The sequence below is a fragment of the Euprymna scolopes genome, chromosome 21 (genome assembly GCF_053919585.1).
Source record: "Euprymna scolopes isolate OS-2025 chromosome 21, ASM5391958v1, whole genome shotgun sequence".
In the NCBI taxonomy this organism is placed as follows: domain Eukaryota; kingdom Metazoa; phylum Mollusca; class Cephalopoda; order Sepiida; family Sepiolidae; genus Euprymna; species Euprymna scolopes.
This window is the reverse complement of record NC_136502.1, coordinates 51883730-51955818: the sequence shown is the minus strand read 5'-3', so window position 1 is coordinate 51955818 and position 72089 is coordinate 51883730. Positions and strand designations below refer to the sequence as shown.

The window sequence follows — 72089 nt, the reverse complement described above, 5'->3', positions numbered from 1 at the left end:
TGCTGTAGTCTTGGTGTCAAATCTTTCATGGAGAAAGTTTTCTCTTCATTCTATGTATAATGAAAAGTCTACAAAGATTGAGAGAAGCAAGAGACACACTGTTGGTAAAGATTTTAATTACAAACAAGTACTACGAGAACAATAGGGAGAATAGGCAATTAAATAGTTTTTGTGCTCAGTGGCAGAAAGACTAACAAGTTTATACAGGAGAAAGGAAAGAATATAATTTACAATAACTGTTTTCTTTGAATTTTTTTAAGTGGTGAATTATTCCACTTTTGGACTGAGATCAAAATGTAATACCTGTTTTCTCCTCAATCAGAACAGGAAAAATCTTTTTTGACTGAGGATTTTGGATTTGCGTTCGATTCAAAATCCTTTTTTTTTTTGAGGAATTGGATACTCACATGAGAAACTGGGTCAAGATTCTCCCTAGTGCAAAGAGAGGGGGGAGGGAAATTGGGGCGCAGTTAAAAAAATCAAAATAAAAACCAAAACAAATTGTGTATTGTTTTATACTTTAATACTAATATATATTTTAATACTTATTATTATATTAATAGAAAATACAACAGACTTCATTGTTTTTTATAAATCTTAGAAAAATTGTTATTAAATAGGCAAATGGTTAAGAGGAATTAATTCATTATGATAATTTTTTTTCGATACAAACTAATTTAAATATTTTACAGTATTTTTTAAAACTTGTTTGATTCAGTGACAATAATATGGGTATTGCAATTTGTAATATCTATTATGAAACATATTTATTATATTTTCTCTGAGGTTTAAAGTTTATCAACTTTAATAACACAAGTTTAATGGTGTATTGTTTTATACTTTAATATTAATAACACAAGTTTAATGGTGTATTGTTTTATACTTTAATATTAATAACACAAGTTTAATGGTGGAATTTACAATTACTTTAATTTTTCACCTTCATTTACTCAAATAACTACAAAGATTAAAGAAAAATGTTTTCTGTGTTTATTATTGCTGGTGGTTTGCAAACTTTGCAACGTATGTCACAATTTCCAAATTGACCTACTTATCATTTAGAAGAGAGTTAATTTATGATTTGCTTCTTTCTACGTTTTTGAATTAGTGAGTAAACATATCAATGGGCAGCTAATTGAACACAAGCATCTTTCAGGTCTACAGCTGATTGACCTTCAGCATTGGAATAGGGATTGTAATAAAAATCTTTACCAACAGTGTCTCTTGCTTCTCTCAGTCTTAGTAGACTTTTATTTATATATAGAATGAAGAGAAGACTTTCTCCATGAAAGATTTGACACTAAGACTACAGCACTAAAGTATGTGAATATCTCCATTTAAACATCTGCGGAGAAATGCAGTTTAGCAGATCATCAAACATCTGGGAACATGAACCATCATTGATAACATCAAACCAAAAGGTGACAGTGTTTTATGACAAAGACATACAGGCGGGCGGATGCATAAAAAAAGGTCATCAAACAAGACATTGTAATAAGGAACAAACCTGAAAAAAAAATGAAACTATAAATTATAAACTTAGTTTCACCAATTATCTTTGTACAATGAACTTAACTGAAGAAACTGAAATCAACCAGACTTCTTTGCGTTGAAATAGAGTTACAACAGAAGTATTTTCGAATTATAAAAGATACAACCACTTATACATCTGCTATAAGACCTCTGGATGCAACATATAGAAAAAAGCTGGTTGAACCCGATCAGCCTGTGCAACTGCGATAAGCAGTATGCATTCTACCAATTCATTTATCATAAGTATGAAAAGACAGAAAATTATAGAAATCTTGTAAGGGTGAATAAGATATAAAGAAGACATACCAAAATGATAAGAAAATGCATTGAGACATGGAAATTAGAAACTCATGATTTCTGGGAAATGTATATAAGTGAAGTAAATAATGGGGAATCACCAGTCATCATCACTATTCAACAACTATGAAATCGCTTGCACAGAAACAGAGAAGGCTAAACTGTTTGCCTGACTGTTCGTCTCTAATTCCACTTTAGCCCCACAAGCCACTCCCTTCTAGGTTTCATATTCTGCCAACATTGAATGAAAAAAAAATGATTTAAGCAAATAGCTCAAACTATTGGCCCTTCATAAAGTGTCCATTGATTAGATCAATTATTTTAACATACTACACAAGCTTTTCTTAATCTATTATCATATTGCTTTGGATTAAATAAATTCTTTTGTTTATTCACAGGAAAGTTTAACAGCTGATGAAAGTATTACTGAACAAGAAGGCTTTTAAAGCTTGTATGATGTTTCCCAACACACATGTGCAAAGTAAAGAATAAGAAACTCAACTCGCTTTTTTCAGTTGTAACAACAACATTTATTTCCTCATTCTCTAACTACATGTGAATTCTCATTACAGCTGCGACCCACCAGATTCCTAACATGCTCTTGAATATCATCCACATTGTCCCTTTTAGCGTACTCTTTTTATAGTTTTTTTTTTACCTGTGACATCATTTTGCATGCATTTGCATACGTGCGTCTGAACTCTGTTACACTTGCAGAAATAATAATCTGCAAAGTTAAATCTCACAGTATGCAAAGTGAAGCTGAAGAGAAGACTTTTTCTTGCAAAATCTGCAGTTTACGATTTGCACGCATAGGAAATCTAAAAACACATACGCGGTGCCACACAGGCGAAAAACCTTATCGTTGCGAATTGTGTAGCAAATCGTTCACGCAGAGTTCACATCTGAAAGACCACATGCAGCGACACGCAGGTGTGAAACCATTTTCTTGTGAAATATGCGGATCTTCTTTCATAACAAAATACGCACTAAAAATCCACATGCCGACTCACACTGGAGTAAAACCATTTTCATGTAAAGTGTGTGGATCGGCGTTCCCCACGGAATATTCGCTTACGAAACACGTCCGAACGCACACAGGAGAGAAGCTGTATACATGTGATGTGTGTCGCTCCTCGTTTACAACAAAATCATATCTAAAAATGCATGTACGGACACACTTTGAAGGAAATCCATTTTCGTGCAAAGTGTGCGGCTCAACGTTTATAACAAAGTCGCATTTAAAATTGCACATGGAGTCACACCCAGGGGATAAGGCGTATTCGTGTGAATTTTGTGGCTGTTCGTTCGCGCTGCCATACATGTTGAAAACGCATGTGCGAAAACACACTGGAGAGAAACCATATTCTTGCATAATTTGCGGGGCATCTTTCCGGACAAAACCTCCACTGAACGCTCACATGCACACGCACACCGGGGAGAAACGTTATTCATGCAGAGCATGTGTGTCAAAGTTTTCAAATAAGCATCTGCTGAAGCGTCACATGCAAAGTCACAGCGGCGAGAAACCATTTTCATGTGTAACATGTGGATTATCGTTCACGCAGAAGTATCACCTGAAAACGCATTTGAAGACGCACACTGGAGAGAAACCATTTTCATGTTTTGTTTGTGGTTCGTCATTTACAAAAAATTTTAACTTGAACAGACACATGCAGACACACACGTTACACTGCCCAACAAAACAAAGTATGTGAATATCTCCATTTAAACTTATGTGGTGAGATGCAGCTTGACAGATCAGCAAACATCTGGAAACATGAACCATCATTGATAACCTCAAACCAAAAGGTGACAGTGTTTTATGACAGACATACAGGCGGGCAGATACATAAATAAAGCCAGACATTATGATAGATATAAAAATTAGCTGGCATACAATCAAATGACCAGTGCAGGTTTACCACTCAGTAATGTAAGCCTGAGTCATCTAATGTCTAGATGCCACATTTTATTTGTAGGTCTCCTTTACACTGTCTGAGCAAAACGGGAAAAGATAACAAAATATCGGGACTTCAAGGATTATTTAAAGACGACATGATCTATGAAAGAAACAAACATTATACGGATTGTGATAGGAGCTCTGGCATAATGAAAAAAATCTTCAGAAATATTTCAAACAAACCTGGAAGCAAACTACAATTAACAGCTATAAAAGGAACATCTATTCTTAAAAACCCTCAGATATAAATTCAAAGCATAATGGTATCAAGTATTATCTCCAGGATCTTTTAAAACTAACTGAAGTAAAGAAAAAAACGATATCTTATGGTATAAGTGGCAAATTACCATTTGATGATGAACAAATAATTATAGCCGGATGCCACCAAGGTTTCCTCAAAAATGGATTTAAGAAAATGGCTGGACTACAATACTGACCAGTGCAGGTTCTCTCATTCAGTCATGAAAAATCCAAGTCCTTTAATGCCAGCCTACAAGATCCTATTGACAGATTGCTATTACACAACTCAACTTGACAAAATATGAACACTGCCACCTTTCCATTTCCTCCACTGGAAGATTTGCGAAGAAATGCAACTTGAAAATCGCCAAACATTTGGAAACATGAAACTACCCATAAGAAGGAAAGAGAAAAGTGAACATGAACTATCATTGATAACATCAAAGGTGACAATGTTCTATAACAAAACATACACAGACGGTCAGATACATATAAGACAAGGCCACCAAACCAGACATTGTAATAAAGAACAAAGCCAAAAGAACTATAGTCATTATTAATGTCATCATTCCAAATGACTATGGCTTTAATAGAGCCAAACACAAAAAGATAACAAAATACCAGGACCTCAATTATGATATAAAAACAATGTGGTCTCTTAAAGAAACAAACATTATACCATTTGTGGTAGGAGAAACTGGCATAATGAAAATAAATCTGAAGAACTAGAAGCAATCCTTGAAAGAACAAGCTGTAGCAAAATACTGATAGCAGCCATAAAAGGAACAACGTCTATCTTTAAGAGAGCCTTCGGATATACATTTAAATTGCAATGGAATCAAGTATTAGTTCCAGCTCACCCCAAATACAACCCTTATCTTGAGGAGTTTGAGAATTTCATGTTAAATTTTGTCGAAAAATTTAAGAAACAACAACACCATTATAATCCAGTTACTCGAAAAATAAATAATTCTGCCGAGAAAGTTAAAAAGAATAAACATATATTCGTCCCTGCTGATAAGACAAAAATTACTATAAACTTGACTATCCTACATATAAAAGACTTTTATATAAAGAACTTAATAAATCTTATAAAATAGTCTCCCTTAAGACTTTAGATTCCATTAATTCTGAGTCTTAACATTTACTGACTTCTATGAATATTCATAACTTCACTGAAATAATTTCTCCGGGTACCCCTAGATTCACCCTCAAGGATCATACACCTAATTTCTATGACAACCCCTCCATCAGATTGATCTGCCCATCTAACTCCGACTTAGGTGCTGTAAGCAAAAACATCTTAGATAGTATCATCCCTTCTATTAAAGAAAAAGTAAGTTTCTCTCTTTGGCTAAATTCAGATTCTGTAATTAATTGGTTTGTCTACCTTAAAAATAAACACCTCCTTAACTTCATAACCTTTGACATCCAAAATTATTATCAATCAATTTCTCTGATCCTTTTAAACAAGGCTCTAATCTTTGCTACAAGAAATTCTGACTTAACTAACTTAGAAATTAAATTAATTCTCCTAGCGAAAAAGTCCCTTATACAATTTAGCACTAAGTTTTTGACTAGAAAGGACATCGCTAATAATTTTGACATCGTGATGGGTGTTTCTGACTCTGCAGAAGTTACTGATTTAGTGGGACTCTTCTTATTGAAAGAACTTAAATACTACTTTAAACATATCCAAGAGGGCCTTTATAGAGACGATGCCCTTTTTACTACAACAGTCAGGCCAAGAGAGTACAACAAAACAATTAAAAAATTACATAACTTCTTTAATAACTTTGGCCTTTCTATAATTATCGAACCAAACAAAAAAAACTTCAAATTTTCTAGATGCTACACTTAATTTAACACCGAAACTTATAGCCCCTATCATAAACCCAACCTTACACTTCCATACGTCCATAAATCTTCTAACCACCCAAACTCAATTATAAAATCTATAGTACCATCCGTCTCTAGAAGGATTTCTGCTCTTTCTGCTGATAAAAAAACTTTTAATCAAAATGCTACTTTCTTCACTAATGCCTTAAGGAACTCAGGACACAATGAAAAGATTAAATACAACCATTATGCTCCTCCTGCTGGCCGCTTTAAATCTGTAATCACACACAATATGACTTGTGAGAAACCAGTTCAAATAACAAGATCTGCCGCTATCAATAACAATACATATATAATCCAAACCAAAATACTAGTTGTAATACCTCTAACCCATCCAGTCGCATCAGGAGAAAGAAAAATATTTGGTTTAATCCTCCATTTAGTGTAAATGTCAAAACTAATATACCTAAGGAATTCTTTAACATTGTACAAAACTCTTTCAACTACCCACGCAGATATAGTTCTATTTTCAATAAAAACTCAATAAGGATTTCTTATTCAACAATGCTTAATTTAGCACAAAAAATCTTAACATCTAATAACAAAAAAGTTAAATCAGCCCCATAAATCCCTTTCCCAATTAAATGTAAAACAAACTGTAATTGGAATAACAAACATCTTTGCCCACTCAATAATGGTTGCATCCTTAAAGATGTTATATATTCATGCACAATTACTGAGCTCCCACGCAATCCTCCCATAACAGACACGAATATTTTATCTTCAAGTTATCCTTCTTCCCATCCCCATCTGATATAGTTACTAATCCAATATACCACTTGAGCAGCCCCTCCATCTACAATCATTCATACAACTAGCAATAATAATAATAATAATATTTCTCCTAACAGCCATCCTAACACTAACAACACTCATTATCCCCTCCAAAACAGTCCTCGTACAATCATTGTCCCACCCTTTGTTGAACACAATGAACAAAATTCAGATTATTTCCCTAATACAAATCAGCAAATTAATATTAATTTCAGACCTCGAGCTTTTAATAAAGTACATACATATATCGGCGCTACTTCAACATTAATTAAGAAAAGAATATCAAACCACATTTCTTCTTTTAACAACCATAATTGTAATAATAACCAAGGAACTTCTCTAACCACTTTAATTAAAAAACTTTAATCTAATAATACACCCTTCTCAATCAAATGGACTATCATAAAAAAGTTTAGTCTTATACTCCAGGCACTAAATCATGTCGCCTCTGCACAACCGAAGCTATAACTATAATTACTTCCCCTCAAAGTAACAATATAATAAATTCTAAAAACGAACTGATCTCTTTCTGTAAACAAAAGTCCAAATTTAATTATGGTAATTTTGAAATTACATAGCTATTACTTTAACCTTTCAGATATATATAAATTTTAGTTGCATACAAGCGACTCTATAAGTTACTCCATTGGTACGTCGGTCGGTCTGTCTGTTGGGCAGTCTGTCCGTAACACTTTTGTGCTTGGCCTTTTTGGTTAAGATCAAAGGTCTGTTGTTGTTAATAGATGTTATTCTTAGCTTTTTTTAGCCTTTTGGCCAAGAGCAAAGTGTAGTATCTGTTCTGGCAGATACTGCAAACAAGGACCATATGTGGGGGAAACCTCACATATAAGACGTTGGTCAATGTAGGGTCAACCCTTCATACCAATTGTCACTATCCAGCTCCCCTACTCCCTGGGGAGTTGGTCCCCATTTCCCCTTCACTCCTTACATTAAAAATCGGCCTTGTGCCTAATTTGCACGGTGGGGGAGCAAATAAATACAGCCTTTTGACCAAGATCAAAGTGTAGTATCTGTTCCGGCAGATACTGCAAGCAAAGACCATATGTGGGGGAAACCCCACATATAAGACGTTGGTCAATGTAGGGTCAACCCTTCATACCAATTGTCACTATCCAGCTCCCCTACTCCCTGGGGAGTTGGTCCCCATTTCCCCTTCACTCCTTACATTAAAAATCGGCCTTGTGCCTAATTTGCACGGTGGGGGAGCAAATAAATACAGCCTTTTGACCAAGATCAAAGTGTAGTATCTGTTCCGGCAGATACTGCAAGCAAAGACCATATGTGGGGGAAACCCCACATATAAGACGTTGGTCAATGTAGGGTCAACCCTTCATACCAATTGTCACTATCCAGCTCCCCTACTCCCTGGGGAGTTGGTCCCCATTTCCCCTTCACTCCTTACATTAAAAATCGGGCTTGTGCCAATTTGCTCGGTGGGGGAGCAAGTAAATACCAACCCTTCATACCAATTGTCACTATTCAGCTCCCCTACTCCCCGAGGAGTTGGTTCCCATTTCCCCTTCACTCCTCACATTAAAAATCGGCCTTGTGCCTAATTTGGCCAAGATCAAAGTGTAGTTTCTGTTCTTACTACATGATGTACTTATGTTTGTAACTTTGTGATATAAAGTGGGGATCACTTTTCTGTATTAATTTAATGTAAAATGATCACTCACTTTACAACCAGTCAGTCTCAAAGCCATTCAAGTCATTCTTCAGATCATTCAAGTTGTTTTTGAAGGATTCCAGTTTTTTTTAAGCATTCAAGTCATTCTTAAGGTCATTCAATTCATCCTTAAGTTTATTAAAGTTATTCTAAGTCATTTACTTTTTATTTATTTAAGTCAATTCAGCCCATTTTTCGGTCATTTTAGTTTATCTTTAAGAATTTCATGTCAATCCTATATTCACGCATTCATTCATAACACGAGAGCACGGAACTAATGGCTATCAGCCTTGTTCTTTAACATTATCGTTTTTTCTACATACTTTCTGTATACTTTATAACTTAATAATCCTTTATTTTAATTCTTTATTTCTTTGTTTGGCCGGTTTTTTATCTGCAATTTCCATTTTAGTGTTTAAATATTTCTATGTATTAAATATATCAATCTACCTACACATTCATACCTTGTATGTATATTTACTTATATTTTACTATATGCATTTACTTACATATTACTTGCTTTATATATATATATTCATTGTTTTTATTATAGGGTTGACAATTTTTCTGCTATAGGGAGAGCGAGATCTATCAGAATTTGAAAAATAAATAAAAATAAAAACCGGTCATTAAAATCAAAAACAGATTGAACAAAACTCACATAAAAGCATGTTTAATTGAATCAATACATTAAATTAATTAACTTATTTTGATGAAATAATGACATTGATTGTTCTTTTAACAGGGTCGCATGTGAAAATGATTGTTTGCCTTTAGAGCAACTCAATTTTTTTGTGATAAACAGTAGGGAGACGAGAAGTGCAGTGGAGGTTGAGAGATGTTTGTGTACAAGAATTGTAACACAATGTAAACGGATGGGAACTATAGTGAGCCATTTAGACCTGCCAAATTTGCTTTGTCTGGATCAAAGACACAAACACAGAACAAGCTGTGTGCAGTAGCACACGCACATAGAGCAGAGCACGTGCAAACATGACATAACTTTGACACACGTATATTTCCGGTCACCTTTGACATAACCTTCCGTTTACATCCTTTTTCTATCTCTTTTTCGCTTGACACCAAGCCATGCACACGTATAAACCACGCGCTTCATAAGCATGCACTCGGAGAGCGACAGCAATAACATGAGGTAGGCTTGTATATTTTTCACATAAATATTGTTACTTGTAAGATGCATACACATAGAGCACACAATATGAACAATTAAAGACTGTCATATTTAAGCAATATATCACTCAGTAAAATATGAACTATAACCTCTACTTATACACACTTCCACAGAGGTCAACGCGTACAAGCCACAATCACACGTCCTTGCATGACTACCCAATTATTACACCGATGTATAAACTTTACTTTGTTTTGTTCTAAATAAATAATGTAATTTATATATATACTGGTATAATGGCTTTCTTTATTGTTAAGTCGTGAACATGCATTATATAGCCTCGCAACAGAACTCAACTGAAGAGAAAGTATATTTGGATGATGAGCCTATTGAGGTTGTTCAGGAATTTTGTTACCATGGTGATAAAAGATACCATTGGAGTACAGAGCGAAACTGATGTATGTGAGACTGCAAAAGTACGAAATAGATGGAGTAATTTCAAGGAACATCTGTTATTCCTAACCAGACCATTATCAGACTGTCGAGCAATATAATCTACCACACATGTTTACACTATGATAATATATGGAAGAGAAGTCTGGCCTATGAGTGTTTAGGATATATGATTCATGGAGAGAAATGATCTGAGAATGATAGGATTGATCTGTAATGGGAATCTTAAAGTCATGCTAAGATCTGATGACCTCCGAGGAAGATAAAATTAGCAAAATAAAGCAAAATAAATAAATAAAAAATAATGAGAATAAGCGAAAAAGGGCGAATTTGAAAGAAGGGAAAATAAAAATAAAAACTGTTCAAAGATCGATTAGTTTGATTAAATGTTACTAAATTATTAAATTTAAATATTTTATAAAACGTTGTTGCAACAGGGGAGCAATTAAATACTTATCCGATATCTTTAATCTTTCGACTTTCACTGTTTTCTTTTTATTATCTAGTAAAGTTTTGGGGTCTTTGAGGGTAGAAAAGGGATACCAACAAAATAGCTCAACAATTTAGATGCAGATGGGCAACATGTTCTTTTGGTGCTAAAGACGGGAAAGTCACATTACAACATGTTACATGAGAAACTAATCTCAGGTTACACCACTAGAGTAACGTCCCTTGTCGGTGACAGACTTGTATTGTAGATAATGGCGCGAGAATAAAATAAGATGCCAGTAAACCAAGTGTACGCGTTGTGTTGTTTTCATTAATGAGAATCCGCATGCAAAGATAATGAAACATGTTGGCAGTGGTCGGATAAACAGAGTTCCAAGGAAGAATAGAAAATGAAAAATATATTGTAAGAAAAATAAAGGAAGATAAGTAATGTTTGATTTATTGTTTTATATTGCACACACACACACACACACACACACACACGCACACAAAAAAAAAGTTTGTTTGGCTTTATCTGGTCATTGTGATCTATTTCCGTTTAAATAATATGAAAAAAGAAGTTTAAACCAAATTAATCGGCCGTAAAACACAAGATTGTATTGGAAAAAAAAGTTTCCGAACTTAACATGGAAGAGATAAATAGACCAGTTGCAGGGATACGACCCCCACAACCCCTGTGTATGGAAAATTATCTGTCAGCGAACTGGAAGCTGTTTAAATTAAGATGGAATAACTATGTTATCATCATGTATCTAGCGAGACAGCTAGTACCATACCAAACGGCGATATTGCTGCATACACTTGGAGACGAAGCGTTAAAAGTATATAATGGGTTTCAATTTTTTACTCTGGAAGAAGAGAGAACACCCAATGAAATTCTCCAAGCGTTCGATAAGTATGCCATCAGAGAAATTAATGAGACATACGAACGATATATCTTCCACACAAGAAAACAGGGAGAAGGTGAAACAGTGGAAGCATTTATCACATCACTCTGTACGTTGATAGAGACATGCAATTTCTGTGAGAATTGCGTCTCTTCTATACTACGAGGCCAGATAATTCTTGGAGTAAACACCCAAGCGGAACTGCTTAAAATGAGACAGTTGGACTTACAGAAATGCATAGAAATATGCAAACTATCGGAAAATGCAATGCTACAATCTAGAATTCAACAACCACAGAAAGTAACAGAGGGTGTAGGGCGTGTGCATTGCGACATGAACCCGGAAAAGAGTTTTGTCCAGCTTTTGAGAAAACGTGTTTCAAATGCAATGGAAAGAACCACTTTGCAAAAAGATGCAAATCAAGAAAACAGAATATTCAGTTTGTTGGGAAACAAGATGATAGCAATAGCAGTAGTAATAGTTCAGACTATGGACACGTGGACAGTGTGACCACGAAAGAAGGAATCAATTCCATCAGACCTGAAGTGATAAAGGCAGAAATGATGGTCAAAGGAAAGCTGGTTGTTTTTCAGCTAGATAGTGGAGCCTCAGTGAACATCCTGAACAAGAAATATGTGGCGAGAAAAACACTTGAGCAGTCCAACCAGACCCTTGTCATGTGGAACGGGTCACAAATGAAACCGTTAGGAGAACGTCAGATAAAAATGATAAACCCCAAAAACCGGACTCAAGTATGCAGTGAAGTTTGTCATTGTAAAGGAAGACTTCCATCCACTACTTGGAGCAAATGCCATCCAGCAAATGGCACTCATTAGTGTGAACAATGACAAATTTAAGAGGGTTGCAAACATATCTCAAAAAGACAGCAGCCAGCACCCGGAAAACATCGTATCTGAATTTCAGGATGTATTCCAGGAAGAATTGGGTACGTTACCTGGAGAGGTTCATCTGGAGGTGAACTCCAACGTAACACCACATGTTGCAGCGGCTCGAAGAATACCAGTGGCTATCAAGGTAAAAGTGAAAGCCGAATTACAAAGACTGGTCAAAAAGAAGGTAATTGAACCAGTGAACGAGCCAACACCATGGGTAAGTGCCTTATCACTGGTAATTAAAAAAATGGAAAGTTAGAGATATGTATTGATCCCAGACCATTAAGTAAGGCTCTTAAACGGGAGCATTTCCAGTTACCGGTACTGGACGATCTCCTCCCAGAACTTGCTGATAGCAAAGTTTTCTAAACTCTTGATCGAAGGGATGAATTTTGGCACCTGAAGTTAGATGAAGCCAGCAGTCACTTGACCACTTTTGCCACTCTATATAGTTTGTTTCGATGGAAGGTTTTACCATTTGGAATTGCTCCAGCCCCGGAAATATTTCAAAGAGAACTATATAATAATGTAGCCGATTTGAAAGGAAAGCAGACGATCTTCTGGTGGTCGGGATTGGTAAAACGATGGAAGAAGCAACAAAGGACCATGATAGAAAACTCAGAAGGCTGTTGCAAAGATGTCGTGATCGCGGGATGTGATTTAATGGTCAGAAAATGAATTTATTGCAAACATCTGTATGGCTGTGCTATGGACGTGGTCTCAGACCCATGAAGAAGTTTTTGAGAAAATCAAAAAGTTGGTGAGTGAAGCAGAAGCACCAGTATTGATACTATGACCCCAACAAACCATTGGTCGTTCAATGTGATGCAAGTGAGAAAGGAATGGGCGCCGCATTGCTACAAGAAGGTCAACCCTTAGCATATATTAGCCAAACACTTACAGACACAGAAAACCGATATGCACAGATTGAGAAAGAACTATTGGCAGTGGTTTATGCCTGTGAACAGTTTCACCAATACACATTTGGTCAACAGGTTACAGTACTGACTGATCATAAACCATTAGAAGCAATAATGAAAAAGGAATTGGGGAAATGCCCAAAGCGACTGCAAAATATGTTAACGTGGTTGTAAGTTTACAATGTGATTGTTCTATACCATCCTGGTAAGAAGATGTTCCTAGCAGACACATTATCGAGGGCATACATTCATGGAGTGAGCAATGAATGTATCGATGATGATTATGGTGATGATGATGTCTAGGAAACAAAATATATTCCAGTGACAGAGGGAAGGTTGCTCGAATTGCGCTCAGCCACAAAAGAAGACCGATGTATGCAGATGTTACAGCGAGTAATTGTGGAAGGATGGCCAGAAGACAAAGTACATCTTGACCCAGAGGTGCGACCATATTTCAGCATGTGGACTGAAATGACGGTACAAGATGAATTAATATTCAGAGGAAACCGAGTAGTAGTACCAACAACACAGCGATCAGTGTTAAAAGAAAAATTGCATTCCACACACCTAAGGGGTCGAATGATGCTGCAGAAGAGCAAGAGAATGCTTGTACTGGCTAAATATGAATAGTGACATCAGAGACTGTCTCAAAATGCCCAACGGGCAGGAAATATGAGGTAGCCAATCCTGCAGAGCCTTTAATGGTTCATGAAATTCCGGATAGACCCTGGGCAGAAGTAGGAGTAGATCTCTTTAGTTTTGCAGATAGGGACTATCTCTGCACCGTTGATTATATAAGTAATTTATGGGAAATTGACCATCTCCCGACTACACAAGCTAGAACGTTGATCACTAAGCTTAAGCACCATTTTTCACGACATGGGATACCAGATCAGGTGGTCACTGATAATGGACCACAGTTTAGTAGTGAAGAATTCTCCACCTTTGTAAGAAAGTGATGCTTTGCACATATACCCGTCAGTCCTTACAATAGCAAGGCAAATGGAAAAGTAGAATCTACTGTAAAGATGGCAAAGAACCTTTTCCGGAAATCAATGGAAGATAAGGCTGATCCATACCTAGTGATGCTGGATCACAGGAATACGCCAGCCAAGGGTCACTTATCACCTGCACAGAAGCTAATGTCAAGAAGAACAAAGACACTTCTTCCAACCAGAGAGAACCTACTCAGACCAGAACTACACAAAAATCTAAGCAAAACAGTTAAGTGGGACAGCAGAAAGCAAAAGCATTATTTCAACCGGAAAGTAAAACCACTTTAGCCAATGCAACATGGAGATGTGGTACATATTAAACCACACATAAAAGGTCAGTGAGAGGGGAAGAAGGCAGTTGTGCGGCAGAGACTGGATGAGAGGTCATACCATGTCAAAGTTGATGGGGAGTTGCTCCGACATAATAGGGTGGATTTAAAAAAAAACAGCAGAAGCACTCCCATCACCATCATTAATCCCTCAGTCATACCAAAGGTCTAGCGAGGAGGCACCAATAACTGAACTGCCAAGTATAGAAGGGGTTTGTAATTCGCAAACACCTCAGCTCAAAAGTAATAGAAGAGAAGGAAAGTGGCCGGTGACACCATCCCCAGCAAACCAAAATACTGAAGGAATGAGGATGACACGTTCAGGGAGACTATTAAGGAATCCGGTTAGATTCAAAGACTATACGAACTAATTGAGTCCAAGTGAAAATAGCAGAATAATCCCTGTTATGCCGGAGGGTAGTCAACCCAGTTAAGGCCTAGGTCACAAGGACAAAGCATTGTTTTGTTTTTGTCTTTTAGTTATTTTGTGTTTTTGTTAGTGGATCTTTTTATTTGTTGTTGTTCTTAAAAGGGGGAAGATGTTGCATGAGGAACTAATCTCAGGTTACACCGCTAGAGTAACGTTCCTTGGCGGTGATAGACTTGTATTGTAATGGCGCGAGAATAAAATAAGATGCCAGTAAACCAAGTGTACGCATTGTGTTGTTTTCATTAATGAGAATCCGCATGCAAAGAGCATTGTAACAGTAGGATAACTCTGTTAATTATAAGAGTTACTTCCCTTGTATTGAGTCGTAGAGGTGGTGGTAGTTCCTCCAAGATGGCCGAATAAAGCAGTTACTCGTAACCTCGTGTCTTAAGTGTATTCATTACAATTATATACGTAACGTTGTATTTCATGGTGGCAGTGGGTACCAAACAACCCCCCCAGAAAAAATAAAATAAAAAAATAACGACGTCCAAAAGAAGAAAAAAAAGGACTATCACAAAAAGTGAGTACACTATTTTCTACAAAAAAGAAAACAACTTTTCCCTCAAAAAAAAAAAAAAAAAGGAAAAAAAAGGAGCATTCAACATGGCGTCTTCCAACATTGCACTGCCCGGACGAACGAAAATAAACACGAGGCATATAATGAATGAGTCGACTTTATATCCTCATACTTCATTATCAACAAAGTTGAAGAAAAATTGAAATACAATTACATCCTGCTGAGCCCCCCGGACCAAAGGGTCGCGAACTATTAAAAAATACCCAACTCACAAGCGAGCAAAAAGAAATATCCAAAAATATATTCATGGTGTTTGAACCCCATATGATTCAAAAACCAAACAAATGGGTCGAGCGCTTCGAATTTTCGTCAATTCGGCAGAACGAAGACACGGTGCACGTGCACTGCACGACTGCACGACTGCACGACTACCTAGTCAGAGTGAAAACTAAAGCCGACAGATGCGACTTCGGTAACAACAAAGACGAGCGCATCATGAAACAAATTATAAAATGGCTTAGGAGTGCTAACTAAAGAAGAAACCTGATAGCTAAACCAGAAATGACTCTCAAATCAGCCATAGGAAGCATCAGGGCGTATGAAGCCACCACAAAAGAAATCCGCGGTACAAAGATGCCAACGAAGGGAAACACGAAGAATACCACGAGGTATCTAAAAAAAAAAAAAAAGAAACCCAGCTGCACAAGATATGGAAAGATTCACAAAAAAAAAAAAAAAAAAAAGAAAGAAGAATGTTACGCCTTTAACAAAACATGCAGGAAATGTAACAGTACTGTTTAACGAACCTACAAAATCGGAAGAACAAAAAAAAAAAATACTCCCAAATCAAGGCAGGAGAATAGCTCATACAGAGCCGGGAAACAAACTCCCCCAAATGGATTTAACAAGCAACAAAGCTACAGAAAGAAAAAAATAAACTTAGCAACCAAAGAAGGCGACGAATCTGACCAAGAGGACGATGACATATACTTATACACAGTAAATGCGGACAATGATAAATGCGAAAAATTGTTGCCAATATAGACTGCGAAGACGCAGAAAATAAAAGACATAAAATACAAATGAAAGTCGACATAGGGGCAAACGGAAATATTCTACCCGTCAGAATATATAATAAAATATACCCACAAAATGGCTACCGGAAACCAGATACAATAAAAAATGGACTACGGGAGATAACCCCTACCTACCCAAAACAAGAGTTAACTACCCTGTGGGCCTCTAATGGGACAAAAATAACCCACTATGGTTGGTTCTATAATACTAAAAATAAGACACAAGGATTAAGCTACCATCAAAGCTAAATTTTTTATATGTGACAATGACACCACAATACTGGGTCTAAGACCATGCATACGACTTGGCCTAGTAACTGTCAACTGCAGCATTACTAAAGTGCACACTCTAAAACAAATGCAGAACATCGAAGAACTAGCAAAAGAATACCCGGATAGATTTCAAGGGATAGGGAAATTCGCAGGCTTCAAAAGATATATCTTGATGAAGATGCAATGCCAGTGGTCCAACCACCCAGAAAATTCCCAGTTCACCTCCTCAGGGAAGACCTTAAACAAGAACTAGAAAAAATGGAAGACTTGGGGGTAATTGAAAAAGTAAAGGAACCAACAGATAGGGTGAATGCAATTGCATGCAGCCGAAAAAAAAAAATGGTGCCCTACGTATATGCCTAGACTGAAAACCACTAAACAAATACATCAAACGAGCACTGGGAGCCCCCCCCCCCCCGAAATACAAGGACTTTATACTATTCAACTAGACAATAAATCATATATATATATATATATATATATATATATATATATATATATATATATATATATATATATATATGTTGTAATAAACACCTTTTCTCAACGAAGAGGATGTAACAGTAGGATAACTCTGTAAATTATAAGAGTTACTTCCCTTGTATTGAGTCGTAGAGGTGGTGGTAGTTCCTCTAAGATGGCCGAATAAAGCAGTTACTCGTAACCTCGTGTCTTAAGTGTATTTATTACAATTATATACATAACGTCGTATTTCAATGATGAAACAAACAACAGAGGTGAATATACAGCTAGAAAACAAGTAATTGCTTTTTTCCCTCCTGACGATTTCAGCCAGTAAGAAAAAAACCCCTCATTTTTGTTGGTTTTCTGGTGGTAATAATTTTGGTTCTTCATACGTCATAGTACTCTTCTTTTAAAGGCCAACCAGAAGGTGCATAATATGTAATAAAAGAAAAACATAAAAGACAAAGTTTTTTGTCTGGTATTTTTTATTTAATAAATTGAATAATGTATATCCTTTGTCAAAAATGACTTTTGCACAAATATTCATATTTATGTCTAAATTGCTGAAGTCAACAAAAAAAATATAAAACTGTAAAAAATGCGTCTTGTATCGATGCTGTTTAAGATCCGTGTGTGTAGTCACGTCTAAAACCGTAAAACTTTTAAAAGATAAAAATATTGGTATTTCTGTATTTAGTGACTCGTTTTCCCATGAATGTTGCTTTGGCATATCTTGGCAGCTCATGTAGACTGCTGGAATATCACAAAAACGCTCAACCAATGAAAATTGGAAGAAGATATTAGTTTTATTCATGCCAAAAGTTTAACTCATTAAAAAAAAATTGTAGATGTAATTATGAATCTAGAGAGCTTGGTTAATATTTTACACTCAAACGTTTAATTTATTTATTGCGGACAATTATCCTCATCTTTTTTTTTTTAGTTATTGTTTCACGACATTTCAGCCAACTATTCCTCTGGCCTTTATCAGGTGGTAACCACGATGGGATAGGAACTCCAAATCTTCTAACTACATCCTCAGCATAGTTGTTGTCATCTCACCACGTTTTTGGCCAAGTAAGCCTCTAGCTGGCTTTTTGGGTAGGATTGAAACCGCTAACTTCAGAAATTCTCACCTGGAACCGTAGAGATTCAATGTCTCTATCCATTGCGCCATGGTCCCCGAAGGGTCCAGGTGAGAATTTTCTGAAGATTGTGGTTTCAATTCTACCCAAAAAGCCGGCCAAAGGCTTACTTGGCCAAAAACATGGTGAGACGAAAACTACTATGGAAGGCAGTAATTGCTAAAGATGCAGTTAGGAGATTCGAAGTTCATATCCCGTCGTGGTTACCATCTAACGAAGGCCAGAAGAATAGTTGGCCAAAACATTGTGAAACAATAACTAAGAAAGATGAGGATAATAGTCCGCAATAAATAAATTAATAAATAATACTCATCTTAATAATGAATTCCAGTTAAATCATGTATACTTAAATCCTTATTCAACAGGAAGAAACATAACATTGGGAGGATTCTGGAACCGTTCTGGGTCTTCAAAGAATATGACTCCACTGAAAAGGAAGGTTTCCTAGTAACAATATTACACCATAATGCCGAAACTCTAACCCTTCCCATAATAAAGAAGTACATTCTGTCAGGGACCATATTCATGTCTAACTGTTAGAAAGCCTAATACAAATTAGGATCAGAAGTGTTCCAACAACTAACTTTAAGCCACATTATTAATTTCGTAGACCTTATGATGAGGGCTACTAAAAATCATATGGAGAGACTATCAATCTTTGCCATTGGCAGTTACCCTTCAGTTGACCAAAAATATTCCTTAGGAAATGATCTAACCCCTTAATCTTAACAGAAAAAATGTGTAGAGAACAGAAAACCCTCCTCGAGAAAAGAATTACATAAAAATCCTTTTTACAAAAAATAAATGATGTTTTCAAAAACTTTTCTTATGAAAAAAGCAAAACTTTTTACAGAAAAAAGTTTCTATTTAAAAAAGTAAATATTTATTCAAAAAACTTATGCAAAGTTGATGTTTATTTATTCTTATTCCAGCAGTTTACATAATGAAATTTTCCAGGTGAAGATTGAACGACAGCATTACGAATATGCATGCATAACGTAATAGCTATTGATTCATGTTTTAATTTTTAATCTTGCAGCAAATATGTCTTCATAGCTCAGGCATTAACGTCAAATAAAAAACTAAACTGTAAATTAAACGTTTTGGTTTCGATTTTTTGGTGTGGCGCACGAGTCATTGTTTTTTTAAAACTTTTAAAATCATTACTATATATTGGGTCCAATATGATATAATAATAAATACAAAATTCAATAATCAAAATATCGTATTTAAGCATATTTTACAACCTGCACTCCCGTGCGGCCTGCTAATAAAGTTGAGCACTGTCTGGGAACTTAAAAAACGTCAGCTGTTTGGAGCACAATTGAACAATGATATTTGACTTTTGCATTTTAAACTTTAATTCAAGCAATTATAATTTTATAAAGTTAACAGTAGGTTATCTATAATGCAATATAGACTCTAATGTATTGTGGACTAAGTCACTACAATAGGGCATGTGAAGGTTCCTTCCGGTGCACTGTGCTGGGTCCCAGACTAGAGCAGACATACAATCAATCAATCAATCAATCAATCAATCAATCGACTGTATAGAAAAATGGATGATTTTATTGATTTCAATAACAATAAAAGTATTTGTTGATCCTAGACCTTAACTCTAACCCAATGTATGTTTAAACAGGATTCACTTAAGAACGTGTGCACAGACTAAGCGCGAGTGGTGGTGGGGCTATATTCATTTTTGGAAAACTGATTTGTGCTCATTAGTGAGGCCGATCTTCTATAATTTTCAAAGTAAATAAACTAAATAATTTTCAATGTTTCGTAGTCGCAAGCAATGCACACACATACACAAAGTTATCTGTTTTGGGTTCCAGAATTCAACCTAATTCCAAACTAAAAATACAGACAAACCGTTATGTTGTACGTACATGTCATGAAACAAAAATATCATATTCCAAAATCATGTAAAATGATCAATGTTTTTGTTTCTTTTTTGTTTACTAAGAAAATCCAATTTTATGAGAAAGGAAAATGATGTGTCTAACTCTGCTATCTATAATAAAGAGACAACTCAATTAGAACTACCAAGATAAAAATCAGCCTTGTAATGATTACCATTTACTATTAACCATGAAAAGTTGTTAAAAAATGATTTTCTATAAAAAAATACTTGACTATTTTAGACATTTAGAAAATGACATTTTTGTTCCGTGACGTAAAGATTTTCTGTATATTTTTTTATTAGGTTGAATTCTGGACCACAGCGTTATTTTATAAAGAGAGATTATGAAACAATTTTTAAAAATTAGGCATTTCCAGGGACAATTGAGCCATGAAAAGATTGCCCAAAATTAAGACTGGCCCCGAAAACCAGAGACATCTAGTTCATACACTACATTGAAACTTGTAATGTAAATGTTAGAATACATGAAATAACTTTTAAAATGCCAAAAAGTGAGAATGTGTGCATGTGTGAGGACACTTCTCAACCTATAAAATCAACGAATGTTTTATCTACAAACTTGAAAATTGGTATATAGAGTATTCAGACATATGGAAAATTTTTAATAAGTTTTCATCTGGAAAAAAGGGTTGCTAAGGGGTCAAACTTGAAAAATTGTTATGTAGGGTCATTGGATTTTTATCTGTTTATTAACTGTTTCACGAATGCACATGCGTGAATCATTTACATGAAAGATTACTTAAGAATAAGTAGGTTTGAAAACACTTTTTAAATATCATTTTAAGCTGGCTTAATGGTTATCGGACTTGACTCACTATCTTTAGATTTTTGTTTTGATTTCAGCGCCAGTATTTTTTTTTTTTAACTTACAAGAAGTGAGCTGTTTAGAAAAAACATAATACTCACATGGATATGTCTCAGTTTCTTTCCATTTTATTTTTACTTCATTTTTTGAAGAATTTAAATGTTACGTTTAATACCTACGGTCTTTCTGTTTATAATAAATAAGAATTCTGCATTGATTAAAATATAATTCGTACAAGACAATGCATATTTCGTGTCTACATTGAAAACCATTAGAGAATACACTGGATAATGAATGTCTTTATATCATGAAAACTATATGTTGGCGACAATTTTAAATGTAATAATCGTTCAAAGCAGTTACAATCAATTTATGAAAGTTAAGTCTTTAGTTGGTGTACATCCGCATTTTGATCATGGATTTTTTTTTAACACTTTATTTCTTAAAAAATTGTTAGTTTTTCAAAATGCAATCTTTACAGAAAACTAACTTCCCATAGTTTGGTTGTGTCACCATCATGGCTATGACAACAGCATATTCTTTTCATTATTTTGATTCTCAAGTACATATCCGACACAGTTAGACACAATTAATCAACCGAGATCCACATCACTCAATATAAAAGCATATAATATATCAACAGATACACACTCGAGAGTTAAAACAATGAAAAGAATATGCTGTTGTCATCTATCATATGCTGCTGCTCATCTATCCGATATTATCCTTGTCCAAGATCCAAAAACTAATTATTTGGAATAATATGGTTATAGTGTGGCTACCGAGAGTAAGAAGAAGGCCGATGCATATGATAGCCTAACGTCACTTCCTGACTAAGTTGTAGATATAGACAGCTTCCGGTATTCAACCACGTGGTCATGCTAACAGGCATAAAAAAACATGGCTACCAATATGTGTTATCGATTGTCCATGTATGTTCTAAAGGAAAGAACAATTCTCCATTCGGAAAATAATTATTATAATTGCACATTTGGGATAATTTTAATCAAAATATCGTAAGTGAATTCGAATATTTCATTTTATTTATTTTTGTCAATCTGTTCTTTTAATAATAAATAAAACTTTTCACTGAGTATTGTAAGAAATTTATTTCCCACACGCCCAATTTCCTCCCTGCAGATAGCAAATGAAATTCCACAAACAAAGCCATACCTTTAAAACTCAAATTTTATTCACAATGTATCAGAAATGAAAGTTCTTTGGTCACGGTAAGTCCTTTGCAAAAACAATGGCTGAATTTGCTATGCATACGCATGGAGCCTTTAGTTTGATTCTTCTGTGGGAATGTTAGTTCGGGTTTCCTTTTAAAAGGATCCATGTGGTACATGGTGAACACGGTGTGAATGTTGGTGCCCAATACGGCAGATTTTGGGACCTCGTGGTCTCTGGAAGAAATAGGAATAAATTCCTATAATCAAATATATCATGCCAAACACAGTAGAATCTCCTCATTGGGTAGAATAAGTTCAGCAATTATGTTGTTTCTGTATTTAGAGAAATGTCCTTCGTTCACCCACTGCTTGGTGTCAATGGAGGTAAAATCCCGGCTCTCTGACACAGAGCGCCGCTGTTATGAGCCTGCTATTTACCGTGTTCATTTACAGACTGAAAAAAATAATACATGAATACAAATTGGCGCCAAGACAAGATTTGGCACATTCAAATTAAACCAATAACAGATTGGCTTACAAAGCATGTAGGCGGCCAAAAACAATATGGCGGTTGTACGTGGAAAAAATTCTCACAGTATTTTCAAATATTTTTAAGTTAGCATTTTTCTCGGCAGTTTTTTTTTTTTTTTTACGATCGGTTAATTTTCAATATTTTAGCACCGGGCGTAATTTATTTCTTTGAAATATATTTAAACCTTCAAGTTTTTGTTTTTTTATAACATTTTAACTGTAAATAATTTATATGACGCATACACATAGATTCGAAAAAGTTATCACAAAACAAATATATAACAAATGTTATCAAAGGCAAGATAAGTTACTTTTCTATCAAACATACCGACATTTTTCGTTTTAAAATATATCGATAAAAATTGTATGAGTTTCGAAGCGATTAAATGTTTTAAAGTGAGTAAAACCACTAAAAATCTTCCCAGATAGGTAGAAGAGTAACTAATCTTGCCTTTGATAACACGTATGTTGAGAGTGCTACACTGCTACGTGTATAAACAATACCCCCTCCCCTTTAGGTGTAACTCTCCTAGTAGAGGTACACTTCCCCTACTTACCTCCCTTGGCCGGCATAACTCACCTTGGTGTGGGGTGTCTGTAAGATAGCCATTATGGAGAATAAACTACAATATGAATCTTGTCCCTAGCATCCGTGTCTGTTGTCCATGCATGTCTACACACATAACATGGTGGCATATTGTGGTAAAAACCGAAACACGTCTCCTAAACTGCCGGTCGTCATAAAACTGAGTAAGCTGTTTTTTATTTTTATTTTTTTTTGTCTTCTCTGCTACGGACGGTGACGGTGTCTGGTCTGTTTACTGTTAACTTCTGGTGCTTACTAGCATCACTTTGTCACTGTGACTATTTATCTGTCCTATTTACACCATCAAGATGTCTATTGATGATACGACGGCTACTACTACTACTGTCACTAACCTCTCTACTGATATGGCTGGTCTACACGGGGGGGCTCCTGAAAGACTCGTATTCGGCGGGAATAAGGCTGATTCATGGAACTTGTTTTTCAAAAGATGGTCCAACTATGCACTGCTAACCCGACTTGACCGAAAACCGAGAGAAATACAAGTGGCAGTGCTAGAAAACTGTTTGGGCGATGAAGCTATGAGGATATACCAGAGTATACAGTTCGACACCCCAGATACAGACCGCACTGTACAAGATATACTACAGGCTTTAAGTGAATATGCTGTGGGAATAACGAATGAAACTTACGAGAGGTTTGTTTTTCGTCAGAGGAAGCAGGAGGAAGGTGAAGTCTTTGATGTTTTCTATAACGACTTAAGACTCCTGTCACGAAGCTGTAATTTTTGCTTCAGGTGCTATGAGTCGATGCTCAGAGACCAGCTTGTGGGAGGCATCCGGGATCAAAACACAAAGCAGGACCTTCTAAAACTCCAAAACCCTACCCTGCAGAAAAGTGTAGACATTTGCAGGGCAGCTGAAAAGGCCTCTATACAAAATCAAAATATGGGAACAGAGGATGCTACTGCCCGGATAATGAGGGTCAGTGAAACTAGTAAAGCTTGGGAACCAGCTCAAAAGAAGAAATGCTCTTTCTGTGGTTACTTGCATGCAGCAAAGCGCAGCAGATGTCCAGCTTTTGGTAAACGATGTAATGCATGTATGGAGAAAGGTTATTTTGAGTCAAGGTGCCCCAACAAGTCCAGTAAAGCTATGGGACAATGGAGCAACACATCAAAGAATAAAAAGTACAGTAGGCCACGACCACATGTGCGCCATGTCGACACTTCATCAGAGGATGATGAGGGAGAATATACCCACTGGGTGAATGCAGTGAAGTCAAATAGGAAGCATAGGAAAGATGCCAAGTGTCTCATGCTCCTCGACAACCAGGAAATTGTCTTCCAGATTGACACAGGGGCAACCATCAACACACTTCCTGCAAAGTTTGCAAATGAATTAACACCATGCAATGGGGTTCTGACAATGTGGAACAAATCTCTTTTGAAACCACTCCGAATATGTCACAAAAATGTTAAAAACCCTAAGACGAACAAAACATATTCAGTGGAGTTTGTCGTATCAGAGACGAATACGACTGTCAACCCTTATTGGGCCTACAAGTACGCATATGGGCCTGGTTGAAATAAAACAGCAGAATTTCCACCGTGTTGCAGCAGTTAACATGGACAATAACTACCAGGAGGTGTTTGATGGAAAATTGAGAAGGCTACCAGGAGTTGTAACCCTACAACTTAAGCCAGATGCTATTCCAGCGGTGATGCCGAACAGGAAGACACCTGTGGCGGTACGACCAGAACTAAAGAAGGAACTAGACAAACTGACAAAAATGGGAGTCATCGAGCCGGTATATAAGCCTACTCCATGGGTTAGCCAACTAGTCCTCACAAGGAAGAAGAATGGAACCTTAAGAATATGCCTGGACCCGCATGAGCTCAACAAAGCACTCATGCGGGAACACTACATCATGCCTATCCTCGAGGATACCCTCCACGATATGAGGGATGCAAAGATATTCAGCAAGGCGGATCTATCTTCAGGATATTGCCATGTCGAACTTGATGAAACCTCCAGCAACTTGACCACATTCCAAACATGTTTCGGCCGATACCGTTGGTGTCGACTACCTTTTGGTCTAAACTCGGCAGCCGAAATATTTCAAAGGAAGCTGGTAGAGCAATTCCAGGACATGAAAGGAGTCATTATCATTGCTGATGACCTGGTGGTTTATGGAACTAACCAGGAGGAACATGGCAGACGACTTCACAGCCTTCTAAAAAAATGCCAGACAATAGGGATAAAATTAAACCCTGAAAAGTTAAAAATAGGCCTAGATGCTATCGTTTTCATGGGGCATCGCATAACCAAGGAAGGTATAATGGCTGACCCAGAAAAAATCAGGGCCATTACTGACATGCCAGCACCAGAAACTATTGGAGACCTACGTAGATTTCTGGGCATGGTAAACTATGTTGGGAAATTTATCCCCAACCTGACGACAATCTTAAAGCCCCTCCAAGACCTAACAAAAAAAGATGTCACGTGGATGTGGTCAGAGGCACAGCAATCGGCTTTCAAGACAGTCAAAGATATGATATGCAAAGCACCAGTGCTCTCTTACTACAACCCACTTAAAGAACTCACACGTGAGAATGATGCATGTGAGTATGGGTTGGGAGCAGCCCTGATCCAAGAAGGGCAACCAGTTGCCTATGCAAGCCGTTCCCTATCGAACACCGAAGGAAGATACGCCCAAATTGAAAAAGAGATGCTTGCAGTGGTATATGGTCTGGAAAAATTTCACCATTACACGCATGGCACTGACCATAAGCCACTTGTGGCGATCTGCCAGAAGCCACTAGTGAAAGTACCTAAACGACTCCAAAACTTGCTGCTACGGGCGCAACAGTATGATTTCTCTATCAGATACAAGCCAGGGAAAGAAATCCCATTAGCAGACACTCTCTCACGTGCGCCCATAGACAAACCAAAATCAGAAGAGCTCATGACTGTAAATAATTTGATGATGCATCCCATCAAAGACCGCAGACTTTCTGAGATCAGATTCAAGACACTGGAGGATCCTATCATGAAGATATTAGCCGAGGTTATTGCGACAGGCTGGCCCAGTGACAAAAAACTGTTGCCCGACTCAGTAAAACCTTTTTTTGACTACAGGGACGAGTTGACAGCACAAGATGGACTAATACTAAGAGGACAAAGAATAGTCGTACCTCAATCTATAAGAGTGGAAATGAAACAAAAATGTCATGCGGGCCACCTGGGCATAAACTCTTGTCTCAGAAGAGTGAGAGAGCTATTGTTTTGGCCAGGTATGTCCGCTGAAATACGCCAATATGTCCAAGCCTGTGCCACATGTGCAACATATGCAGACCGTCAACCAGCGGAGCCCCTCATAATCACAGAAGTACCAAAGAGACCCTGGCAACGAGTTGCTACCGACATTTTGTCATGGGGTGGAAATGAATATTTGGTCACGGTGGACCAGCATAGCAGTTTTTTTGAGGTGGACAAGTTGAATGGCTCAACGTCAGATCCAGTGATCAGTCGTCTTAGAGGTCATTTTGCTAGATATGGTATACCAGACATCCTCATTTCTGATAATGGACCCCAATTCTCATCTAGCATGTTTCGGAAGTTCGTAAAAGATTGGGCGTTTACTCACGAAACAATATCCCCTGGGAACAGTCAAGCAAATGGTGCTGCTGAGGCAGCTGTGAAAATTATGAAGCGTCTAATGCGAAAGTGCAAAGCTATTACTTGGGCTACTGAACATGCGAAATATACCCACTGAAGGTCTCAATACTAGTCCAGCACAGAGACTGCTAGGCCGACGGACAAAGGCAACAGTACCAACCACCGAGGCCCTACTGAGGCCCAGCTACACTTACTCACATTATGAGGCACAAAAGAAAGAAGATAAGAAGCTGAGGCGGCAGGGCAAAGGCAGAGAACTGAGCCAACTTCATGTGGGCAGCAATGTCTGGATCCAGCCTCTAAGACCTCACGCAAGAGAGTGGGAGGAAGCCACGGTAAGAAAAAGGTTGACTGGTCGGTCGTACGAAGTTGAAAATGCAAGCGGACAACGATACCGCCGCAACCGTCGTTTCATACGCCAAACAATACAACCAAAACACTCTTTCCCCATACACCAACAAAGAGGCACCATCTACAACCACTCTGAGATAGAAAGACTCACCCCAGACAATGCAACAAATAGACAAAATGAGATGGAAACACCAGCAGATCAACAAGACCCAAACGAGAGAACAATATCACCAATACAGACAAGATCGGGCAGAGTCATAAGAAAGCCTGTCAGATATTGTGAATGATCTACCTGAATTTTGAAAAGGACACACTTTCTCTCTTCCCCTGTAAGGAGGGAGATGTTACGTGTATAAACAATACCCCCTCCCCTTTAGGTGTAACTCTCCTAGTAGAGGTACACTTCCCCTACTTACCTCCCTTGGCCGGCATAACTCACCTTGGTGTGGGGTGTCTGTAAGATAGCCATTATGGAGAATAAACTACAATATGAAACTTGTCCCTAGCATCCGTATCTGTTGTCCATATTATATGCATGTCTACACACATAACAGAGAGTAAACTTAGCATCCTGAGTTATGCCCCTTTGGTTTGAGAACTCTGCCCTTAAGGAGTCATGTTTCTTCCTTTTTCTGGTGTTAACCTTCTTAAAATAAAGACGTTGATAACCTATCTCCGCGTGTGGACCTTCCTTCTTTTACTGATCGCCACACACATTTAACATGTCTAATTTAATAGGTTATAGGCCCAGCCGACTAATGTTTGATGGCGATGAATATAATTATGAGATGTTCGAAATTAAATTTATGGGACACCTTCACAGGCTAAAATAAAAAGCCGAGTTAAAAAAGGAAGATGATGAAATTGACCCGCAGAGAAACGAAGATATATTCGCGGAACTTATCCAAGTTCTAGTGATAGAAGTTTAGCATTAATCATGCGAGACGCGAAAGATGATGGAAGGAAAGCTTTAAAAATTTTAAGAGAACATTTGTGAGAATTTTGAATTGGTTGACTTGCCGAGGGTAGGTCGGTGGGGAAGAAAGGAGTGCTGGTAGCTGTGACCGACACGGCCGGATGTCCGTTAATCAAAGAACCTGAGTGCCTATTCCTTACAAGTTAAATAGACATTCCAGTCACGCGTGAATCTTGTTGACTGAGAGTTGGAGTAGATAAAAAGGGGTGGCCGCTCTACTGTTATTGTAGTAGTTGTTGAAGTCTTTTAGACAAATTGCACTTCGACCATCGTTACCCATTTGTTACTTTTACAAGCAACATCAACATTTCGTTGCAAGACATAACCCGTCTTTTCTGCCCCCCCCCCGCCTACTCGTCGGTATGCTAATTCCGACACATTATTTGTCCCAAGGCAAACCAAAAATCATTGCCTTGTATACTGAATTGTCTACTCTCCAAAAATACGAGGACAAAGATGTTAACGGCTACGTCATACGTGCTGAAAAAGCTATAGCTGCTTTATGAAATGGTGGAGAGAAAATTTCAGATGCATTGGCAACAGCTATGGTACTCAAGGGGTTGCCGTCTACCTTCAACACATTAAAAGTCATAGTTACCCATAGAGATACACCACAAACTTTGATCATATGAAGAAAACACGAAACCCAAAATGGAAGACACCATCATGAAACATCAAATAGAAAAGAACCTCCGATGTGTTTTCGGTGCAACAAATATGGCGACTTTGCAAAAAACGGTAACAAAAACAGGTGGTGTAAATTAGGCAAAGTAAGAACTCATGATAATCTGCCGAAAAAGACAATCTAAAGAAAACAGCCATTCATACTACAAGATAGGAATAAACCCTCATATTATTTCTGATAACTTTGAACTATTAGTCGATTGTGGGACTATTGCACATATTATTAATGATAAAAAAAAAATTGTTACATTTGAACGTAACTTTAAGAAGAATATTATATTAAGCTTGCTGACGGATCAAAATAAATAATATAGTGTTAAAGAAAGGAACGGAAAAAATAACATTACACGATATTTATAAAAAGAGGCATGATATTTATTTAAAAAATGTTTTATTCGTACCAACATTTACACAAAACATATTGTCAGTACAAGCCGCCGTAGGGAAAGGCTGCAGTGTGGAATTTTTACAAAACAATGCTATGCTAACCACCTAAGACAGTGTTAAATTTAAAATAAAGAAAAGGGGGAAAATTTATTATTTAAATAAATGCATAACAAATAGTATTAATAACACTAGGTGTGATTTAGACACGTGGCACAAAATTTTCGGCCATTGTAATATTTCCGATATTTTGAAAATGCAGACTATTGTTAAGGAAATAACCATTATTGAGAAAAACAATATACCACCATGTGAAATTTGTACTCTTGGAAAAATGAAAAATTTGCGATCAAGAAAACCAGACGAAAGGGCCAGGTTTCCATTAGAACTAGTGCATTGTGACTTGGCTGGGAAAATAGAACCTGTTGGTGTGAATGGTTACAAGTATGCCATAACATTTACTGACGACTATTCAGGCTATGTGAACAAAAGCAACACAGTCGACGCTACAAAACAATTCTTGACCGATAGAGCTCCTTATGGAAGGGTTAAGAGATTAAGAAGTGATAACGGTTCTGAATTCACATCAAGAGAATTCAAATCACTTCTTGTTCAACATAAAATCCGACACGAGACCTCAGCCCCCTACTCACTGCACCAAAATGGAACCACAGAACGAGGATTGAGAACGTTATTTGAAATGTCGAGATGCATGCTAATAGAGTCTCATGTACCTCATGATCTGTGATGATATGCTTTTCTGTGTGCTACTTATGTTGTATAATAAAGGGGATCGTGTGTGATCGTCTAAATGTCTTTCTATTACACATGTTCATATGCTTTTAAGTGTGAATGTGTGTGTGACATGTCATGTATTTTCAGACATACCTTCTGCGTCATCGATGTTGGTCCATCTGGAAACGTCTCGTCTTGGAGGGAGACTGGTACTTGTTTTAGACGAATATTCATTCACTCCAACACGATGAATTGGTTTTATAGTTTTTATTTCACTTTCCAGAAGTCTCGCAGAATGATGGAAAGTGAAACTCTGGCCTGTGTGGTTCTGTTCTATGCACATTAGCGTCCCCCAATGAAGGGGAGGAGACAAAGGTGAAGCCGTCTGTTCTCTTCTAAGTCTAAACCAAATCTCTACGATTCAGCAAACCTGATCACATGACTCACACGCAATCCGATCAGCTGACCCTGACTTCTGGTCAACGTGTCTCAATATAATTTACACATCTCCCTCTCTCTCTATCCATTCTATAACACTTGTATTCGAAATAGGTGCTATAATCACTGAATAAAACTGACACCTTATGAGGCACTAAATGGTAGAAAACCAAATGTTAAAAATATGAACATTTTCGGTACAATATGTTATGCCTATTTGCAAAATAAAACAAAATTAGATCCTCGGACAGAAAAAGTAATTTTTGTAGGATACAACAAATACAGTCCAACCTATTTTGTATATTTCAATGATAAGAAATCTGTAAAAAAATACGATTAGTGACTTTTACAAATGAATTTAATGATGCAAGGGAGACCACTCAGGATAATACGGGCTGAAATAGATATACTTTTACAAATGAGTTTAGCAATGAAAGGGAGACCACTCAGGATATTGCAACAAAATAGATATATAAATCCAACTTTGCTTCCTTCAATAAATCCTGACCATTTGAGTGAACACATGGTCGATGAGAGTAGAACAAACGGACTTCTACCTGATCCCTACGAGGGAGATATAATAGCAACAGTAAGTGTATCAGAATTTTTGGCCAAGTCGCCATAACAAACATTTGTTTGAATAGACACCTATACATCTATCAGATTATAACAATATGAAAATGTAATTTAAACCCGTAAATTTTATTTCAATAAAACGAGCAAAGACCAAATTTTAATATCATAAAAGCTTTAATAGAGAAATAAACAATTTTATTTATTTTTTCCTTGGATTTCTTCACTTAACATTTCACGGAATGTCGAACAAATAACACGAGTTGAATCTTATGATATTTATTTAACTGGCGAAACATCACTTACCTGTTCCTCATGACTAAGATATGCTTTCTTTTAATCTTCCTGTATGAGAATTTATTCATATTTATGTATTATAATCCATGTATTTTTTTAAATGGAAGGATTTTTCAGCCACATGTCATGGTAAATCGTTGTATCGATAATACTAGTTTCGCCCATTAACGAAACCGGATGTTAAGATTCTCACTTTGTTATCTACGGAAGCCTATAAGTGTAAAAACACTAATTCAGAAACGTTAGTAATCTCGATATGGGATTATATTCCTTCAAATTTTCCACTTCTAAAGGGAGATAACTTATCGTCCTTTTTTTTACTGTTGGCGTTTTTATGCTATCATACGTGAAAACTGGTATCTTTTATTTTGGGATTTACACGGATTAAAGATTAACGAGCATAGTAAATGTAATATTATTTTTTTAATATCTCAAAGAAATACCTGATTTTTTTATTTATTATACTATAAATCTGCATTATTCGGTATCGTCTTTTTTTTATATCGAAAAAAAAAAAAAGGAAACCAGGAATTAAATATAAAAATACACACTGACCGAAAAATATTGACTGGAAAATTCTAAACAAAAAATAAGCTTCCACTTAAAAAAAAAAAACAAAAACAAAAAAAAAAAAAACGTGGTTTCGAAAAAAAAAAAGGATTTACACTTTGGACTTTACATGTAAATTTGCACATAACTGTTCTTTTTTTTGTTTTAAAGTTGATTATTTTATTTATTGATGTGTTATCTTCAATTAGTGATATATAAAACTTGTGCACAAAAATTAATTATTAAAATTATCATAGACATTTCAAAATGGGGGAGTGAATTTATAAAACAACCTTTGTCTAAAATATTATATTCAGTTTATTGGAAAGAGCATAAAATTTCACATTGACCCTGAAAAAACCGTAAACATTGAACCAATAGAAAAATTTTGATAGATTTTTAAAGTATAAAAATTGAAAAATATTCAGCTCGTAAAAATCAATTGATTTCATTACGTAAAAAAATGACTGCCTGAACGCACGCACGCACGCACGCACTTTGTAAACACTGTTTTTTTTTTTTGTTAAATGAACAATAATATTTCTATTATTTTTTAAACAACTTAAATAGTTTATTTTGGAAGTATATTCTATAAAGAAAATAAATAACCCACTTTAGAAAGAGAAATTACGAGTTTTTTATATTTTATTTGCAGTTTTCTGTAAGGGGTGTCAAAAATTCCCCCCAAATTCTGATATACCTATAGCAACAGTCAAGCTAGCGAACAGGCAAGTAACAGAACAAATGACAGTTCCGAAAACAGAAATCCAAAGTACCTACTGAGACAGAGAAAACCACCCACTGATTTAAAAGATTATATCACTAGCAATAATTTAAGTGATGAAGATGAAGAATGTATAAATTCTTATGAAAATAAAACTATCCCTGGATCATATCATGAAGCCTTAAATTTACTGGAAGCTGACGAATGGAAATTGGCAATGGAGAAGGAGATGAATTCCTTAAAGGAAACCAACACTTTCACTCTGACAATCCTCCCTGAAAACAAAAATTTAGTTGGGGGAAAATGGGTGTATAATATAAAAAAAAAGATGACAAAAATAACGAAGAATAAAAAGCCAGATATGTTGCCAAGGGGTACAGTCAGATAAAAGACAGACTACCATAAAACACATGCACCCACCATAAAAATGACCACTATCCGAATTCTGATGCAATTTACTGTGCAATATGATTCGATAATTCACCAGATGGATGTCAAATCAGCATACCTAAACGCCAAAATAGACTGCGATATTTTCCCCCAACAACCCGAAGGATTCATTGCTCCAGGCAATGATGGGATTGTTTGGAAATTAAACAAATCACTCTATGGCCTAAAACAGATCGGCAAAAATTGGAACAATCTACTTAGTAAAGAACTTCTACAAGAAAAATTTAATAAAATCACTATCGAGCCATGCATGTTTGAAAAAGTTGATAAAAATAAAAAAGAATTATTATTCTCGTATGGGTTGATGATATTTTGATTGCCGCAAATAACTTAGATACAGTAATGGAAGTCAAGACCCTACTCAAACAAAAGTTTGACATGAAAGATTTAGGTCAAATCTCAAGATTTCTTCATAGTCAAACCAAATGAAATAGAAATGAATCAACGGACATATACTGAGAAAGGATTAGAAAATTTTAATATGCTAGACTGCAAACCCAGACTAACACACTGTGAACAAAAATTAACTTTCTCTAAGGAAGCAAAATCCTTTGATTCCACAAGGTACAGAGAGGCTATAGGAAGCCTGGTTTACTTATCTACCTGCACCAGACCCGATATTTTATGGGTCGTGTAACAGTAGGATAACTCTGTAAATTATAAGAGTTACCTCCCTTGTATTGAGTTGTAGACGTGGTGGTAGTTCCTCCAAGATGGCCGAATAAAGCAGTTACTCGTAACCTCGTGTCTTAAGTGTATTCATTACAATTATATACGTAACGTCGTATTTCAGGTCGTAAATAAATTACCACAGTACAACAAAACCCCCACAACTGAACACTCGTGTATTCAGGTATCTGAAAAGGACTTTAAATTTTTGTTTATCTTTCAGGAAATGTGAAGGCGACCTGAAGTTAACAGGATTTACCGATATGCTGATTGGGGAAGCTCTGAAGACAGAAAAAGTATGTCGGTATTGTTTTTCCCTAAATGAAGAAGGACCTGTTATTGCCTGGAAAAGTAAAAAGCAGTCTAGTTCTATCTACATGTGAGGCTGAATATACGGCAATGACACCAGCCATACAGGAAGCACAATATCTACTGCAATTAATAAACGATATGAACAATACAAAAGAATGCAAGCAAGCAACAATATATTCTGACAACCAGAGCGCAATCTGCATTGCAAAAAACTCTATCCTTAATCAACAGGTAAATCACATAGACATAAAATATCACAACATACAAGACAAAACAAACCAACTGAACTATGTGCCTACCAACAAAAATACGGCAGACTGCTTTACAAAACCCCTGGCGAGGACCCGCATGGACTGTGCAAAATTAAAATTATCAGGATATAAAATTTAAGCAGGGGTGTTAAGAGAGTAAACTTAGTATCCTGAGTTATGGCCCTTTGGTTTGAGAACTCTCCCCTTAGGGAGTCATGTTTCTTCCTTTGCGGTGTTAACATTCTCTAAATAAAGACGTTGATAACCTATCTCCGCTGGTGGAAACTCCTTCTTTTAATGACAGCCACATACATTTAAAATGTCTAATTTAACAATTTATTTGGTATATATTTGATTTTTGGCCACTTTTTTGAATCTATGTGTATAATAATACAAACCCCTAAAAACATATCCAGTTAGGTAGAAAAGTAACTTATCTTGCCTTTGATAACATGTATTTGTTATATATTTGTTTTTTTGACAACTTTCCCGAATCTATGTGTACAGTAATACAAACCAAATTTTAATTTAACTTGAAAATAATATTTAAAATACATGTGCATACATGCACAAGCACCCATATTATTATCATAATAGTAATAATAATAATAATAATAATAATAATAATAATAATAAAAACGGGTGTAGATGACATCGACTGGCGTCACATACACCACACCAACTAATTGTGAAGGGTCAGGGAGGATGGAAAGACCGAGGTGGGAGAATACTAACCAAATCTCTACTAGAAGTGTGCAGTTCAAATCTGGTACCTTGGGGAGGCATTTTGCCACTCAAACCCCAGGAAACACCAATGGCCAATGCCAACGAGAAATCAGTAACAACGGCTGTTGCGATAACATGCAATCATCTGCACAAGTAGTTAAGAGAAATCTGGGGAGACTTGTTGTCACTTGGTCTCCAGAGAACAGCACAGGTTACTGATGATGGCCTGTGAGACAACTAATACGCTACACATTTTGATGAAAAACATGAGAATAAAATGGGCATAGAAGAACAGAAAACCAAAACTTTAAATATAATTTCTGTATTTAAAGTAATAGTTATTTAAATATTTCGACATATAATATTGTGGGCAAAATCCAGCTTCCCAATAAGGGACATTCTGAATAGGAACAAAAATAATTTCAGTCATGAAAGATTTCTCCTCCACTGACTGAGGACAGAAAAGGTAAAGTGTAGCATCAAAACAGATACTACACTGTGATCTTGTCCCAAAGGCAAAAAAATATTTGTGTTTAATATTTCTTTAATTGCTTGTTCCCTAAATTCATAATTCAGTTTTATCAGTATTAAATTGTATATTACTTTAAAAATGACTTAATTTCACATAGATAATATTTATATTTTATATTGAATAAAGTTCAATTTAAGTATTAATCAAACTGTGTTCCTTTTTCTTTTTAAAAATGTTTTATTGCTCTTTTTCAAATGGCCCTCATATAGTACTGACAGTCTGACAAATCTTACCTACATTGCCTGTAGACATTTTTCAGTTAACAGGCCTTCCTCTTACTCTCGGTGGCCGTAGTTATAGTCGGCTAACATACTTTCTAACTTTCAGCGTAGCCCTACCAAAAGTGGTTACAAGGCAAATCAGTTCCTTCACTTTTATTGTTCTTCAGTATTTCTATTGTGAAGCAATTTATTGCAATAAAATATAAGAAAAGGACATTATCGAAAAGTATACAATAAAAATGAACAAAATTATAAAAAGATAAAATAATTAGCCTTTATTTGCGCTTTTAATAAAAAATTAAGAAAAATAAAAGTTTTATTTTATATGAAATATTATAAGAAATATATGAAATTATAAAAAGTTTTTTCTTAATTTTAAAAATAAATATTTATATGAATTTATATAATTAAAATATGTTTCTGAAAGTATGAAAATAAAATTATTGGAATCAAAATAACAAAATTTCAAATGTGCAGTCACTCACTCACAAACACAGACGCTCGAGTGCAGATAAACAAACCTTTATTCATTTCAATTTCCTCACTCATTTTGCACAAAAGTAAGTTCTAACAACGGCACAATTTCAAATACGCCCACACACTTTTCTCACAAAAAAAGTAAAATGAACATAGTTCTGGCGGATGTAGTTGGCGACAGTATCACGTGACACAAGCGACCAATGAGAAAATTCATAAGATTGTCTTTTTAACGCTTTTCCAAAAAACCAAAATATCAGCAGTAGCAATCTTGTTTTTGGAGCCCAAAATGTATAAAAACGCATCAAACAGTCTTCTAGGGTTAATTCAATTCATTCGTTCATTCAGTCATTTCAGTCTTCTTCCTTTCTTCTCGCTTCGACGACACACGAGAACATGCCTCTCATCTTCACAACCTCGTCGCTACCAAAGCCGTCAACACCGTGATAAACATGCTACACGGACACTCAAAAATCACACTTATGCGCACATACATCCATTCCACACATTTTCTAATTAATAACACCAAATTACTTTCCTCACAAATTACCTTCCTCATGGGACTTTTAAGTAAAGCGAACTTCACCAGATAAAACACAAACTTAATAATAATCTCCTTATTTTCACACAGGACTTTAACCTTCTAAACTCCTTAATTTCACGAAGAACTTTCATCTAACATTTTAATCATAATGACTTTGAAAGAAATTTCACCAATCGAACCTTTTAGTGTAGCCCTAACGGAAGTGATGACAACGCAAATCAGTTCCTTCACTTTTATTGTTCTTCAGTATTTCTATTGTGAAGCAATTTATTGAAATAAAATATAAGAAAAGGACATTATCGAAAAGTATACAATAAAAATGAACAAAATTATAAAAAGATAAAATAAAATAATTAGCCTTTATTTTCACTTTTGATAACAAAACTAAAAGTTTTATTTTATATGAAATATGAATATTATAGCCTTATTGTTTTTGTTAAAAAAATAAATGTGGTGCATTTTAAATCAGAAAGAGATGTTGTTTTGTTTCATTCTTTTTTTTAATTATTTTGTTTGGAGCAAAGAGGTTTAATTTTACTTAAACTTCTGTGACCCTACAAATTTGTGACACCCGACCATGAAATGAAACATGCACTTCTTTCTACAACCTCACAGTTCCACATTATGCTATTTTCCCATTTAAATCGGAACTGCAGACGTCCGTCTACACCAACTCCTTGCCTACACAAAGACCAGAGACCGGCAATTTAAAGGCTTCCAAATCATTTTCGGGATTGAATCAAGTGAAACAAGCGCATGGATTCGTCACATTCAGAAATAACTCCAGCCACCCTATCGTTAAACATATCGGTATTCAACCCAGCCAACATCAAATCCTGGTTCATCCAAATCCAAGTATTATTCGACACAAAGCAGATAACGTTGCAAAGGACACAATACACTTACCTGGTTGAGAAATTACCTTCTGACATCGTGGATTTACTCGAAACTATACCAGAAGAAAACCCTTACGACTGGCTGAAGGAAGCAATCCTAAAACGAACTGGCTTATCCAACGAATCGTTGCTACGCAACCTCTTTACGCATGTCGAATCTGAAGACCGCACTCCGTCGCAGTTGTTACGTCACCTGCGCACCCTTTTGGGAGATAACAAGATGTCAAAAAACATCATGAGGAGTTTGTGGCTGGATAAACTACCAGCATCAACAGTGCAAATCGTCGCACCAACAGCAGAAGGAATAGAGCCTGACAAACTGACCGAAATAGCAGACCAGATTCATGAGAACCTCCGGACATGCTGAGTAAACTTGCTACAGCAACAGCCTATGCAACGAAGAGCTAGCCGAGCTAAAATCCATGGTCGAGAAGCTGTCCAAACAATTACAGGATTTACTGAAGGCAGATCGCCAGCTGTCTCAGCCATTCAAGGACATGGACACGGTCAAGCATGATGCTAAACACTACCTTAAAACGACCAGACAACCAGTCCACACCACCCCCCAGACTTTGAAAACCGGATAAATACAGAATAACGAAGGAAGAATTTCAGCACATGCTACAACAGGGAATTATCCGACCCTCAAAAAGCGCATGGTCTTCTCCCTTACACATGGTGCAAAAATCGAACAGTACATCCTGGCGCCCATGCGGCGATTTCAGAAGACTAAATGAACAAACTGCACCAGACAGATACCCTATCCCTCACATCCACAATTTTGCGATCGGACTACAGAACGCAACAATGTTTTTGAAGTTGGATCTAGTGAAGGCATGCTACCAAGTTCCCGTAGCAGAGAAGGATATCCACAAAACAGCCTTGACCACACCATTTGGATTTTACAAATTCACTTGCATGCTCTTCGGACTTCGAAACGCTAGTCAAACTTTCCAACGTATAATGAACAAGGTTTTCAGAGGATTGCCATTCATATTTGCATTGGTGGATGACGTCCTAATTGCTAGTAAAAACCTTGGATCAAACTTTCCAGAGACTATCTCACTACGGCCTAAAAGTAAACGTTGAAAAATGCATATTCAGCCAATCAAAAGTCAACTTCCTTGGACACACGATCGACAAGGGCAGGATATCACCACTACCCGAAAAAGTGAATGCCATCGCTAATTTTCCACAGCCCACATTTGTTCGACGACTTCATCGATTCTTACCCAACTGCTCCAAAATTCTTGCGCCACTAACATTGTTGTTGCAGAACAAGACCAAGAACCAACAGTTAACATCAGATGGACTAGCCTTAGCAGCTGTTACTCAAGCGAAGAAAGCCCTAGCAAATTTCACAAAGCTGATTTACATAAATGACAAGGAAGATACTAGACTCACACTTACAATGGACACGTCAGATGTAGCCGTAGGGGCAGTTATACACCAGCTGACCGATGATGGGATGACCCCTATATCATTTTTTTTGGCTCAGATAAACAAAATGCAAAGAAAATACAGCACATTTTCGAGGGAATTATTGGCAATTTACCTGGCGATTAAACATTTCAAATACATCTTGGAAGGCAGAAATTTCACGATCAGCACAGATCACAAACCGTTCATTTATGCGCTACACACACATGTGGACAAATATGGCCCATGAGAGATCAGACATCTCGATTACATTGCACAGTACCCCACGGATATAAGATACGTGAAGGGCCAGGAGAACATTGTAGCAGACGCCTTATCCAGAGCCATGATCACTTCTCTAAATTGCAGCTTGCTAAGCATGGAATTGATAGCACGAGAACAGGAATCAGACACAACGTTTAAAGATGTTCAGGAAAACACATCCTTACAACTCGAAGAAATGGCCGTACTCTTCAGTACAGCAATTGTTTATTGCGACACGGCAAAGAAACAACCACGACCGTATATACCACCTAACCTCAGATGACAAGTTTTCCAACATCTTCATGATTTATCTCACCCAGGAAAAAGAGCTACTCTTAAGCTAATTACGCAACAATTTGTGTGGGCGAATATGAACACAGATATTTGAAATTGGACTAAGACGTGCATACCTTGTCAAAAACACAAAATTCGCAGAGACGAAATCACCACTGGATTCCTTTAGCACACCCGATTTTAGATTCATTAACATCCACATTGATTTGGTAGGACCGTTACGCACTTCAAAGGGTCACACCCACATCCTGACTATTGTCGATAGATTCAGCAGATAGCCTACCACCATAGCCGTTAAGGATACTTCATACTTCAGCAGAGCCATACTTCAGGACTGGATAGTCATTTTCGGAGTACCCACAGTCATTACGACAGACAGAGGTTCACAGTTCCAATTGATACTCTTTGCGGAATTCAATCAATTACTGGGAACGAACCACATCAAGACTACAGCATATCATCTATCCTCGAATGGCTGGTTGAACGCTTTCACAGATAGTTAAAAACCTCCCTGGCAATGAGTCTGAACAGCACAGACTGGGCAGACAATATACCTTTGATACAATTAATAATACGGAACTCTGTAAAAGACTGGAGGTAGTTTTTGGTTCCACTTTGACTCTAGCAGGTCAATATTTTGATCAAAACACGGAGATCTCACCTACAACCACGTTCGTAACAGAGTTGAAAGACAAAATGTCTCATCTAAATTTCACACCCACCAGGAGGACAGACAGACAATCCCTATTCCAAAAGATCTTTACACCACTAAACACATATTTGTCAGGAACGACTCAGTGAAAAAGCCATTTTGTCCAAATTATTCGGGTCCATACCCAGTTTTGGACAGGAAGGATAAATATTTCACTGTTTCAAAAAGCGGGGGAAAAAGACACTATCACATTGGACCGACTTAGACCAGCATACGTTGACAAAGATTTTCAAACCATTCCCCACTGAAGCAACCTCCTACAGAACCTACTGTTGTAGAGAACTTTAGATGAACGATATGCAATAAACTTCTATATTAAACTTGGAAAAATGCTACTGAAACGTATGGAATGCCTCAAGCGGCTTTTGAATCAAACATCAGGTTTTGAGTGGCATAAGAGATTCAAGAAAGGCAGGGAAACTATGAGGGATGATGAGAGGTGTGGGAGGAGTAAGGAAGTCAGAACACCAGAGTTGATCTACCAAAATAAAGAATTTCATGGATAAGGACCGTCATGTGTCTATAGAGACAATAAGTGCAAAGTTTGATGTCAGTGTGGGAACTGTACACACAATTATTCATGAGAAACTGAAGATACGAAAGATTTGGGCTAAGTTTGTGCCAAAGGTGCTCCATCTTTGTCGCAGACTATTTAACCAAGATGGAAATCAAGACACTACCTCGCACTCCCTATACTCCTGACCTTGCTCCCTGTGACTTTTGGTTATTCCCTAAGCTCAAAGAAAACCATAGAGGCTGTCGTTATAAGACAATGACGATAAAAAAGCTGTGACGAGTGTCATTGACATGCTCACACAAGAAGACTTCCATGGAGCCTTCCAGAACTTGTTGGAACAGTTCAAGTGTGTTACAGCAGGAGGAGATTACTTCGAAAGGGACTAGAGTTTCATGTGTATACTATCAATAAAAGTGGCCATACGAAAAAAAAGTCTGAAAACTTATTTAAGGCACCTCGTAACATGCTTGAATGCGAGCCTCACTGGCACTCATCAAATAAATGAATATTCCAAACTGAAAACATTGCCAATTAAAATATAACGAATATTGTTGTCACATCCTGTTTATTCCTAAGTATCAAAAATGGTTGCATCAGCAGTTGTAATAATCAGAAACTAATGTCAATATGAGAGTTGTCTAGTAACTTAACTATAAATGCCATCTCCCTTATTACCTTCGAAATAAACTAGTGAAATTTCAATGGATCACATAGCATTTAAGGAATCAAGCAGAATAAAAGTAACAAATTTCACTTGACACAAATTGATCTTCACCTTTTCACACACACATGGCCTCTGCAAACAAACATAAAAATCAAGTTGTTCGCCTTTTCACCTATAAGATTTATTTTTTTAAATGTATTTTTATTATTTATAAAACTTTTTATATATATTTATATATATACTATGATTTATTTTTTAGTGTGTTTTTATTATTAAACTTTTTAGTGTGTTTTTATTATAAAATAATAAATTATTATTGAATTTTTTAGTGTGTTTTTATTATAAAACTTTTTAAACAAAACATTTTAATAAACGAGGAATAATTATTTTATATCTTAATAGTCATATAAGTTTTGGGGTAGGCATTTTAACTATTAAATAAGAATAAACTTGCATTGTTTTGTTTTTCATCAGAAGACCGATTGTTAATATAGGGAACGTTTTATTTTAATAAAAGGGTGGGGGAATAAATATTTTTTAATGTGGGGCACAAAATATTTGAGGGGGATAAGATTTTCTGTTCATTTTAAACTGACATTAGAATTTATACGGAAAGATATTGCTTTTGTTACTTCCCATCTACTGGAGTCCTTAAACCTTAACTGATATCTTTCAACAAATTAAAAACAAAGTACTCGAGCAGAACTATTGAAGATCTTCATTGCACAATTGTCAGTATTAAAGGACACATAAAACAATAAGGCACGATTAGAGCCATTCAGGGAGTAAACTTCATTCTATGACATAAAAAGGAATGAAAATAGACACAATTGGTTCATAAGGAAGGGTGCACTAAGCAGGAATAATGTAGATAAATCATTGACATAGTAATTTTGCTATATTAGGTAAAGACCACCAAGCACTGATAATTTCAATGAATTCATTTGAGATTTATGTAAAACTAACGGGGTGTCTTGAGGTAAATCAAAACTCCGGGGGGGGGGGGTTAAATAATAAAATAAATGTTTTGGTAGGTATGAGAATCGAACCCGTACCCTAGAGTTGGAAATTATTGTGTGAAAAAAAAAACGTGTTACGTTAACCATTGAGCCACGGCGACAGACAACATTAAGCAGGTTATTTAACTATAAAAACAGGCGTGCACAATAAAAGTGAACTCTGCTGCTTCCATTTGACCTAATTAAGAAGGTCAAATAGAAGTCACGCAGCGTTTGGGTTTGTTTACCCAAATTTAACTGTTTCTTCCCTCAACAGATGTTGGAGAGGGGGAAAGTAGCTCCCAATTGTCCAGATTGAATAGCAACTGTCTGATCAAAGCTGATTGCTTCTGGACGTTTTTCCTAGCGCAATGCCGAAGACGTCGTTCTAGTTTAGTTTCACTTTATTTATACTAAAAAGCTCAATCAACATGCGAGAAGCCAAAATAGCAATAATTTTGTAAAAATCGACGTAAATACATCTATACGCTACGCACTTTCCTAATTCCTAGATATTATTATATAGGACCTATATACACAGTTGTAAGCGATAGTAACAAACCCGGGATCGTGTGCGAGAAAAGCCTTTGCCAGACATACACGAAATAGTCACACACATTTTGCCTTTTATATATATATATATATAAGCCATATTTCTTTTACAAATCTCTATACTTGTTTTTATACTTTTTTATATACTTCACCTTTGGTTGGTTTCACTTACAAAACTTATATATGTATATGTATGTATCTGTAGAGAGATAGAGCAACATGTTTAAAGTATGTAGTCAAATGTATTCAAGCACCTGAAAAGTGACAGGACTGGAGGGGGGGGGAAATGGATGAGTGGATACTTTTCTATTTTTCCAGCATAGAACAGTAATCTTAGTTTTCTAAAAATAAAGTTTTTGTGATAAAAATGTAGCTACATACAATGTCCAGCATTTCTGTAGTAGAACTGACCTGATCCCCTTCAGGGTACATGATTTTTTTATTAAAATTGAAGACGGACAATTGTCTATGCATTAGACTCAATGGGAAAAGAAAGCATAAAGTTTAGAATTGAAATAGAATCTTTGTGCTATCAGTTCTATGAATTTTCAGATACACATAAGTAAAACAAATTAACAAGCATATTGCAACATTTTTGGCATAGTAGAAGTGTACAAGCAAAGATTTGGGTGATTCTACTTATAATCAGGGCGATAAGAAGAAATTAATCAGATATCAGGATTGCTTTATAAAAAATACTAAATCTCTTTGAATTCTTGAGTGACAAATTTCCATCTTGACACAAGAATACCACTACATCCTGCTGATTCTGACTGGATTACTATTTTTTTACATAGAAAAGTTCCTCTGACTGAATTTATGCTGCCACTTTTCCTTTTGCTTGTGAAAACTTCATTTTTCTATTTTAAAGATTGTATAAAACAAATTTACAGTTGCATAAATGCTATAAAAAGTTTAGCTGAAAGAGTAAAAAGTTGAAAACAAACAGATTATAATAAATTAATTTATTTTCTTATTTTTTTGAGCAACAAAGACAGGAATGTCAATATTTTTGCATAAAAATGTACAAGAAAAATAAAATAACTTTTTACATAGAAGTGTTTTCTTTGAAACCATGGTTGTCCTATTTGAAAATTTCTAACAAAGATTCATCTGGGCATTCACATACAAGAGCAGATCAATCATAATATTTAACCATGCACAACTATGATCGCGATAGTTGTTTAAACTAAGGGTTTTCTACATTTGTGTGACTGCAGTATCTTTGTTTTTATTGCTTCAAGCTGAGGATTAAACATACTCTACGATTGGGACCCTATACCAATAAGTATAGATTATGTTAACTATTATGAATGTTGGTGTAGGTTACATAGTAAATGTCAGAATAACTTGCTAGTAAACAAAACCAAACCCGGTGCAGCTAGCGTAGTTGAGGTGAGGGTTGAAAGGTTAGTGCTGCCCAGACAAACACACAAAATAAATGCATAAACATAGAAATGACGTTGCATGTTTAAGGTACATAGAATTCCTGGTAGTTTGAAATAAGAAGCAGACAAACAAGATGTGCTCTAAAATGTAAAAATCAAAGTGAACATTTCCTGAGGAATGTCTGTTTGTTAATCATTTTAAGGTTAAGTAGGAAAATTAAGCAAGAAGTAATTCATGTGATCTCTCCCTTAAGAGAGAACTCTTTTAATAAAACCTTTGAACACAAATAATTCTTCATGCATAGTAGATTGATTGAGTAAAACAGATCACAACTACAAGAGAAAAAGCGACAATAAAAATGACCAGCGGCCTCACACATATGTAAAAATATTCTGTTGTTTAATGATCACTCACTAACAAATACCAAAAGTGCACAAGTTTGTTGAAAATGCATATGAGAATGGTTTGCTTAATGTTTAACATAAAATGTTACACAATTAAGATCCTGTAAAAAAATATAGGACAATACAATGTTTTAACGTATGAATATCCGTTTATCAATCATTTTAAGGCCAAGAAAATTAAGTAAGAAGTAATTTATGTGATCTCTGCCCCAAAGAGAAAACTCTCTTAAAAAAACCTTTGAAGGCCAACAATTCCTCATTGTTTTTCATGCATAGTAGATTCATTATAAGTTAAACAAGATCACAACAACAATAGAAAAGAATAATGACTAGCGACCACAAACGACTTTGTTGTTTAGGTATCAGTCTGACAAACCCCAGAAGTGCACAAGTTTATTTCTTTTTATGTTGTTTAATGTAAAATGTTGCACAACTAAGATCTTGTAAAACGTATAGGATTATACCATGTTTTAAAGTATGAATTGTGTGAAAACTTTTCTTCATCAGTTCTTTTAAAAGCACTACACAGTTGAAATGATTTTGCAAATTTCGCAAGAATATAGCTTTAAAAAAGCACAACTTACACTAATAAAGCCTCTCACCAGTGTTTTTATGTCTTTCTTTAATTTCCAATTAGATGTAAAGTGTAATAGACAAAATTAACACTAAAAAAACCTGTGTATTATTATGTGACATTTGAAAGAAAATTTTTTATGGAAATACAGAGTAGAACGTTAAAGTGTCGCCCTAAACAAAACAACACTGCAGCTTTATTTTAAAGCTTTTAGTTAAAAAATCAATTCAAAATACTTGATTATGTAGTAAACATTTACTCAATATAGCCACTTTCAGCCTCAATCACCAGTCTGATATGGGTCCGCAACTGGGGGCAGCCCTTTTCCACAAGCACAAGCAGGAGTTTGGTAAATACAGTAATAATAGATCAGGCTGGCTTTTGTGATGTGGGAGGTCATGTTGGTGATGTTCTTGACATATGACCAAAGGAGGTAGTCCGGTGGGTTCTGGTCGAGGGAGGACAGTGCCAGTGAAAGAATGGTACACACAACAATCCTTCTGAAGTTAAGTCTGGGTCTCTTTGGACTTGTGGGCTAGCACTGAGTTCTGCTGCCTCATCTAGGGTCAGCCAGTGGTTATCTTATTGCACTAGGGAATAACAACACTCTTCAGCAAATCCAGGTACATTTTGATTACTTTCAAGCCGACTTTAAAGAGGTGAGATTGCATGATGTGGCTGTTACTTGAAACTACTACCAAAGACCATAACTGTGGGTCATCTAATATGTTTAGCATTGAGCCATCTGCATTTGCATTTTAAGGTTGCTGGCAATTGTCCTGTTGTCATAACTTGGATCAGTAGAGAGTTTTGTTTGTACAGCGGTGCATCTCCAATCTCACTCATTGAATATTGTCACTTTCAGACATTATAGGAAGTTACTATTGCTCTTGGGATTTGTACACAACTGGTCAACTAGTAGATATTCTGTAACAGAAAAACAAAAACTGGTTTGCATTAAATGGAAATGGAACCATGTTGTCTTTTCTAGAGCGACAATTTTATCGTTCCACTCAGTATTAATCATCATATAATTAAAGTTTAGTTCTTTTTTACTTGTGAAAATCAAGTGTTAATTTCAGGAGGTACCATTTTAATTTCTAAGACTTAACTAAAAGAAATATATCGTTTTAGTTGTTACTTATCTGAGATCAAGGGCTAACACTTGCATTCTTTATGAGTTAAATGTGTATCTGAATTTTCATTTAAAGAGGATTCTTATTTCTTGAAGTTTGAGTAATGCAATGAAGCATATCTTTCTGAATATTTTTCCACTGTATTCAGAAGTGTGTTTACACAGATTAACGCATTTCAGAAAACTGAGGCTTATCTTTAGTGTGTGCTGCCATGTGTTTTTTCAAAGTTGAACTCTGCGAAAATGATGATCCACAAAGATCGCAATTATAGGGTTTCTCGCCAGTGTGTGTTCGTAGATGCATCTTCAAATGTGATTTTGCTTTAAATGACGATCCACACTCCTGACATGAAAACGGTTTTTCCCCGGTGTGACGTCGCATGTGAATTTGCAATGATGAACTTTGCGAAAACGAAGATCCACATAATTCGCATGAATAAGGTTTCTCTCCAGTGTGTGTTCTTACATGTTTTATCATCCCTGATTTATCGATAAATGAAGAGCCACATAATTCACAACAATAGGGTTTTTCTCCAGTATGTGTTCGCATGTGTTTCACCATTGAAGAATTCAAGGAAAACGATGATCCGCAGATTTCACATGAAAAAGGTTTCTCCCCTGTGTGTGTTCGCATATGGTTTTTTAGCACAGAACTGTACGAAAATGCAGATCCACACAATTCACAGCAATATGGCTTCTCACCCGTGTGACGTCGCATGTGTTTTATCATTGCTGATTTATCTGAAAATGATGACTGACACAATTCACAGAAAAAGGGTTTCACTCCACTGTGTGTCAACATGTGTCTCTTCAAATAAGAGACCTCTGCAAATGCAGCTCCACATGTTTTACATGAATGAGGTTTCTCTCCAGTGTGTATCCTCACATGTCTGATCAGCGCCGATTTTACCGAAAATGAGGACCCACAAACCTCACAAGAATGGAGTTTCTCACTCGAGTGTGTTATTAGGTGCTTTCTTAAATTTGAAATATCCGAGAATGATGAGCCGCATGCTTCGCAATGATGAGGTTTCTCTCCACTGTGTGTTTGCATGTGTCTCTTTAATGCAGAGATTACTGCAAACGATGACCCACAAGTCTGACAAGAATGAGGCTTCTCTTTAACATCCATCAGACTTGGTGGAAAAGATCTGCATACGCCATCTGATGAATAGAGTGTTTCACTAATGTGTGTACGCATATGCGTTTTTAATGTTGACTTTTGTGAGAATGAAAACGCACACACGTCACATGAAAAGGGCTTCTCTCCTGTGTGCGTTCGGATATGTGAGTTTAATGTTGACTTCCGTAAAAATGCCGTTCCGCAAATTTCACATGAGAACGGCTTTTCCCCGCTGTGCGTTTGCAGATGTCGTTTCAAGTAGGCATTTCGTGTGAATGAAGCCTGACAGATTTGGCAAGAATGACGTTTCACTCGGCCTCTTTTTTCCATAATTTTTTCTTTATATAATATGAAATAACACTGATACTTATATTAAAAAATAATATCTAAAATGTTTCAATATAAGATTTAAAAAGTTGCTAGAGTAGAGAAAAAAACAAGCATATATAGGTAGCCCATCTTCTTATTTAATAATCTTATTCACAAATATGTGGCATATAGATAGGTTATTAAGTCAAATCTTACCATTGAATTTTCATTTAAATTTCATTGTTTTATTAGCTGCAACGCACAGAATTCCTTTAATGAAGATTTACAGACTTAAAAACGCCAGTGGTTCGTTTCAGAAAAAATTGTTTTCTCCTCAAAAAATGTTTTGTCATTGGATGAATTCCGTTATTCGCCTTGCTAATTTACATCTGTAAAGAAAAGGAATTGTTTTGTTAATAATACGATATACAAAATATTTTAAATCTCATAATTCAAACTGATTAAAAATAAGAGTATAAATACAGGGTGTGTGTTTTTAAAAGTGGTGAACCTTATATTAATAACTCCATTTTCTTTAATTGAAGATTTGGCAATTATCAGGTTTTTTGAGTTAAGCTTGGTTTGGCAATTCATCATGATGTTTCAGCAAGATATAGCCACATGTCACACAGCACATGATACAATAAATTTACGAAGATTGTGTCATTGATGATACATAAAGTCTGAGGTCTACACTAATCAACCAGAGACAATTGATCACTTGGAAGACATCTGCAGTTTATTGCCCAAATACAGCCTAATTTAATGCATAGAATTGTAAAAATTTAACCTCAATGTATGCACGAGTCACAGCGGATATATGTCTGAAATTGTATTTAAATAATAAATGCCAAAAATTATTCTTTGGAAGAAACCCCATATTTTTATGATAAAATATTTTATGCAATTTATTAAAATTTAAAGTTTGCCAACTCTAAAAAAAAAAAACACCCTATTCATACATGAAACAGGTAAAATCAATTTAAAATCTAACAGTTACAAATCAATTCTGCCTTAAAATAGTCCAGTCTGTTCTTTCTGTTCTCATTCACATATGAGAGCACCTCAGGCAACAGGTACTTCATCCATCAATCCTCTGAAAAAAAGTTGGAAAGCCTGAGAGGATAGTCTCCTATTATCTTTACAGTTGTGATGGATTCTAAATAAAACTACTTTTTATCCTTTCAGTAACGCAAGTGATAATACCATATCCACAAAAAATTATAAAAATAGTCCACATGTAGTGGGTGTAATAGAACTATTAAAAGTCAATACATAGTGTAAAGGGACTGACAAATGTTAATCATTAAATGTTAGTCTTCAACAACCTATGGCGCAGTAAAGAAATTTGAAAAATCAACTATAAAAGTAATATTCTCCTGAAGGTTGTAGGTTCAATTCTTAGTCTGAGCAACAGAAAAATACAAGTGTGAATATGCAGTCATGGCCGATGGAACAATAGTATACTAACCCTGAGAATTAAATAAATTGGTTCTATTTGAAACACCATCCAAATTGCAGAGTTTGACAGAAACATTCCAGATATATATATATATATATATATATATATATATATATATATATATATATATATATATATATATTTTATTTTTAGGGATAGGTATCTCAGAAAACTGATTTGGAGGGGGGGGATATCTCACCTTTTGATTATGGAACAACACGAGAAAGTGCTATTTTGAAAAATAGTATTTTTAATTTTTGGAGAATGAATTTTCAAGTTACTGTAATGAAGAAAATGAAGGAGAGCGGTGTGGTATTCTGTAAAAAGAACAAAACAAAAGAAGAGGCAGCAAAAAAGAATAAAGTCACACAATTAAAATTCATCAAAAATACTTCATTGGCTGAAATGGCAGAAATGAAAGCCCAAAATCATACTGAGACCAACAAAAAAATTTGATATTGCTAATGTTGATATTCTTATTCAGAAGTCGACATTGACAGCATTGATACATCAGAAACTGTCAATGATGATACTGCGCATGAAGTTAAAGAATTGTAAAGCACTAGTTGGTGCGATTTTATAGATGTTGGTCTATGGCCTGATGCAATTAACTACAAAATTTGTGCGATGCTGGTTTGGCAAGGATCAGCTGCTGTGCAGCACCTTGATCATGAATTCAAGGAAGTAGCATGACCAGGAATGAAAACAAAAGGCGACGTTAGAAAGCTAACAAAAATCTGGGTCTATTGAGTTTTGTGGAATGGTGAGAAAAATTTGCAAACATTGATGGTGTATTCTCCTTCCAGAGAAACCTTGCTTTGCTTCTGCTGCAGACTGTTAATTTGACTGTCAAATTTTTCTGTTGATGTGAGTTTTATGAATTGGTGAAAATTAAATCCAAAAGTATATGAACACGAAACTAGTATAGCTCATGCTCAGGCATTCCTCAAATGAAAGAAGCTACAGATCCGTCTTGAAGGAAAGGTAATTGATAAAGCAGAGCAAAAAGTGGTGGGAAATCCTACTTATATTTCTGGAAATCAAGTTTCTTGCCAAGCAGAACCTGGCACTATAAGATCACCAAGAAGACATCCATGATGACGAAAGAGGTCATGAAAACAAAGGGAATTTTTTAAAATTGGAAAATTTATTGGTCAAGTGTAACCCTGTGCTCCGTGAACATTTGCTGAAAGTTAACTTGGGAAAGAAACTTGCTATATCTTATTCGTCACCAGAAATTCAAAATTAATTTGAGTATTTTGCCAAAGCAGGTGACAAAGAAAATCATCAATCAGATAAAAGAAAAGCAAGTATTTTTGCATAATTTTTTATAGCACTTCTGATGTATCTGACAAGGACCAGATGAGTGAGTTGTTGCACTACGTAAACATTGACAAAAATGAAGTGAAGGTGGAGGAGTCGTTTCTCCACTTCATCAAGACAAAGGGTAAAAGCGCAGAGGAAATTTCTGAACTGATTTTGAGAAAACTAGAGAACAATGGGATTTAGATTGGTGACTCTATTGGCCAGACATTTAACAATGTTGCTGTTATGGCAGACCAGCGATCAGGTATGCAGAAACGCATCTCCAAAATCAACCCAAAACCTCTATTTGTGCCATGCACAAATCATTCACTAAATCTAGCTTGTGTATATGCAGCTTCTGCAGCAGTTCACTCTGTTACATTTTTTGGCACACTGGACCAGTTATTCTTGTTCTTTTCTGCATCTACACATCTCTGGGATGTCTTGATTCAGTTGACTAGTCTAAGTATCAAGCAGGTTGTGGAAACTAGATGGAGTAGTTGAGCAGATGCTGTAAATGTTGTGATAAAAATTTATTGGAAGCCATCATTCCCTTGGAACAGTTCATAGAAGAAGGAGAAAATACAACCACAAAATCAGATGCATCTTTTATTCTCAACTTGATCTTGTCGTTTCCATTTCTTTTATTTCTGAGCCTTTGGAAAACTATTCTCCCAGAAATCAATGATGCCCAGAAGTATCTTCAAACAAAACTGTTGGATCTGCAACAAAGTTATGCCAGGCTGACGGTGTTGAAATTGCCTTCTTCAAAATAGAGAAAAGATGGTGGACAAAAAGAAAAAAAATGGATGGTAAAGGATTGACTGATAAAGAACTGAGATTTGATACGGAGTTGTGACAGGAAATGCTGTCTGTCATAGACAGGGTGGCTGTGGAAATATCTTTCAGATTTCAACAAGTTCACGATCTTGCCAGTAAATAAGCTTTTCTTACACCGTCAAATCTGCTTGATGATAATCATGATTGCCAGCTTGGTAAAGTTGATGAAGATATAGAAAAAGAGAAATTCTTTGCCAAAAGAGATTACAGTATTTTGTGAAAGCTTCATGGAAAGACAAAAATCAATAAACCTCTTGAACTTTTTTACTTCATACAGAGATACCACCTTTATGTTTCTGTCCCTAATATTGTGATCTTGCTGTGCATTTTCCTTACCCAAGCTATTAGTGTTGCTAACTGTGAGCGTTCTTTTTCAAAACTAAAGCTCATAAAGAACTACCTTCAATCAACAATGATCCAGATAAGACTTACAGATTTGGCAATCCTCTCCATAGAGGGGGAACTTGTTGATGGAGCGAATTTTGATAGCTTTGCTGAAAAAAGTGTGAAAAGTCTGTTTGTAAATTTTCAACTGACTTGAAATCTTGCAGAAATTCTCTTACAAAAAATAAATTTATAGCATTATTTGCAATTTATAAACAAATTTATTTCAAATTTTTTAAAACTATTTTTTAAAGGAGTTGAAACACTTAACAATAACAAAAAAGATTAAATAAAAATGATTTTATCATTTGATAATAATCAAATGTTCTCATTTAAATTTATAAAAAATGTTTTCTAAAATGTGTGACTCTTCATTTCTTAAATTTTGTGCTTAAACCAAGCAATTACACAAATTTCAAACAGCACCAATACAAGATGTTTTTCCTCTTTGAGAGGCCCAACCTCTTAATAACAACATTATGAAAAAAAAAGAACAGAAAATTACATTGGACTATCCTCTCCTTGATAAAGCCATGTTTTTAGTGAAAAGTCGGACTTTAACACCAACAAAAAAGTCAATAAAAATAATTTTATCATTTCATAACATTTTCAGTTTTTAAATGTTCTCATTTAAATTATTATTATATTTGTTTCTGTAACAAATTAATTTAATTCAACATTTTTTATAATTTGAATTATACGTCTTTGTTTTGAAAAAATACTTGGTTTTCTTTGAGGACTAATAGTAGCAATCTTAAATTAGACCCTTGATTGTAGTTTGATGAAAATAAATATTTTGAGGGTTTTTTTGAATTTTGAAGGTAAACAAGTTATCAAATGTCAGCAGAGAGAGGGGGGAATCTCACGACTGCCTCGTTGGCAAAAACAGTTGTTATGCCGCGGCATGTAGTAGTAGATTATATATTATATATATATTCTATCAGTGTGGGGGCTTTGCCTGGTCATAAAATACGCTTAAATATGATATTTTAATTTGTCCATATATCATATATATTACTATATAGTCATGATTTCAAAATTAAAAAAAAAGTATTTGGGTGCCATCAGCTAGAATCGAAACCAAAAGCAAAACAGTAGCAGTCAAAGCTGGTGACGTTACCCGTGTACCAATGTGACACACATATGAACTGATTAAAAATTAAAAAATAAATTAAGATGAATGTACGAAATATATTGCGATTTTCTTTTTCAATTTTGACCTATTTTTGACCACAACTATTTTAACTGGCTAAAGATCCATATAGGAATAGTTCATAAAAAATCCAATCATTTGAGGCCCCTAGCCCCGCTCTGCAACTTTTAGTTTTGGAAGAGATAGATTTTGAAAATATGGAGACAGACAGACAGACATATAGCCTTTTATACATATATATAAAGAGAGAGAGAAGAAAAGAGAGAGTGAGCAGGTGGAAGAGAGATAGCAAATAGAAAGGGACTAAGAAGTTTTAGCTTTATTTTCAAAATTTTATATGATTTTTCAAACTCACTTTTCCTTATACAAACGTTGGAAATTCAGACGAATGTGTACTATGGTTTCATGTGGAAAATCTTAGTATGTCCCAGAAAGCCTGGTAATTACATGTAAATAGCCTGAAAGCCTTGTTAGTAAAAATATAAATAAATAAAAATTTAGAATTGGAGATCAGTTTCACATATAAATTTAACATAAAATTATCACCCATTTTCAGGCCACCATCAAAGTAATGATTACCCACTTTCTGATCAGATAGCATTTTGAAGCATGCTCATTTATATATAAATATACTTTAACCTCTATCTTTCTTTAAACTTACTCTGACCTAACCCTAACCTAGTTGTTTCTGTACCAATAGCAAAACACAAAGATAAAAAATAAACAAAAAATCTTGAAATGTGGTTCTTGCATTGTTCCATACTATATTTAGTTTAGTTATTAAATCAATATTTATTTTTTTTTTTAAATAATGTTAGCTTTTAACTTTCCCATGAAAAAGATATTTCATTAATTTTCTTCATCAAAAGATAAATATCAGGTTGTCCCAAAAGTTCGTAAACACTTGGAAAAAATTGAATTATTATGCAAATTTTATTGTTTTCTTTAATTTATGTTGTTATAGTAATCATCTTTCTATTCCAGATGGAAATAGATAAAACTGAACTGCACATTTTGATTCGTTACTACTGGAAGCAAGGTCTTTCAACCTGAAAAGTTGCAGAAGAGATTTGTGCTGCCAAAGGGGAAAGAAAAATTGCATATGCGGCGATCTCTAATTGGCATAAGCATAAGCCTCTGGAGCGGGTCTATGAAAAGTTGAAGTAAAAGTGCTCCTTTCTGATTAATTAAAAGTGGACTTTGATGCAGCAGGACAATGCTATGCCACACACCACCAGGAAAACTAAAGACGGTATTGAGGTTCTGCCACATCCAGCCTACAGTTCTGACTATGCTTCGTCAGATTATGTCTTGTTCCTCTCAATGCAACACTTTTTGAAGGACAGCCAATTCGAGAAATTTGATAAAATCGAGGAAACATGTCCAGAATTCTTTGCTTCAAAACCAACTGAATGGTACTTTGACCAGATCTGAAAGCTTGCAGATCAATGGCAGAAAGTTTTAGAAAATGATTGTCTTTATTTTGAGGATTAAAAAAAATTGTTTTTTGTTATTATTTGGCGAGTTAAATTTAAGTTTTTTCAAGTGTTTATGAATTTTTGGCACAAACTAATAAATTAATATAAAAAAGCACACAGTGTTTTTCTTTCATGTTTTTATATTGCAAAGCCTGTTATGTTATCAGCCCGACAACGTCTCCTAGTAGAATCAAGGATGGACTAAGAAAGTGATCTCCCCTTCCCTTTCCAGCAGTCCAATAAAAGTTGCTCTTGGAGGCGCAGTAAAAACTCACTATCATGTGTTCGATTTAATCTTCCCTCAAACTAGAGTGTCTCTTGGAAAAATTGATTTTCATTACTGACTTTTTTCTAATTGTTTTTTGTTAAATTTTTACTTTAACTGCAATTCAACACTCACCTTTAAATTGACGATTTTAATAGATTTTTTGGGTCTGCTGCAAATGATTATCACATTCAAATATGGTGCAGACAAATAGTTTTCTGAATATTAATGCATTTTTCCTGTGTAATACTTAATGAATATCAGTGGCCGTCGCCATTCTTAACATGGGGAGATGGTATTTTGTAACACACATGCGCATGAGTAATTGTTTGCCAGTGAAAACTGTCTTAGTATCCAGAAACTACTTATCTATCCAAAATTTAAATGTGATATTCGTTTTCAGCATACCTGAAAACCTGTATAGTCGTCAATTTAATGGTGAATGTTGAGTTACGGTTAAGTACAAAATAAAAAAAATATATCTATTTTTGTGATTGGTAGCTATTCAGTACTTGTATCATTTATTGTGTTGCATATATTTATTCCCCACAGAAGCAGAGTCAAAAACAATGTCTGTTTTAATATGGGGAAAATCCATGTCCCCTAAAAGGAACATTCTGGATTAAATTAAAAGTTTAGAATTCCACAGTTTAGAAGGATTTCTTATTTACTGACTGAGGAGAGAAAAGATTAAGTATCAGAACAGATATTACACTTTAACACTAATTATAGAAGTAAAATAATAATAATAATAATAATAATAATAATAATAATAATAATAATAATAATAATAAATGTATAAACCATAAAAGAAGAATCTAGAGTTTAACAAAGGGCTGGTATTTAATCTGGGAAAATCCATCAATGTTAATTCTATTTCGAAATGCAACAAAATAAAATAAATCGGAAAGGAAAAAAAGTAAGGTGCTTTTGCATCGATGTTACCATGCTATTTTTTTTTTAATTAGTATTTTCAAGTGAAATTCAATTTTTACGATATCTTTATTAAATTGTTAGGTGAAAGTAAAAAATAGTTACAAAACACCTTCCTCATGTTAAGAATGGCTTTCTAAATAATAGGTACGGGCAAAAAAGGGGAGGGCAAAAATAGGGGGACCTACTTTTGAAAGCCGATTTATCATATTTTTTTGTAGGTTTCCGACTACTTTTTGATTGTATTTGAAAAATTAGAGACCAAAGTTAATTTCCTAAAGGAAAAAATATTTGTACACGTGAAAAAAAAAAGTTATGAAAAATGTTCGTATGGCGAGCTAACCAATTCAGTAAAATTTTGAAGTTAAATAAATTCATTGTAAAATCGGTGCTAATGCAATTACTGATCTGCGCTATTTTTTAAATCGTATTTCCAAGTTTAATTAAAGTTTTATGATATGTTCTTTATTCAATTGTAAGGTTAAAGTACAGAATATGTACAAAACACCATCCCCTCCCCATGTTAAGAATGGCTTTTTAAATAATAACGTTATTATTTCAGCATGGATCAATAAGTGCATGAGTACCTAAAAATCCTTTAAAAGATAAATATTAGTTTTCTGGGTCTATTTCAATGATAATTAGTAGGCACCGCCAAAACTGGGGGGGGCAGGTCAGTACTTTTTGACGGACCGTCTTTTTAAAAATCTACCAAAAATCAGGTAATTATCCGATCAATACGAAATTTTCAGCGATTGTTAGGAGAAGAATGAACTTTATAACAGTGTACTTATTTTTCATAAACGATATTTATATATATATTTTTTTTTGCTTACAACCCCCCCCCTTGTTTTGAAGTGGGAACAAATATGCTTAAAATAATCATCTGAAACTGAACAAAACATATTGTGTTGTTGTAACGGACAGAATTATAGATTAAAAAAAAAAAAAAAAAAATTGTTTGCATACCTTATTTTGACGTCTGAATATCAGAACTTCGATTGTGTTTAATTATCCCGCTTTTGAGTTTTGAAGTGTGAAATTCGGTGAATATGTTAAGTAAAATAATTAATTTAAGTTAAGCAAAACAAAAAAAATTTTTTTTTAATATTTATACGAAAAAAGCCATTTTAAAATTTTTGATAAATAAATTAACAATTTTTTTTTAGCGAGCCGAATAATGCATGACCATTATTAAACAGGGCATGCTTTGAATAATCGATACAGAAAAAAAACATTCGATAAATATTGTGCCCTTTGTGTTAAAAATAGCATCATTTTTTTCGATCCCGTTTGAAAACGTTTGCCGCCTTTCGACTACGGTGGACCAAACGCGCTGAAATAATTTTTTTTTATTCTGCTTTAAATTGCCCCCCCCCCCCATTTTGGGGAGCCTAGCCCCCACACACATACACATTAAAAACCAAACTCATACAAATGGTCACCCATCTGGTACTGGCCAGCCTCAGCTTAATAATACATTGAAATTTTCGTCACTGAAAAATAAGTTTTTTTGGCCTGTTTGGTCTTCCATAGTTTTCTTATTATCAAAACGAAAACGTAAACAGAGTCGATCTGAACTCTACGTAGATGCGAAATATCTGGTTACCTATATGAATAAGTGGAATTATTTGAAATTCCTGTACTTATATTATAATATTTTTGCATATTCTCTTAGAAAATCATCCTAAATCTTAGTTAGACAATAAATAAATAAATTAATTATTTCAAAAACCCTTTTTTTTAAAATATTTAAATACGTTTTTTGTGCAAGACAAAAAATGTCAATTGTTAACTTTTTGGGAAAATTTAACATTTAAAATTGAATTAAAAATAGTAGAAAAAGTTTTACATTATTCTGTTTTCTATATGATAAAATTCAGGGTTTTATCTTTCTGGAAAAAAAAAAGTTACTCAGAAATAATGGATTTTAATAAATGTAATTTAGTTTTAAAAAACAACAACAACTTGATTTTGCGGCCATTTTTGGCGGTGCCTAATAATTAGTAAAGTAAAATCCTAAGATATTGAATTAAATTAAAAAAAAAACACCTTGTTTGTGCAAAAAAAAAAACTTAATTAGCTCTCAAAAAGCAAGTAATTTACAGTTCGTCAAAAACGCAACAAACTAAAAAAAATGTAAACACAATTATAAGGAGGCCTAAAATTTCAGCCAATCGAAACGCTGTTTCAAAATGAAGTTATGATAGTAAAAGGAGGTATGGATGTCAGATTTCTTTTTTTCCCCCAGATGTGCATCCATACATTCCTATTCTGAAAGTTTGTATCAATTTTTATCATTTTTTTAATTTAATTATTTTTTATGTTCCTGTTTTTACATTAATTTTAAAAAAATTATTGTTCGAATTATATAAAAATTATGTTACGCCAAAAGTTTCACATTCTTGCGAGCAAGGAAATTATTAAAATGTTGCATATAAAAATTATGCGAAATCTGTAATTAAAAAAAAGTAGAAATATTTTTGCTATTATAATTTTTTTTGGTTTGAAAATATTAAATAAACAATGCTTAATTCAATCGTAATATTGGTAGTTCAAGAAATTCATTTTTCTTCAAGTTATATCGAATTAATACGGATTTTAGGGGCTTTTTTTGTAATGTTCCTTTAAAAATTATTTTATTTTTTATTATTACAAATAACGATGCTTTATTTATATATAAAAAAAAGCAAAAATAAATTCTTGCGTTTTTTATTTACTACTGAAAACCATAACTTTAGTAAAGGTTTTTTCGTTTAAACAAAATAATACATTTCCACTTAGATTTAAATAAAAAATAACTAGTTCGTTATGTTCCGCGATCATTATTTGATAAATACTGAAAATCTCATTAAAATTGGTTAATTTTCTGATTTTTAGTGAATTTTTAAGTAAAGGGAGGGGTCAAAATGTTTATACATTTCGAGCATCGGCATTCATTTTGCCCGTACCTACTGAATAATAACGTTATTTCAGCGCGGTAACACAGATATACAAGCATCAAAAGTACTTATACAGAAAAATAACCATGTTGAAATGGTAACATTATTATTATAGGAACTCATTCTTATCACCGAGAGCAGAGGCGTTGTTACTATTCTGTACCTCTGCACCTAACAATTTAATAAAGAAAGATACTGTGAAAAAATAAATAAATAAATAAAATAAAAAAATAATAATTTAACATGAAAATTCTATCTAAAAATACCGTGGTCCATATTCTACAATATATAAATAAATAAATAAAAAACGTTGTCAAGTCAGCCACACTAGACCTAAAAAAAATTTTTTTTTAATAATAAATAAATAAATGGTGCTAATTTAATTAAACTTGGAAATACGATTTAATAGCGCGGATCGGTAAGTGCAAATGCAGTGAATGCACTAATGCACTGCATTAGTGCATTCACTGCATTAGTAATGCAGTGCAGTGCACTTACCGATCCGCGCTATTTTTAAATCGTATTTCCAAGTTTAATTAAAGTTTTATGATATGTTTTTTTTATTATTCAATTGTAAGGTTAAAGTATAAAATAGGTACAAAACACCCTACCCTCCCCATGTTAAGAATGGCTTTTTAAATAATAACGTTATTATTTCAGCACGGATCAATAAGTGCACTAGTACCAAATCCACAGCTTATTATTTATATTAAATGCAGGTGATTCTATCTATTTTTAAATGGTTGGGATTGATTGATTAATTTGAGTCACGGGAGACAAATTCTTCATTGTGATTGTTGACGATCAGAAACGGGCATAAAATGTGCTGCTGTGCTGTGGACACGGACCAAGCCACTTTTTCTTCTCTAGTATCATTCTGAAGCCAACCAAAAGTAAATGAAATTCATTATTTCATTTCTTAAACCTAAGTGAAACATCCCGGAGAGATGGGGGAATTAATTCAGTGTCGTATAATTTATCTCAGATGAATAGTAGTAGTAGTAGTAATAATAATAAACTTTTACTTACGTTTTTGATCGTTTGATCCCTTCTATATAAGCTCATTAAATATGGGCATCTAATTAAATTTCTTTTACCGAAGAGGGGCAAAGGGAGATAATCTCGTTAGTTTTATTGGTCTCATTTAAATATTTATATTTTAATTTCTTTAGTTTTATTTTGGTAAATATTCCTGCGATAGTGAATTTTCTTGCTCAGACACTACTATTCCGAATTCATAACACCAAGCCGCAATCAACTGCTTATGATATAATAATTTTTAAAAATTCACATCAAATATTCCGCAAGACTGGGGTTTAAGTGGCAAAATACTATCACATAAAAGTAGGTACGTGCAAAATGAATGCTGATGCTCAAAATGTATAAACATTTTTACCCCCTCCCTTTACTTAAAAATTCACCAAAAATCAGCAAATTAACCAATTTTAATGAATTTTACAGTATTTATCAAATAATGATCAGAATTTTTAGGGAATTTTTGACATCCCTCACACAAAACTGCGAATAAAATATAAAAACTCGTAATTTTTCTTTTTAAAGCGGGTTGTTTATTTTCTTTATGGAATATACTTCCAAAATAAACTATTAAAGTTGTTTAAAAAATAATAGAAATATTATTTTTTATTTAAAAGAAAAATAGTGTTTACAAAGTGCCGGCGCATCTTCATGCAGCCATCGTTTTATTTATTTTTTTTTTTTACGTAATGAAATCAATTGAATTTTACGAGTTAAATATTTTTCAATTTTTAAACTTTAAAAATCTATCCAAATTTTTCTATTGGTTAAATTTTTACGATATTTTCAGGGTCAATGTGAAATGTTATGCTCTTTCCAATAAACCAAATATAATATTTTGGACAAACGTTTTTTTTTTTTTTAATTCGCCCCCCCCCAACCATTTTGAAATGTCTATTAAAATTTTGATAATTAATTTATGTACCAAAGTTTTATATATCACAAATTGAAGATAAAAGATCAATAAATAATATATTGTAATTGAAAAAAAATATATAGTTTTTTTAGAAATTTAAAGAAAGTGTAAAACAATTTTTTTTAAACCACGTTGAATTTCTTTTTTCTTTTTTTTAAGTGGAAGCTTATGTTGTGCTTAGAATGTCAAGTAAATATAGGATGCTTACAACATTTTTTTTTATTACATATAATATTTTCTTTTTTTAGATATATATAAAAAAATTCAGTCGATAAAGAAGTATTAAAATATATCAATCAAAAACTCATGTATTTCATTAAGATAATAAAATTTTTTTTAAATCGGTCAACTGTTTTTTTTTTGTTTGTTTGTTTAACAATAAAAACTTATAAGTGAATAATTTCCGTTTTTTAAGTACGAAGGACCGAAATACTAAATTTGGTTTAGAGCACGCATTAAAAAGATATAAATTATGTCTTTTCTATGCGCCGGATTATAAAGGCAAATAAAATCAGACTTGTCTCCCTTTATTTGAACGGTTTATAAAAAATGTGAGTTTGTGTTTGTTTTTAATCCTTGTTTAAAAAAGTATTTTATTTAAAAAGGACACGGAATATAATTATAAATATGGACAAATTCTTAACAATGAACAATTGAACTACTCATCGAATACTAGTTTTTATAGGTAAGCAATTTTTTGGAATTTATATAAATCTTTTATAATTGAAGGAAGTAAAATTTCGTTGTTTTTTTTAAAATCTTTTTTAAGGAAAGCTGATTAAAAAACAAATATTGCATAATTTGCTATTAAACCTGTTATTTAAAAAAAAAAATAATTTTTTGGTCTTTGCTTTTTTAATAAAAAATAAAAAAATAGGGTTTGAATTACATTTTTCAAGAAGTTATAAGTTTCGAAAGACAGTAAGTCTAAATATTCCACTGTTTACTGCAAATTTTTACTGACAATTTCTGACACTGCTAATAATGCACCCATTATTTTTATTTAAATCTTCATGGAAATGTATTATTTTGCTTACGTAAAAGATACCTTTACTAAAGTTATGGTTTTGCATGAATTTTATTTTTGCTTTTTGTTATGAAAATAAAGCATTGTAAATCATAGCAATTTAAAAAAAAAAAAGGTAATTTTTACAGGAACATTACGAAAAGAAAGCCTCCAAAAATTCGCATTAATGAATCCGATATAATTTGAAGAAAAATGATTTTTTTTTTTACATAGGCAACACCACATTATCAAGGCCAAGAGGCCACTCAAGGATAAGGGTTAAAGAGTGTACAGTAGAAATTGGACAATATAGTAATCATTAGTAATGAAAATTTGGTAAATTTGATAACTTATATGGAACGGCTCATCAAGAACTTATTTACGTTAGACTTGAAGACAACCATATTGTAGTCAGCCGGAAAGCAGGAAAACGGAAGACAATTCCACAGTCGTGCAGTTCTAAGAAAGAAGCTTTGTTCATGGAATCTACGTTTAGGTTTAGGCACAGATAAAGAGTGGAGGGAATTATTGATAGTGTTTACAGCTAGACGAGTGTTTCTTGTGAAAGTTTGGCGAGGGGGGACCATAGATTGAAGCTCAGTCGAACACTTTCCATGAAAATAACGATACATCAGAGACAAACTCGCAACATCTCTTCTGTGAGATAGAGGTTGCAAGGAGGAGAAAAGGATATCTCCTACGAGGCTACGAAGTCTATTTTGAACTCAAGGCAGGACAAGTCCTTTCTAGCAGCTCCTGTCCACATGTGGCAACAGTATTCCATCCTTGGACGTACCTGGCTCTTATATAGATAGAGAATAGCATCAGCAGTGAGATATTTACCGGATCGATAGAAAGATCGCACCATTCTTCCAGCGGCCTTGGCAACAGATTTGATGTATGTGTTCCATTTAAGATTTAATTTCTCGAACTACCGATATTATCATTGAATTAAGCATTATTGGCTTAATATTTACCCAAAAAATTATAATTTCAAAAAATATTTCTACATTTTTTTTTAGATTACATGTTTCGTATGATTTTTAGATATAAGATTCTAATATATTCCTTGCTTGAATGAATGTGAAACTTTCGGCGTAACGTAATTTTTATATAATTTTGAAAAGTAATTGTTTTTTTTTATTTAATTTTTTTTAATTTAACAGCAGGAACATAGAAAATTATTAAATTAAAAATGGTAACAATGATAGAAAAGTTCATGTTAGGAATGTACGGATGCACGGTCGGGGGTGGGGAACAGCACCCCCTACCTCCTTTAAACTACCTGACGTCATTTTCAGAGAGCCTTCCGACTGTATGACATTTGGGCTTCCGTATAATACATGTTTACAAAACTTCCGTTTGTTGTGATTCGTGATTCTCACTTTTAAAGGCTAATAAACGTATTTTTTGTACAAACAAGATATATTTTTTTAAAATTTAATTCAATATCTTAGGACTTTAGTAATTATCTTTGCAAAAAACACAGAAGAATTCAAAGGATTTTTACAATGAATTTATTTAACTTCAAAATTTAGCTGAAATTGTTAGCCTTGAAAACATTTTTCATAACTTTTTTTTTCACGTGTACAAGTATTATTTTCCTTTTAATCTTTAATCTTTCAAATACAATTAAAAAGTAGTTGGAAACCTACAAAAAAATTATGATAAACCGGCTTTCAAAACTAGGTCCCCCTATTTTTTTACATACATTTTTGTCTGTACCTACAAAAAAGAAACCAAATTCTCTAATCACCATTATGTTACTATACTGACAATATGTAAACAATGATATCGGTATTTCAAAAGTTAACAGTTTTGAATAAGCAGAAGTTCTTTAAAAAAACAAAACAATATAAACACAAATTAAAAAAATAAACACTTTTTATTTATTTTAAACAATATATACAGAACTTTAAAAAATTTAAACAATATAAATAGAACTTGTTTTATAATTTTAAACAATATAAACCTTTTTAGTTCTAATTTTAAACAATATAAACAAAATGTTTTAGAATTTTAAACAATATAATTTTTTCTATTTTTTAATTTTAAACAATACAAATAGAACTATTCCCTTAATCATTGTTAAAATTTAATTACGTGATTATTGAAATTTGAATTACGTGATTACTTATAAAGGGTTTAAATTAGAATTTGATTTAACACATCTATTCTTTTTTCACTTTGTTGAAAAAAATTTAAAATCTTTAATTTTGTCTTATAAATGTCTTTTGATTATGCCAGCAAAAAGACATGATAAAAATTACCACAATAACTGCCAAAGGCGAAATCTCATGACTCGAGATTTAAATTAACCATTTCCCTGGCTTATCCAATCACAAGCCAGCTCTCAATCACATGACCGAGCATATAAAACCTGAAACCAACAACATTTCTTCTCTTTCTCCCTGTTCTGGCTGGCAGCATGCATCGAAGGGGGGTTTGGCCCCCCCAGGTTGAAATGAATACCACAAGCCAACATGTCTATCTTCACACCCAACCTTCTTTCTCATGCTACGGGATTCTTTAATCCTTTGTTCACAACAAGTGGCACACGCACTAACTTTCTTTACGAGCTACAGGACTACTCACGTCGATACATAGCATAGATGTACACTACTACTACTCACTATAACACGTAAACACATTAAATACGTCTCTCTTTTTTTCTCCATTTTACTGTTATATATATGAAGGACAGTTACTGAGGACTTTCTTTTTTGAGATTTTTTTTTTTTTTTACAAAAAAGTCACCACTTATCAAGGCCCGGACGCCACTCGAGGATAAAGGTTAATGGGTATACATAAGTAGTGGAAATTTTGTAAATTGGATTACATAGGGGGATGGTTCATCAAGAACTTGTTTACGTTGAACTTGAAGACAATCAAATTGTAGTCAGCTGGAAAGCAGGCAAACGGAAAGAGAGTTCCATAGGCGTGCAGTTCTAAGAAAGAATCTTTGTTCATGGAATCTACGTTTAGATTTAGGCACAGATAAAGAATGTGGGAAATTATTGATAGTGGTTTTGGCTAGATGAGTGTTTTTCGTGAAAGTTTGATGAGGGGGGACCATAGATTGAATCTCAGACAAGCACTTGCCATGAAAATAATGATAAAACAGAGACAGGCTCGCAACATCTCTTCTGTGGGAAAGCTGTTGCAGGTAAGAGAAAAGGGCATCCCCCACTAAGTTACGAAGTCTATTTTGAACTCTGCCAAGGCAGGATAAGCTGTTTCTAGCAGCTCCTGCCCAGATGTGGCAACAGTACTCCATCATTGGCCGAACTTGGCTTTTATATAGGTAGAGAATTGCATCAGGAGTGGAGCGGTAGTAGAATCCTACCATTTTTCCAGCGGCCTTGGCAATGGATTTGATGTATGTGTTCCATTTCAGATCAGAAGTAAAGGTCAAGCCCAGAAACTTGTCAAAACATGCAGCTTCCCTAAGACGAGAGCCATTCATTTCAATTGATGCCATATGAGGATCAGAGCGGTGATGATGTAAAGATAGGAACTTGGTTTTAGATGCACTAAAAGTAACCAGCCATTGCTTTCCCCATTGTACCACGTGCTCAAGATCAGAGGGGAGAGAGAGTCTGAGAGGACTTTGTCATTTACAGCCTTTGATGTGTTGCCATAGATGGTTGTGTCATCAGCATAAATGTCAATGAATGATCTTAGGATGTTATTTGGAAGATCATTGATGTAGATCAGAAAGAGATTTGGGCCCAGAATGGACCCTTGAGGGACTTCAGCATTAATACTGTAAGCTTCTGATTTCTGCCCATCAACTACTACTCTTATGAATCTATCTGACAGAAATGATTTAATAATTGAGAAAACATTTCCAGCTATACCATAGCTGATTATCTTATGAAGTAAACCTTTATGCCATCCCTATAAAAGTCTTTGATATGTCAAGAGCAATTGCCCTAGAAAGGAAGCCTCCGTCAAGAGATTCACTAATTCTACGAGATTCTGGGCCCAACTCTCTTCCTGATCTACATCAATGATCTTCCAAATAACATCCTAAGATCATTCATTGTCAACACATATGCTGAAGATCTAGCAGAAAAGAAACCATATTGCATGTCACTAAGAAAATTATTCTTGCTGAGGTGGTTGACTACTTCTCTATTTAACACAAATCCCAGCAACTTACTCATGACGCACAAGAGACTAATTGGTCTGTACTGAGAGGAAGATGAATGATCACCAGAATTCTTAAACACAGAGCATCTTGATGAGGTTTTCCAGGCTGTTGGGAAGCAATTCTTCTTAAGACAATGCTTAAACAGCTTTGTAAGTATGGGAGCTAGTTCTGGTTGAAGCTTTTTGAGCACTATAATTGGAATGCCGTCAGTACCAGGTCCTTTACTCTAATCAAAATTTTTGATTAGCTTGGTAACATCATGCACTGATATTTGTATGTTACATAGCGTGTTTTCTGATACAGGTGGAAATAACGGCCTTGGTCACATGGGGTAGAATTAGCTGCAAAGTTCTTGGCAAAGAGTCTGGCTTTGTTTGATGTTGACGAGATTATCTCAGGTCCATTGACGATGGTTGAGATAGAGCACACGCTTCTGTTCAGGACTCTGTTTTCTATTTGCCAAAACTGGTGGAAACCAAGCCGTTGCTCAGCTACTATATTGCCAAATTGCATTTTTCTAATCTCATTGTTTCAATTTGTCTGTCTTTTTTCTTATTGATCCATTTTTGACATTTTAACCTGTGCTATTTTTACTTGCACTATTTTGACCGTGACATTTTTACCCGCGTTATTTTTACTGTGACATTTTTACCTATGCCATATGCCATATTACAAGCAACTATTGCCCGATGGGGGACACGTGTTCGCCTGACACCGGTCGGTCTGCAAAGAGTTATAACGTTTAGTTTCGCATTTCCCGTGAAAAGAAAGGAAAAAATACGTAAGTAAGAAGTTTCTTTTTGCCTATCTATGAAAAACTATATATCATTATATATAAGTAATCCGCATAGATATTCCGAATATTTTAATCAGGTTTAAGAAATAAAGTAAATATTGTCAGAATAATAAGACAAAAATGGGGCTGACCCTTGTGAATTTGAGAGTAAAAAAAACAAAAATAAAAACAATAAAAAAAAAACGGCAATATTCACTTATTCGAGCTCGGTGACACTTTATAGGAAGTAGACGGACGTAGCCGATTTCACATCCCTGCTAAAAAAAGGTTCCACGAGTTATGTTTCTTACATTTTATTATAATAAATTAGGGTACCCGTTAATTTACTTGTATGAATGTATCGCTTATAATTAGGTACGGGCAAAAATGGTGAAATAAAAATAGAGGGACCTAGTTTTGAAAGCCGATTTATCATCATTTTTTCTAGGTTCCCGACTACTTTTTGATTGTATTTGAAAGATTAAAGACTAAAGTCAATTTCATAAGGGGGAGAAAATATTTGTACACTTGATTAAAAAAAAAAAAGTTATAAAAAACGCTTTCAAGGCGAGCTGACCAATTCAGTTTAACTTTGAAGTTAAATAAATTCATTGCAAAAATCCTTTAAAAGATAAATATTAGTTTTCTGGGTCTATTTGAAAGATAATTAGTAAAGTAAAGTCCTAAGATATTGAATTAAATAATAATAAAAAAAAAAAACACCTTGTCTGTACAAAAAAAAAAGAAAAAAAAGCGTAATTAACTCCCAAAAGTGGGAGACTCACTTCGCAGAATGTCAACAAAACTGAAGTCTCTAAAGATGGATTATATGGAAACCCAGATTCCTAGACAGCCGAAAAGGTGTCCGAAAATGACGTCAGGTAGTTAAAGGGAGATAAGGGGTGCTGGTTTCCTCCCCCTTCCCAGCCCTGCATCCGTACATTTCTATCGTGAACGTTTGTATGATTTTTACCATTTTTCAATTTAATTATTTTTCTATATTCCTGCTTCTAAATTAATTATTTTTTAAAATTATTATTCAAGATTATATAAAAATTATGTCACGCCGAAAGTTTCACATTGATGCAAGTAAGGAACATATGATAATCTTACATATAAAAATTATGCGTAACGAAATATTTTTTGCAATTACAATTTTTTTGTGGGAAAATATTAAATAAACAATGCTTAATTCAATGAAAATATCGGTAGTTCGGGAAATCAATTTTTTTTCGAGTTATATTGTATTCATTAATACGGACTTTAGGGGCTATTTCATAACGTTCCTTTATAAATTAAATAATTTTTTTGATTGTTATAATTTGCAATGCTTTATTTTCGTAAACAGCGTAAAAATAAATTCATGCCTTTTTTTTTTTTACTACTGAAAACCATAACTTCAGTAAAGGTATTTTTTGTTTAAACAAAATAATACATTTGCATTAAGATTTCATTAAAAATAATGGATTCATTATATTCCGTGATCATGTTTTGGTAAATAGTGAAAATTTCATTAAAATTGGTTAATTTCCTGATTTTTTTGTGAGTTTTTAAGTAAAGGGAGGGTTTGGAAGTCTTGTAGTTAAGTCCCGGCAAAGTTCGACGATCTAGAAGGGTCACATCAGTATTTTACATCGTCAAATCACGAATATTACGAATTATAAAAGTTTTAAAATAAAAAAAATTAATATTTAATACAAAATATTTAAAAAATTATTTGAATATTTTTTCTTTTTCTTTTCTTTTATTACGCACGGCAAAGTTTCACGGTTTTAAAAAAATTGGAAAGGTCCATTTCTTTTCCTTAATTTCTGCGATTGTTAACATGTAATCAACAATATCAGTTTTTATATTTCAGATTTATACATCAAATTAAATTAAAAAATATAAAAACTGTGAAACTTTGTCGTGTGTAATAAATAGGTACGTGCAAAATGAATGCTGATGCTCAAAATGTATACACATTTTGACCCCCTCCCTTTACTTAAAAATTCACCAAAAAATCAGGAAATTAACCAATTTTAATGAAATTTTCAGTATTTATCAAATAATGATCGCGGAATAGAATGTACTAATTATTTTTATTTAAATTTGAGTGAAAATTTATTATTTTGTTGAAACAAAAAATACCATTACTAAAGTTATGATTTTCAGTAGTAAATAAAAATGCAAGAACTTATTTTTGCTTTTTTATATAGATAAAGCATCGTAATTTGTAACAATAAAAAAAAAATAATTTTTACAGGAACATTACGAAAAAAGCCCCTAAAGTCCATATTAATGAATTCGATATAACTCAAAGAAAAATTAATTTCTCGAACTACCGATATTACCATTGAATTAAACATTGTTTATTTAATATTTTCACGCAAAAAAAAAAAAATTATAATAGCAAAAATATTTCTACTTTTTTTTTTAAATTACAGAGTTTGCATAATTTTTATATGCAAGATTTTACTAATTTCCTTGTTTGCAAGAATGTGAAACTTTTGGCGTAACATAGTTTTTATATAATCTCGAACAATAATTAAATAAAAAATTAATTTAATAACAGGAACGTAAGAAATAATTAAATTAAAAAATGATAAAAATTGATACAAACTTTCAGAATAGGAATGTATGGATGCACGTCTGGGGGAAAAAAGAAATCTGACACCCCTACCTCCTTTTACTATCATGACTTCATTTTGAAACAGCGTTTCGATTGGCTGAAATTTTGGGCTTTCTTATATTCGTGTTTACAAACTTTGATCGGCTATGTTTTGGCAAATGGTATAATTACTTGCTTTTTGAGGGTTAACTAAGCTTTATTTTGTACAAACAAGATGTTTTTTTTTAATTTAATTCAATATCTTAGGACATTACTTTACTAATTATCTTTGAAATAGATCTAGAAAACAAATATTTATCTTTTAAAGGATTTTTACAATGAATTTATTTAACTTCAAAATTTAACTAACTTGGTTAGCTCGCCATGAAAACATTTTTCATAACTTTTTTTTTCATGTGTACAAATATTTTTTTCCTTTCGAAATTAATTTTAGTCTCTAATCTTTCAAATACAATCAAATAGTAGTCAGAAAACTTTAAAAAAAAAAAAATTATGATAAATCGGCTTTAAAACTCGGTCCCCCTATTTTTGCCCGCCCATTTTTTGTCCCGTACCTAATAATAAAATAAATTGTAAAACTTGAAATAATATATTTAAAAAAATATTTTAAAATATCTAAATATTTAAAAAATATTTGAAAACTTTAATAATTCGTAATATCGTGATTTAACGGTGTAAAATATTTATGATACCCTCAAATTAAATAAAAAAATATCAAAATACTTTTTTAAACCGTGAAACTTTGCTGTGCGTAATAAAAGAAAATAAAAATAAATATTCAAATAATTTTTAAAAATATTTTTATTACATATTAATTACATATTGTTTTATTTTTAAACTTTAATAATATTTATTTTTATTTTAAAGCTAATTATTTGTGATTTGACGGTGTAAAATACTGATGTGACCCTTCTAGAGTTGTCAAAATTTGCCAGACTTAACTGCAAGACTGCCAAAATGTTTATACATTCTGAGCATCGGCATTCATTTTGCACGTACCTACATGTAATTATTTATCAAAATATGTACCAACTAAATATTCACTCTTGAAAAGTTTATTTTGTTAGGCGTATTCAGATCTGTTTAGGATGAGTATCACTTTTACAATTACCGCTGACAAATAGTTTTTATCATATTAAACCTTCATTGTGCAATGTTTTCCTGGTAATGTTGCTAAATAGGGGTTGTGGGTGATATTCGAAAATATGTCTGTGTAGACATTAAAAATATTTATCTTAAACATTATTTGCAAGAAATGCATATTTAAAATGTGCAAACATTGAATTCCATTCTATCTTTGTCTTTGATTGCAAAGTGAAGGCTGCTACGTACGCTTCGAAATTCCAGGTGACAGCCATCTTGAATTTTATTCATTCAATGTTTACACATTCCAATTATGCATTTCTCGAGTTTCCACTTTCAACAGCTAACACATTGAATCTTTGTAATATGATTAACTAGCACAATAGAGATCTGGCTAGGTTTTCCGTAAAATCATACATTAATTACAAAAAAAACTGATTCTGATCATAAAGAAACGGGCAAAACACTTTGTTACAATAATTCAATTCGCTGAAGTTTTTTAATCTTTTTTGTTTGTATGGAGGACAACTTCAGACTATAAAAGCACACTATATTAACGAGTCGCCTCTTTTCTTGTAGGTAGAACTGTTCATCTATTTATAGAGACAATATTGTGCACACAAAGTTAAGAAAAATGCAAAAAGTTAAAAAAAAACAATTACAAATAATAACATAACTTGATATAACATGAGTAAAAGCATTGTTTACAAAAGTGAAGGAATTGTAGGCTTATTAATATAAAAAAACAAATTTTGTTCAACATATTAAAATAATCCCCCAATAAATGAGTTACCACAAGTGGAGATTCACAGAATTCCATAATATTTTTACGTATTCGCTCAAAAAAACTAGATAGTCTGTTATACCTGTAACATCCAGAAAGAAACAAACAAAGAAAACAAAAATCTGACTCGGCTTTTTTTCTTCTTTTTTTTTCTTCATTTTGATTTTTTTTTTACTGTTTATTTCCCTTCGTGTCCTGAGATTAACAAAACCCTGCCATCTCAACACCAGCTTAAAACTCTCTCACTGCCACCACAGGGCCACACGTCCATGTCACCTTTCTTCCAACTTCATGCTGGCCATCAGCAGTCATTTCTTGCCTTGGACTTTATGCATTCAGCTTTCCCAGCACACATTTTTCTTCTCCTTGACCACATGCTGTCCTTTTTTTATTTTTCTTGGGATGCAAGCCCACGCTAATTCACATAATGCTCCAACAGCGGCTGCTGCTAATACATTCATTAGCCATCTATCACTGAGGACAACCGCAAGATCAAATAAACAAACAGGAAATAGGAAAGACGTACAAATACAGGTTGGCGTTTTTTTTTTCAGTGCATCATTTTTATATGTTTCTATATGTTTATAGTGTATCTTCCAAAATAACGCATTTCATTATTTTTCCAAAGTCTCTTCATATTCATATGTGCTTTTTTAAAGTCTCCGTCACCACCACTCGACGCTACTGCTAGCCAGGCTTTCTTGCCCACGACTTTACACATCCATCTTTCCTGGTGTTCTCTTTGCTTCTCTAGACTTCACGTTGGCCAGAACCAGTCATTGCTCAGCTTCGACTTTA

At 34.3% G+C, this 72089-nt stretch overlaps 2 protein-coding genes across 2 annotated transcripts; one reads left to right on the top strand and one right to left on the bottom strand.

Annotated features, from left to right (window-relative positions):
- The first annotated feature begins 37669 nt into the window (after window positions 1-37669).
- On the top strand, window positions 37670-38176 carry LOC145242803 (uncharacterized). Its single transcript, XM_080105934.1, has one exon. The coding sequence runs from the start codon at window positions 37670-37672 to the stop codon at window positions 38174-38176; it is 507 nt and encodes a 168-aa protein (XP_079962060.1).
- A 6001-nt stretch (window positions 38177-44177) lies between these two features.
- On the bottom strand, window positions 44178-60088 carry LOC145242304 (uncharacterized). Its single transcript, XM_080105311.1, has 2 exons — window positions 59955-60088; window positions 44178-48552 (listed from the first exon to the last, which is right to left on the bottom strand). Exon 2 carries the CDS (start codon window positions 48182-48184, stop codon window positions 46898-46900), a length of 1287 nt encoding a protein of 428 aa, XP_079961437.1. The 5' UTR covers window positions 48185-48552; window positions 59955-60088; the 3' UTR covers window positions 44178-46897.
- Window positions 60089-72089: the final 12001 nt, after the last annotated feature.

Excerpts from the sequence above, each read along its gene's own strand:
- LOC145242803 (XM_080105934.1), top strand. The coding sequence starts at position 37,670 with ATGGATTCGTCACATTCAGAAATAACTCCAGCCACCCTATCGTTAAAC.
- LOC145242304 (XM_080105311.1), bottom strand. The coding sequence starts at position 48,184 with ATGGAAAAAAGAGGCCGAGTGAAACGTCATTCTTGCCAAATCTGTCAG.